The following is a 58124-nucleotide window of genomic DNA, read 5'->3' on the forward strand; positions in this document are numbered from 1 at the left end:
TAATGGACATTCAATCAGTGAGTGAATCTCATCTTCCACACAAGTCATGTCGCACATTCTACAAATCCTTTCATTTCTTGCAAGGGCCTTAAGGGTGGTTTGCTGTCCTTCTGTGTATCTCATAAGCATGCATCATCATTGCTAGTTTCAAAATAACCCTTGAATTGTATGACAGTACTTTTTGTACTGTGTGTTGGCACAAAATATATCAATTCATAAAAAGCAAGAACATTCTCACATTAAAAAAGGCAAGTACTAACATGGGATAAAGGCTATATAGCTGACATTAGGCTGCAGAAATAATTAAGGTCGGGCTTGGTAGTCACAAGCGATGTGCACCCAAGATGCTCGCTAACTTATATATCTTGTTAATGCACGATAAATAACAATGCTGAATGTAATTTTTGCTCGATGTATTCTAATGACTAATTACTGTCAACTCTGCTTACCCAAAATTACATCACATGCAACATTCAGCATGTTTCAGGGTCAAAGGTCATGCGTAGTAATTTGTATCTGAAGCCCATCAAGCTCCGATTTTGAAAATAAATAATTCCTTTGAAATTTTGGTTTAGCATGTATTTCAATATTTGTATTTATGTATAAGAGGTAATTTTCCAAGTTATCGGAAAATTTTCTCAGAACTATTTTTACTATTGCGAATGACGATGAGAAGCGCTGTAAAAGCCGGAAGCGTATTCATTGGGCGAGGAGGCTAACCATTTGAAAAGGATTCAGGGTATATGCACATTTATGATTTTATCACTTTTATACGTTTTCATAATTGTATACATATATCTTGATAATTTTTTATTCTCCTATGTCAAGGAACAGAAATGACTGATTTTTTTAGTGATTTCAACAGAGGAAGATGGGCAGGTGTAGACATCTGTCCATTGCTTCCTGTTTATGATATTATATCACACACCCTTACCTATCCGTGTACCCTAGTTTACTCCTTTTGTATATTTTCTTTATGCAACACCAAATAAGAATTGGTATTCTCTTTGTTACATTGCATTGACTAACAGATAAGTTCCATATAATGGGGGTTTAGTGTTCATAATGATGATTATTCAGAGTTAAATATATTTAATTATATCTTTTTATATATTATATCTTTATATTTTATATATTTAAATATATATTTATAGCGAGCTGTGCGAAGCTCTAACGACAACGCCTGGGCGAAGAGAAAATTCGGACTTACACATTGATCCAAACATATTTTTTTCGGCAGTAACCTTGGACCTATAATGCATCGCTTGTTTTAAAGCTACGTTCTCGTGAGAATAACAACAACAGTTTAACAAAAAATAAACTCGCCTTAATTTAATAGATATATTGCAGATAAATAGTAAATAAAACGTTCTTCATTAAAGTCAATAATGTTCCGGCTTCGGTTTGGTAATGCAACTTAAATACGACGTCATGTGACGTCAGAGTCTAAACGTGAAATGTCAAGTGCAGTTTGACGATCGAGCCCGATCTAAATTAAACCTGAATAAAAATCTGCGCTCGCCCTAACGGTCGCACCGTCAACATATTAAATATATATTATATCGTCAACTTCCCTTACTTATGCACCAATATACCCTTATCACCTGCATATGGGGAGTATATCTCTCAGTTGATTCGATGCGCAAGAGCATGCTCTACATATGAACAATTTCTAAAACGAGGTAAGTTATTGACAAACAAGTTGATGAAACAAGAATATCAACACTCTCGTTTGATGTCATCATTTCATAAGTTCTATGGTCGATACAATGACCTTGTTAGCAAATACAATCTATCATCAACTCATATGCCGACTGACATTTTTCATACTAATTGTTAGCAATTATTTACACACTGAATTGTCGACGGATTTTTCCATTATTTCCCAATCATGACAAGGTGCGTCCGGCAGGTGTGACCAGTCGGCAGGGGATGCTCACTCCTCCATGGCACCTCATCCCACCTCTGAGTTTTTGGAGGTCCGTGTTTGCTCTGCTCCCGATTTGTATGGTTTTAAAGGCCTTTGAGCTAGAATACTGTTCGTTATCTCCATATTTCATCTATGATGGTTTGGGCTGTGGATATGCGGCAGGGTAGCCCAGTAGAGCACCGGACTAGTGATGAAGGAGTCCTGGGTTTGATTCCCTATTCAGCCATATATTTTCTCCTTTCCTGTTACATAATTTGGTGCTTTTCACCACCCCTGGACTTGCAGGTGAAAGTCCTGCCAGTGGCAAAAATAACTAACTTGGGCTGTGTCTTTGAGGGCAAAGACAATTTATGGAGGGAAGAATGTGATGGTTTAGGCCGTGGATATGGGCCTGGATAGCTCCATTCATAGATCACTTGACTAATGATACAGGGGTCCCAAGTTCAATTCCTGGGCCAGCCTGCCATACATTTTCTCCTTTCCTGATACATATCCAACAAAATAAAAAGTTATATTAATTTATTAAATTCTGAGCTGAAAAGATCGATTGAAAATGAATAGGAATATGAAAGACACTGACCTTTACAGGGATTAATCTAGGGCATATTTACTGCCAATATTCGGTATTTTTCCCCAAGAGAAAATTTCCCCTGAATATCCCATTTTCCACTTTTGATGAGTAGAACATTTCCCTTACAATAATAAAAACCTCAAATAATTTTTGTTTTCCTGCATAAAAACTGGAAATTTAAAGTAATTTTTTTCAGAAGATGTGAAAATGGTTTTATTTTGCTATTTATGCACTCTAAATGGTCATTAAAATGCTGAAATTCAATTCAAAATCCCCCCCCCCCCCCCAGCAGGGCTCTCCCTGCACCGGCTGAGGGTCTGGAGTGGCCCCCAGACCCAGTGTTCGAAATTCAGAATTATTTTCCATGGGTCCAAAGGGCCCAGAGATAAAGGCGCTACACGAGTCCTTCCAGGACAATGTAGGCTCAAAAAAATACCATCAAATATTTTTTAAAAATAAACCTTTATTGATGATCTCGGTAAGTTTATCGGTTCATGTAAAATATGTCAATTTTACCATGTCAACAAAGGGTATCTACATGTACAACTCGCAAGTACACTATATTAACAGTATGAAACAGTAAAACATTGAAAGTCACACAGTCTGTAATACCTAACGAGTTTAAAATGTGTTAAACTGTGTTTATATTACTGTAAACATACTTTTTTCCACGGGCTCAAACTTCCGTGGAATTACAATTTCTGTTCTTAAAATCCGCGGGTAGAAAATTACGCAGTTTTTTTTAGATTGCCACAATGTGTTAATAGAATGTGCTTAAAGTACACTAGGACAAATTTCTGATGAAAGTTTGTAACCATGTACATTACATATGACGTAAATTCATAACATGCGAAAAAATTAAATCTTCAGTATTTAATTAAAAAGCACATGAAAAGAAGAATTGATACAATCTAATAAAAATAACTAGCTTTACCCATCTCAAATCTAATTTCTTTTAAAGACGCTCATTGGTCAATTTGTTTAATATATCCAATCAAAATGCAGGAAAGATATAAAAGTTCATGTAAATGCATAAACCAACATATGTTAACTCAACTTCTTGGGTCTTTCGAGAAGCAGTTAAAAAAATGTGTTTTTCCGAACTTGTCAGAAAGATCTGAGAAGATGCAATCGACGTTATCGTTTCCCAGCAAATCATCGTCACCCCAAAATTATTTCAAGGACCCATTTATTCATAGCGTTCATGAGTCCTTCTGTTTGTACATCAGCGCAAGGCCGATGGGCCAACGCTAATTTCGAACACTGCCCAGACCTCCAGCTGATTTTCCCAATTTCTCCAGAAAGGGTAGTTAACTGTTTCCACCAAAACCTGGATTAATCCTTACTTTAAATTGCTCATAATCTGCAACTAAACATCCTGTGCAGTTTTATATAATCATGATAATGGTACAACATAATTCTTTATTTTGTAATATTATTATCTCTGATTTCTATGACCTCATGCATCCTCCTGGGCATGGAGTAGGATAAATAAGAAATCTATGATTTCTCAACAACAAAAAATCTCTGTCACAAAAAAATCAGGTTTAGAAGATTAAGAAACCTTGCCAATATGCCCAATAATAGCCCAGGTAAAATGTACAAAAAAATAATAATAATAAATGTGATAAGGCAAAGTAAAACATAAATTTCGGTTCTCAGGCCAATTTTATTAAAAAACAGATGAGCTAGCTAGGTCAAGAGGCTTTTCTTTTTACCTTTTTATTGGTGATAAGTTAGATGTTGGAGACATTTTTTTATTCCAGAATTTTCTATAAAATTAACAATGAAAATCCTTCCGTCATAATTATACTGGAGTCATTCTGTAGATATATTTAACATCTTGCAAACTGAAAATTACCAAATATATGCATATTTTTCATTTTCACGAACAAAGTCATGTGAAAGTGTCCATATCGATGTCCTTGTTTATTCGAAATGAAAATTTAGTGCAAAACTACAAGAAAATGAGGATGGAATCATGGATTGGTCTCCACATTACCAATTTTTATTTTATTGAAAATACAAAAAAAATTGCAATGCGGCTACCTCCCAACAGATGCATACAGGCCCGAGAACTAATCTCAATTTTATAGAGCCTAATTAAAAAAATATGTAGAAGTGTGTATCTGTTTCACTGTCATGTCAATTATTTTCATTATTTAGCTATTTAATTTTCCATAAGAAACAAGATCTATTACATTGTTGTCATTGGGACATGCATGTACTTGTAATTTAACTATTGAAAACAAATACAAACAATACTGTAAATTTGCTTAAATGGGGCACACTGTATATTTTCAGCAAATATAAAAATCGAAGGGGGGGGGGGGGGGGCACACAATATATAGGTGGAATTCCACATCAAATTTCCATCATGCCTCTAGGTTAGGTTTGCTGTAAATGTATCATTTCTTTTGTCATCTATAGTCTTGCATATATCAACCTTTATTCCAGTTTTGTCAACTCAGAGAGAAATAAAGCTTTTTAAATTTAATGTAGTAGGAAAGGAGGAATGCATAAAAAAATATATAGCTGGACCTGGAATTGAACCTGGGACACCTGTATTACTAGTCAGGTGCTCTACCACTGAGCTATCCAAGCTGATATCCATGGTCCATAAAACCCAAACTCCCACATTAAACTAGAAAAGGAAACTAAAAACATAGAGTTAGAAACTAACTGTTTTTCAGATTAGACTTCAATAAAATTAATCAGCATAGCAAATAACCCTCTGATGAATTACATTTTATTTTTTGTTACAAGAAGGACAGACAAACCTGGTACCGGACTGGTAAATTTACAGGGGTACTAGCGATATATTTTTTTCTAATATATAATTCTTTCTTTGCAGGAAATATGGCAGAAGCAGAGCAGAAACAAGAGGTGGAGGGAGACCACGAAGATGACCCTAACTACAAGCCCCCAGCACAAAAATCTGTGCAAGAAATTCTCCAGGCTGACCAAGAAGATGAGAGTCTACGCAAATATAAGGAATCCCTACTAGGGGGTGCTGCCAAAAAAGTTAATCCTCCATGTAAGGAATCTTCTGTCTCAGAAAACATGTAATTATAAGGAATTCCTACTAGGGGGCGCTGCCAAAAAAGTTAATCCTGCATGTAAGGAATCTTCTGTCTCAGAATACATGTAATTATAAGGAATCCCTACTAGGGGGTGCTGCCAAAAAAGTTAATCCTCCATTTAAGGAATCGTCTATCTCAGAATACATGTAATTTATGACCAACTCATTGTCTTCACTAGGTTCATTTTGTTTTTACTAGTAATTAAAAATGGTGATTTACGTTGAAATACTGTGGAATTTCATGGGAGCAAATTTCTGTTAATTACTTACTGAAAATTTACGAATTTATGGGATATTAATTCATGAATGAGTGTCTTATCATAAAACATATCACAGATCTATTTCTGTATACATTCAAAGAACTTGTAAATTCAAGGGTAAGGGCCAAGAAAATTAAACTGTTTCTAAATTGTATATCAAAGTATGCAAATTAAAATCTTATTTTTTTTTTGCATGAACTAAAACTGAAATGGAAAAATCATTTCGTTTCCATTCCGCAAGACAATGTAAAAAATATCTTGATTTTGGATTACCAATTGAGTATTTAGGATTATAGGGATATGTGATTTTGTCATAATACTGTGTATGGTGTACATGTATCATGATTTTTTATTATGCTATACGGAAACTAAAATACCGGTATTTAGTATTTAATTATAAGTTCTGGAAGTCATTAATTTTTTTGTTCAAACTTTTGAATTATAATTAACGGTATTGTAAAAAAAATGTATTACAGTAAAACATCGGCATCCTAGCATCCAAACTTGCTTCATCATTATGTAAATAAAAATTGAAAAAGTGGAGTTATTTTTTCACAATATATTATATTAGAAGAATTATGTAATTTTTTGAAACTCATAGAAAATTGTTTGTAAAAACATGCTGTTATTGTGATATTTTTGGGATAAATGGTGATAAATTGCGATACAAAATTTTGGATACCCATATCCCTAAAGGATTATAAACAGTTTTAATTAAAGAAAATTAAGTACACCTTTAGATATATATATATATATATATATATATATATATATATATATGTATTTATATATATATAATGTGTGTTGATATAAAACCTTTACTTTTGAACAGTTCCTGAGGACCCACGTAATGTAATAGTTTCCAAATTGTCCCTGGTAGTAGAGGGCCGAACAGACAAAGAGTTGGACCTTACAGGTAGGGAACCAGTTTAAGTAGTGCACAATTTATTTATTTTTAACATGTTAAATATGTGCTTCAAATTAATTTACAAGAGCAAATGTACATGTATAAGGATGTATAAGGTAGATGAGGTCAAACTTGAGAGGAATTGTTTAGTTGATTGGAAGGGGAAGTGAAGAGTCAATACATATTTACCCTATATATGTATAATGTAAGCATAAGTTCTGTATCTTTATATATATTGTACAAATGACATATATTAATTGTTATTATTTGTCTGTGTTGATTTCTCTAGAAATAGGTAAGTGAATGAATGGATTGAAACATTAAAAGTACAATGGCATTGCTTCATCAATGAAGGAAAAAATCAGTGTTCTTCATGTTGTATAGAACTCTGTTTAACAAACATCACAGAATATCTAGCCCTTATGAAGCACAATGTGCCTCTGTGCCTTCAGTTTGTTATAATCCTTCCCAGTGCAGCCTGGCCTACAAGTTTTCTGAACCTTGTGCATGTTGTTCAATTGTTTACGCACTCCTGAAGATTAGAACAAAGACTTTTTAAACTCTGAGAAAATTTTCACATTAAAAATGACGTGTTTGATATTGATGACAAAAATACTGTGGAGATAAATAAAAGTATGTCATGGAGATTTTGATTTAATTGCATCTGAATTGTTTGATAAACATTTTTTTTTTATTTTGGGAAAGGGGGAGGGGGTGTCCAAAGGGATCAGTAATTAAAGTGGGTGTTTGTGCTGTGTTACTCATTGTGTTCCCAAGAAGTGCATGTAAAATTGAAAGTTTCATAATGAATGCATGTTTTCAATTAATTGACAGGATTTTTAGTAATAAAAACTGAAAATTCAGTCAGTCAGGTGCTTTTAGGATCTTCATTTATGTATGTAAAATATACTCTGCATTGAAATCTTTAATTTGAAATGTGCTTTTACTATGAAATTTTCCCTGTCACTATTGTTTTTGATTGGTATATTAATATTTTTCAGGAGATCTATCTAAACTTAAAGAACAAGTGTTCACAATCAAAGAAGGGGCTACCTACAGAATGAAAGTGTCATTCTACGTACAGCGGGAAATAGTCTCGGGACTAAGATATGAACAAAAAACATCTAGGAAAGGAATTCAAGGTTAGAGCTGGAGTAGCACTAGATTTCACACATAAGTATTATGATCAGTAATAAGTAGGTAACACAAGGAAGAGATTTTTTCACTTATTTAAGCAATATAAACATCAACTTCTGTTTTTTTTTTAATATAAAACATTTGAACTGAACAAGGAAGTATATTTCAGTAGATAAGCCTTTTTTGAACAGTACTTAATGATCTTACCTTTTGGAGATAACGGCACAATTGATTAAAGTAGACCTGGGTAATTTTAGGGAGATTTTTATTAAATGGATATTGACTTTCTTTTAGATGTGCTTGGTGCTGGTAATTCAATTTTGTCCAATAACATTGATGTTACCCATACTAACAACACTATCGTGAAAATATTCAAGTAGATGTATCATTTATAGTTACAACATAAGTTGTTATTTGTAATGGTGAATGTTTCAAGAAATGGTTGACATATGTTTAACAGTATAGAATGTGCCATATAATTCATCTTGGAATGCCTTGCGTATGAAGTGTAGTCCATTATTTTATGATGTAGTAATATATAGCATAATTTGAGACCCTCTTTCATATTTGCAACCAATAGAATAGCCCTAAATAAATGACAACTATTCATAAATTCTTAAAAATACAAGTACTGCAGATAAACTAATTTTGTATGTATTAAGTGATTTATGGATATATATTTCTGGAGAAAAATGTGGTATTTTAAAAGGGAAAGTTCGTGTTCATTTCTGTGGAAGTTTTAAGACAAAGGAATTGTGCATGACTGATACAAAATTAACACAAGAAACTAGTTCTATGTCTACTTATCTGTGCCTCCAATTTTGTATTGCAATACATTATTTACTGTTGTATAGACAATACAGGGACCTATTTCTGGTACAAAAATCAGCATCAGCAATATAATTCACAAAGAAACAGCAGCATAATTAACCCTCAAAATAGCTAAGCATTGCCAGCCAGGAAAATCAGCATGTAGATCATAATCATTAGTATGGTGTGTCCAGTATTTAAATAATGCTGGTTTTATGCTTACAAATGATATACTTGTAAAGCAAGATAGACCTAAAAGTGTGAATAAAAAAGCTATTATTTTTCCATAACAAACACAAATTATATACATGTATTATGATAATAGAAAATAACTGCAGTTAAAAAAATCAACTTCCATAGCAATAATCATCTGTCTCATAGCATAATCTGCATTCATGAACATTGATATTTATTAAAAAGTTAAAACTTTGCACTTATTAAATTTCAAGTAGCAAAGTTACAGGTAATAAAGAAGAGGATATAATTAAGGTATCAAACATTTCTAGCATTGCTTACAGCAAGCAAAGCTAGCATTGAATAGCCACAAGCATTGAAAATGTAGCATTCCAAGCTGTATCAGAATTAGGTTCCTATTCTTTACTAAATAAGTCCAGCCAGAATTAGATTAGTATAATACACTAGAGTACATGTATTAACAAAAGTCATTATGTATTAGGAATTCTAGCGGCTTGTTTCTTTATTATATAAAGAAAATGGAGACAAGAAAAAATTTGAAGTAAATATGTCTTATAGTGTAGTGCAGTGCTATAAACACAAAGATTTGGGAGCTAGGGTTGCATTATTTAGTGACCATTTATTTTATTCAGAATTTCTAAACACAGTGCCTTCTTTTTTCACAGTTGACAAATCTAAGTTCATGGTTGGTAGTTACGGCCCTAGTGAAAAGGCCCACGAATACCTAACTCCTAAAGACGAAGCGCCATCTGGGATGCTGGTACGAGGGACATACACTGTAGAAAGCAAGTTTACAGATGATGATAAAAATTCAATTCTGGAGTGGAAGTGGAAATTCGAAATTAAGAAAGAATGGGATGATTAATCCTAGATATATATTCCATAGATGTAGATCACTCACTGCAATATATTGTGGCCTTTATTTGATGAGAAGTGCGATGAACATGATAGAATTTTTGTTTTGGAAATGCTTTTTTGAATTTGTAATGGATATGATAATTAACAACTGAAAGTTATGAAGAAATTTGATTACTGTAGTCTTGCCTCACAGAAAAAGCCCACCTGAAAAGTTTAACATGTGATTGAAGTTAATTGACACATACTAACTAACTTATTACTTATTTGATATTTGATATTAGAGCTAAAAGTTTGAAAGTCATCACTTAAAATATCTCCAGTGCCAATGCTTTATTCTTTAATTAGCATAAACTGTTCTGATAGACCTGTATATCCACTGATATGCATTATGCTATCCTAGTCTCAGTTTGAATGTAGCCAGAATTTTAACTGGTATTTAAAATATAGCCTTGTATTTACAATTGCTTCATTAGTATTTTGTATACTCTTTTTATATCTTTGTAAATAAGTGTGGAGCATTCAAGGTTAATGCTAACATGCTGACCTCTTTACACTTAATAGTTTTGGTGCCTCTTCCTCTGTATCTTGTTTGTTTATAGACAGCTAATTTTGAGATGTTTTAGTGCAATTATTATTTTTTTTGGTGCATTTAAATATATGGGTGTCAAAAGAGGAAACAGTTGTAGAAAGAAGAAATCAGATCCCCCCCCCCCCTCCCCTAAAATTCAATATTTTTTTGTTTATATACTGAATAGCTACATGGATTTTACATGTAGTAGGCTTTATACACAAATGAGTGCATTTCTATAGGTCTTAATCTCGTGAAATTAGAATACAGTAATTGCATAGTACTGCAGGTCAGGGGAAAGTCCTGGTAGGAAAATTACACATATGTTAAAATATTAGTTTATAGTTTTGAAACTTGTGTATATTTTAAAGCAAACAATTTTTCTTTTTACTCTGGGAAATTTCTGCAAGAATTCCAACTGCTGCATCTGCATCAGAAATGTATGCAAGATTTATGACTGCTTTGCGCCACTGAGCAAGTATTTAGATTACAACCAGTTCTTTCTACCATGAAAATAACAACTGCCTTTCACCTGAGTCTTTTGCCTTTCACCTGAGTCTGTTAGTTGTCATGAGCAAGGTACACAAAATGAGTTCAATATATGGAAACTCAAACATGAGTATAAATAATTTATACCAAAAGATACTCTATTGCTAATAAACAAATGACAGTTGCTTTAACAATTTTGCATGTATGGTACATGATGTATAACCTATTGTGTATCCCCGTTAGTGTTTAGTATAATACCTAGTGCTTGTGTTGATGCCTGTATAAGATGATGCTGCATGCTCTATGCAAATTGAGGTCTGTTGAGAGGGAGATATTGTGAGGGTGGTCACACCTTCTTATTGTCTTGTTTCTCATATCATATACTGTAATATAACTGTCACTTAATAAACGTGTACATCAATCTTAATCACTGTAGTGTTTTGGGGACGGAAGATCAGTTGTCAAACTATAATTAGACTTCAATACACCAGCTACACAACATTGATGTTATCCTGATAAACATCTGTCTTGGTGTTGTTAGGTAAATTGAGGAATATTTGTACTTTAATCAGTGAAGCATCATCTTTAACCTAAAAAAAAAAAAAGAAAACTGAATGCTCTGTGTTTTCTGTGTATCAAGATTATGCTTTTTGTAGCAGACATATATTATGAATGTGTACAATGGAGGAAGGTTTTTATATCCCTGTATATATAAGTTATCATATTAACTGACACGGCAGATGAGCTGTTCTCCTTTGGGAAATAATTGACAAGTAGTGAACTTAAACAGGAAAGGAATGAGTGCTTAGATTACAAACCAGCTCATTGGCAGGGAGGCTGAAATTTACTGTAAGTCGATCTGATACTTGATAGGTGTCTCGTAATTCAGAACCCTTCTCATATTTACCATAGCAAATGGCAATTTGGGGGAAAGGAGAGGGGGGGGACCTGAGAGAAGAGATACATGTATTCTGTCTTAAAGGGGGAGAACAGATCAGGAAAGTCATAAGGAATATCTCGGTAAATAACGTTTCAAATAAAAAATAACACCAAATATGGCCATCATGCAATGATCAGTTCATTTTTTGCATTGTATACACCCTTTGCTCAGATTTTATAGTTTTTCCAACTCTTAATTAACCGTTGCTCTCTTCCTTTTCGTTGATGCGGGCTGAAGAGAAGAGGGAAAGAAGTTCATCAATTGTAAGTGCTTATGTATCGAGTTTCCAATAGAGTTCCGTCTTAGTTTTTATCTGTGCTTGAAGAGCTACAGTTACCGAAGCAGAAAAGACATGGCTTCTACAACACGTGCAGAAACTAGGATTATTAAAGCATATTCTCCAGTATCCGAAGAGTCGGTGAATTTATGAGCTGTAACTTTTGCTCAGGTTGTTCATATGGTAAATAACAGTCTTGGATGTTTTTACCCCTCAAAATTATAAGTTTATTCCGATTTTTGGCCCAAATGTCACAACAGCAAAGACGGTTTATAAAGGAAGAAAGTTTGAAAAGATTACAACATTAACTACATATGTGTCACAAATGGGGAAACAGGTACATGTATATATGATTTGCAAGTAAAGGGTATACGAAAGTATGTGTTATACCAACATATAAATAATAAAAATTTATGCACTCTTTTTCTAAAACTTTTAAAACTTAGGTATTAACCCAGTTCGATAATTACTGGTTCTTCTTCATTAATCGTCAACCAAATAAATTTATCCTTATTTGTTAAATTGATACAGTTCTTGTTGAACTTTGATAGATCATGAAAAAAAAACATTTTTCTCTTCACATATTCTTTTGTGTTTACCTAGAGGAATTTTCTGATCAGTATTATTTTTTACCAGTCCATATCTTCCTTTTTATTCAACTTTTAGGTCATGTGCACTTATTGAATCTACAAAGAATTTCTCTTGATTTCTGACTCTCTTCACGCCTTTTCGACCAGTAAAATAGAAATAGTTTTCTTACTTGATTATATTTACATCAACAAGGCCTTCGGAACGGGGTTGCGTTGGGTGCAAAAACACTCAGAAATTGTCATTTCAAACAAAATAAATTCATTATTTTACTGTTCAAAGTAATTCTGCAAGATTCTGTTAAAAATGACTAAGAATGCATCAGAAACCACCAAAATAATATCCATTTATTTAAAAAAAAATCTGGCTCAAGGATAGGCGGGTATACGTATATACCCCTTCCACACACACCCCATCCCCCTTTCTAAGAAACCTGGCGACGGCTCGATCCAAGAAAGGAACACAGCTTCGTATGATTAAATATAGATTGGATACTGAAAGGGATGGTAAATTTTAAGGTAGCTGTTTTTATCTATTTTTGAGTAATATTACTTACTACTCTTGCTTTATTTTTACTGCTATAATAATTCTTCAGTTATTGTAGATGTTGATGAACAGCATTAAAGCTATTGCCGTATTCATTTCAGACACCTTTACACGTACCTTGATTTTGATATCTACTCATAAATTTTGACGGATTTATATTATACGTCTATTTCTGTTTACCAGAAAGAAAGGATCATTGAAACAAAAATAAAACGAAAAGGGCCAGATTTTTTTAAAGCCCCCTCCCCCCAAAAGGAGGCATCTGACCCGTACAAAATCTATACTTTGTAATATTTTATTTAAATTGAGAAATTAGATAAAATGAAACATTGATAGTTATTTTCGTATTTTAACACTAATTATTATTCAAAAGTAATGGCCAAGGTTAAAGTTTTTCAGAAGTAGGTCAAACTCCAAGGTCAAAGGATCAAATTTGTTGGTATCCAAAGTAAGGTCTTATCACAAGATTACATATGTGAAGTATGAAAGCCCTAACACTAACCGTTAAAAAGTTGTGACCAAGGTTAAAGTTTTTCAAAAGTAGGTCAAACTCCAAGGTCAAGGTTGTTGGTATCCGAAGGAAGGTCTTGTCACAAGGATTACATATGTAAAGTATGAAAGCCCTTACACCAACCGTTCCCAAGTTATGGCCAAGTTTAAAGTTTTTCAAAAGTAGATCAAACTCCAAAGTCCAAATCAAAAGTCAAAATTGTTTGTACTCGAAGGAAGGTCTTGTTACACTTATGGAAAAAAAGAAAGCCCTAGCACCAATCGTTCAAAAGATATTACCAAGGTTAAAGTTTTTCAAAAGTACGTCAAACTCAATCGTCAAGGTCAAAAGATAAAAAAAATATTTGTACCCAAGAAAAGGTCTTATCACAAAGAATAAACCTGTGAAGTATGAAAACCTTAGTACCAACTGTCTAAAAATTATGGTCAAGGTTAATGTGTGGTAAACTTTTGCAAAAGTAGGTCAAATTCCAAGGTCTAAAGGTCAAATATGTTGATACAAAAAGAAAGGTCTTATCACAAGGAATACTCATGTGAAATATGAGAGCCATAGCTTCAACGAGTCAAAAGTTATGGGCAATTAAGGTTAAGGCTTTTGCGGACAAACAGACACACAGACAGACAGACGGACGGACAGAGCAGAAACTATATGCCCCCGAATCTTTGATTACGGTGGAATAATAAGTTAGATGAGATGTCGATTGTCTTCATGGCCGCAAGAATATTTATTAGACAGAGAAAACAAACAAAAACAAGATGTGTGAAATATGTAAGCCCTAACAGCAACCTTTGAAAAGATATGGAAAAGATTAAGGTTTTTCAAAAGTGAGTCAAACATCAAGGTCATGGTCAAATGGTCAAAATTAATGGTGCCCAAGGAAAGGCCTTCTCACAAGAAATACACACGTGAAATATGAAAGCCCTGGCACCACCATTCAAAAGTTATGGCCAAGGTCAAAGTTTTTCAAAAGTAGGTCAAACTACAAGGTCAAGGTCAAAGTTGTTGTTATCCAAATTAAGGTTTCGTCACAAGGATTACGTATCCTAGCACTAACTGTTCAAAAGTAATGGTCAAGGTTAAAGTTTTCCAAAAGTAGTCAAACTCCAAGGTCAAGGGTTCAAAGTTCTTGGTATCCAGAGGAAGGTCTTGTTACAAGGATTACACATGTGAAGTATGAAAGCCCTAGCACCAACTGTTCAAAAGTTATGGTCAAGGTTAATGTTGGGTAAAATTATCCAAAACTGGGTCAAACTCCAAGGTCAAGGTCCAAAGGTCAAATATGATGATACCAAACGAAAGGTCTTGTCACAGGGAATACACATATGAAATATGACAGCCATAGCTCCTACCAATCAAATGTTATGGGCAAGGTTAAATATTTTGCGGACAAACAGACAGCTAGACAGACGGACGGAGAGGGCAAAAACAATATGCCCCCAAATCTTCGATTACGGGGGCATGAAAATATTAAACCTTCATGCCACCTTCAAAATTGTAGACGTGTTGAAGTACATCATGTTTTTTCTCTCCAAATGATGTTCTTTGCAAATCACATGCGAAAATTTTTCCAAGGATAAATTGATATAGTATATATATGTACTGTTTTTCCTGTGATGGGATACAAAATCTCCCTTTAATTCGGATCTCTTGGGGTATTATAGAAGGGAATCCAAAGCTTTATTGTGGACTTCGAGGAAAAGGAGGGGAGTGAATGTCCTCCATTTTTAAACTCAAGAAGTTAGATGCTTTCTTCGGTCTTCCTTCCGTCTTTAATAAGCAATATATTCTTTAAAAATGTAAACAGGATTCTTTGAGATTTGGAGAAAAGTTGTGCTATTGGGCTACGATGAAGAAAACTTGGAGGTAGGCCAACAACCAATGCAGATTTTCGAAAGACGAGTTTCAGAGGTATACATGCATGTCTTTTCATAGTTTCATCATTACTGGTATTCTATTTAATTATTTTTTCTTGGCATGACATTCTAATAATATGATAGTTATGGTTATATAATACCTTTATATGTAAGGCACTTCGTCTGATTGGAAGATCACTTTTCAATCGTATCGATGGCAGATTCAACAAGAGAAGCTCCTGGCACTCTGCCCCCACTCCCACCCCCAATATTCTAAAAATAATTTGCGTTAAAAATGAAGTGCAACTGTTTTCATTGTGATTATTTGTCAGATGATTTGCTATCCTTCTCGATCCGTTGCTGAAAGTGTATGTCATAAAATAGTATCGAAATAAAGTTGACAGTTGAGTAAACTTTCATTTAGATGATTAAACATTAACTAAACAAGGTGTGTTTGTGAAACACCGATGCCCCCGTATGGCAACTCATGGCGAAGGTTAACGGACAGACAGCTAGACAGACAGTCGGACGGACCGACAGGGCAAAAACTATATGCCCCCGAATCTTCGATATCGGGGGCATAACTAACAATGCTTGTCCAAAGTGTTAATTTTAGTAAATAAAAATGTAACAATTGATAGTTTAATTGGTCAGTTACCTAGCTATATATAACAGTTCTCTTCAAATCCTTATACTTGTACCTCTTTTTATAATTATGTCTAATGGATGGGAAAATTAGTGGCATTTTTATGCCCCCGTATCGAAGATTCGGGGGTATATAGTTTTTGCCCTGTCCGTCCGTCTGTCTGTCTGTTTGTCTGTTTATCTGTTTGTCCGCAAAAACTTTAACATTGCCCATAACTTTTGATTGGTTGAATCTATGGCTTTCATATTTCACATGTGTATTCCTTGTTACAAGACCTTTCTTTGGGTACCATCATATTTGACCTTTTGACCTTGACCTTAGAGTTTGACCATGAACAGTTTTACAAAATTTTACCCAACTTTAACCTTGGCCATAACTTTTGAATAATTGGTGCTAAGGCTTTCATACTTCACATATGCAATCCTTGTGAAACGACCTTTTTTGAATATCAACAACTTTGACCTTCTGACCTTGACCTTGGAGTTTGTCCTACTTTTGAAAAAATTTAACCTTGGCCATAACTTTTGAACGGTTGGTGCTAGGGCTTTCATACTTCACATGTGTAATCCATGTGACAAAACCTTCCTTTGGATACCAACAACTTAGACCCTTTGACCTTGACCTTGGAGTTTTACCTACTTTTGGTAAACTTTAACCTTGGCCATATCTTTTGAACGGTTGGTGCTAGGGCTTTCATATTTCACTTGTGTATTTCTTGTGAGAAGGCCTTTCCTTGAGCACCATTAATGTTGACCATTTGTCCTTGACCTTGATGTTTGACTTACTTTTGAAAATTTTTAACCTTTTCCATATCTTTTCAATGGTTGCTGCTAGGGCTTTCATATTTCACAGGTATATTTTTCTCGGGACAATACCTTACTTTGGATACCAACATATTTGATTTGCATTTGAAAAAAGTTTAACCATCGCTATAAGTTGCCATACGGTGGCATCAGTGTTTCACAAACACATCTTGGTTTTTTTTTTAATTACTGAATATTTACTTGTACATACGTGACAGAAATCAGATGGTCAGACAAATCATATCGAGCATGTAACCAAACTTTGTCCGAACCCTACTTTAAAAATTTAAATTATAATAAAAAATGTGTACAATGAGTATGATTTTTGAATATATTGTCCTGTAATAAAAACTCTGTTTCTTTCCCGAACATTAAAAAAACTTTTTGGTTTAATTGTTGTAATCTAGAGTAATCACAAGTAATCATGAGTACATGATGGAAAAGTAATCATATGTAATCGATTACTTTTAAAATCTAAAGTGATTGTAATAAAATCGATTACTTTTGAAAGTAATCGACCCCATTCCTGATATACACAAACACACACTCCATATAGGATTACAAACGTTTAATCAACTTATTGACTGAGATTTCAAATTATTCTTCCTTATTATAAGCACTATTTACAATTTTTTTCTGGTTCACATGGTGAGATTTAAAAAAAAAACACTTTATTTTGAATGTCTATAGTTTTAGTATACAAAATTATTGGGGGGGTTGGGGGGGGGGGCATCCCCACTCCCCCGAGTTCCCACGGGCGTGGAAATGCATTACAAAATGTTCATTTGTTTCAAAAAATATTTTACAATATCGTTTTTTTTTTCTGGAACTGGAGGCCTAGAGTAAACATGGACTTAGTGACTAGATGTAGATGTAGTAATGGTCAACCATGTATGATCTTTTACAAGTTACTGACAAATCCATAACACATTGACTATCCATAACTTATGCAATTAATTATAATTTAAAGATTTTACGGTGTTTTTGTGCATCTTATATTGTTTTCTTTACACACATGCCATATACTCTCCGTCTCCGTGTAGTTTCCGTGTCTTACTTTTGTATAGACCTGTAGTGGGAAAACCCCTATCTATATGGGACTATATTCCGTGAACCGTAGAGGGCGCCATCAAACAGGAGCACGACGATATAGAGAACGTAATGGCAATACTGGACAAGAGCAGAGGGGGATACCGAGTGTTTGTGGGGGACCTCGGCAGCCGCGTGGGCAAGTATGACCTTGAGCGGGAGTTCCAGTATTTTGGCCCCATCCTTGACGTGTGGGTAGCCAGGTGCGTGTTCTCACTTCCACGATTATTTTTCTTCCCTCTTCTCTCCAAACAGTAGCATCGTTTACACATTTTACTATGATTCTCTAAAAGAGGTGTATTTGAGTCTTTTGATATGGGTGTTCATTAGAAATATCTAATTATGTCACAAGTAATGCCAATATGTTCAATGAACTTTCATTTAGTTCACATCTGACTCAGACACCCCCCTTTTCAGTATGAATTTAGAATGTTTAATTCTTGACTGAAAATTACTGCATCATATTTGTAAATCTGCTTTACTTTGTAAATTAAACGATTTGCTTAGATAGTGTTATTTATGTGCGTGAATCTTATGTGTATGCAACTAACTGATTTAAAAATTTGCAAGTATTGGAAGAAAGTCAAACTTGGTATGTTTTAATTTTCTTTAGGAATCCCCCAGGATTCGCATTTCTAGTGTACAAGTATGGTGACGATGCAGAGAGAGCAGTGAGAAAACTTCACGGAAAGTATGTATTAAGTGTTGTATCTGTCTGACCTTATCTAAGTTTTGTTCCTCAGTTATTGTAATCTGTAAGGGAAATGAAACACCTGCTTAGAAACAAAGAGAAACATGAAAATCCTATCTACAGAATCATCCTACTGTATAATCAGGAACAGAAACATTGGCACCGGTCATGTTTACACAGCTTTTAATTGTGCAAACTTTGTAGACTTTATTTATACTAATAACAAAAAACGAAAACAAAAAAAAAACAAAACCAAAAATCACTTCAAGAGATAGTAAAGATTCAGGCTAATTGTGTACCGGTATACAGAATGATTCTCCCTTTTTAGATACAATATATCACAGAGGGAACACAGAGAATCTTGTGTGTATACCCACTGTCAATCTGTGCCTATTATAAATTTGATATGTTTTTTGTCAGCAAGTTTTCCTAGAAATTCAAATGTCCATCTGTTGGTCTGTTAGTTTGATGTCAGTGCAGATCTCCCATCAGTAAATGCTGTATAGTGCCCCAAGTGCCCTTTGGCCTGATGTGATTGCACTTGAAAGTCCTAATGTCCTGTAGCTATATAGAAAAATTGTTTCTGTAGAAGTTGGATTACAGTAAAGCTTGGTTATTATGAACTCGTTTATAAAGAACTCTCAGTTATAAGGCACTTTTTATCAAATCCTGTAGAAGATTTTTCACTGTGTTCCTAATTATAGGAATATAAAGAATTTAATTATAAGGAAATAAAAATCAAGTTTCCAGTGACTTCCTTATAAATGAGTTTTACTGTAGACGGTGATGTACTTAGACTCAAATGACATTAACACCAACATTTTCACAGTAAAGGGGGGGGGGGGGGGTTCAATGCTTGGTAGCATTACTTATAGGTGTTCAGTGATATTTGCAGTTGCCAGATACAACTTGTGTAAAATATAACTATACTTGTACTTGTCAGAATGTAGGTCAGAATCAAAGTGTACAAAATATTGGAAGATTATTATTGACTCGAGGATCTGAGATTTACACAAAATGAATTTCACAAAATATTTGTAAATATTAAAATGGGGTAAAAGTCTGAAAACATACTTGGTAAATAAACACAAGAGTGTGCTTCAGTTTAACTTGGAAAATGATAGAAATGACAAGGAAAAACAGACAGGGACAGATGTTACTAATTAATTTCCTCCATTGATCAGAATTGTATTTAGAAGATGTCAAGTTGATAACTTATGAAAGTATTATAAAAAATCGGAGGTACATTGTCAATCTGTCACATAAACAAGAGTTTTGTCAGATAATAATCAATAAAGGGATTAGGTATTCCCTACAGACAACTTAGAGTCGATGCAAGCTGCTGCAATATAGCTTATAACGTAAATAGAACATAAATAAAATGCTTTGTTAATTGTACCATGTTTTATGAATGAATAAACATTATATAAATACTTGTAAGACTGCATGTTAAGCTGCTTTAGTTTATAATGTGAAATAAGTTTTTAAGTGAATACACGAACAAAGGGAAATCTGTTTAGAATGGCCAGTGTGTATATATAACAAGACAACAGAGCTTGTTGACATGTTTATCATGTCAGTATTTTATTGATGAAGAAATATCAGTTGTACCAGGAAGGGAAAACATCCAGTAATGGGGATAGGAAGTTCTGGTAATGGAACAAGGCAGATAACTCTGTTAGCATCATCATAAAAGCCCGCACACTGGACCGGCCGTATGTCCACACATTAGTGTTCTGTGATGTTTTACCTGGTGTAGGTAAAGCGATACCTGATAAACCTTTGAAGGACAGGTGTATTCTAGTAAGACAGATACCAGAAGATTTCTGGGTTATCTATAAGCGTATAACAATCGTGTACTAGACTAAGATTTGACCCTTTGGTTACTGATCTGTAAAAGAGAGTCTCTAATTTAATTGATACCAGTCACTTTGTAAATATACGTGAAGCATTATACAAAGATCATCTATAAAAGCTTTTAAGATTTCTATAATACATCATGCTTAAGTGATATGGATGGTAACTTTGCATATACAATTAATTAGAAAGGGATAAAATACTTGGGCATATTTATTCTTCTCAGCCAGAGTTGGTGATTCTAGCTGAGAGACTTAAAATCTCAGCTCTCGAAAAAAAAGTTAATTAAAATGCAGGTTCAGTGGTGGTGTAGAGAATTCCAATTATACTTTTTATTCACAAGAACTTTACTTTATGTAATTACACGAGACCACCTGCCAGCTAATTTTCATACTGGAGTAAATTTGTAATAATTTAGATTACATATATACCAACAATATAACCAAAATTCAAAAAAAAAAAAAAAAAGGTCTTATCTTATATAAATACTAAATAACTATCTTGCAAAGGTGTTGTGTATGTTTGGTGATCTACAGTATGTGGAATCAATGCATTATGTAAACATTGTCACTTTAATAATACAGAAATAGTGACTGAATTGTGTTAATTTTAAATAACAAGTAATTAAAAAGTTATGTGTCATTTATTGTTCATAAATTAAAATGTTTATGTATGTACTATTTAAGCATGGTGTGTGGACGTCGTGTGCGTGTGGAACATGCCATTCCTTATGAAGAGAAAAAAGCCAATAGGTTTGATCAGCATTCATCTAGACACAGGTATAAAATGGTATTATTCTGAAAAAATAAAGCACTTCTATTCTTAAAATCACAGCTACAAATATAAGGCAATAAGGACTCACTTTAATGAAAATATTAATTTCCCTATTACAGGTTTTAAGTGAGGGCATGTTTTAGAGCTTATGATATTTTATTATATATAAAATTAATTGATAAAAATCAATTCACTCTCATACTTCCTTGTCCTATCGGAGTTATCATTTTTTCCTAAAGTACGTCCCTGTACCAGTAGACTAGATAATGAAGCTCATTATTTTGTTTCTATTTTAATGTGAAGGGAAATTGTTAGGACTGATTGACACAGACTACAAGCAGTCACAGAACTGGTAAAGATTGATATTTAACAGCACAATAACCCACCACTATATGTATATAAAACACAAATGGTAGAGATGAATTGATTTATTGGGTAACATTGAGAATTATAACAGGCTGCTATAATTTAAGACTATCCTTGATGTATGTTGATCTGAAGTCATACACAATGCCGTGGTTTGGCGTGACATTATTTATCTCTTACTGAACATTTCCCTAAGTTGGATCAGCTGTTACTTTAAGAAATAAAGGACTTTTCAGTTGATTTATCTGATAAATTTAAAAGATTGCTTGAATGATTTTACTTCAGAAAAAATTCACCTAGCTGTGTTCATTGATCTGGTCAAGTGAACAGAAATCAGTTTCTCAGATTGAGGGAAATTTAGTTCTCAAAAATGTTCTGCAGAGGAGCTTACTGGTAATACCAGTACTAACCATTAAGTATGAATCTAATGATTACAGCTATTTGAAATCGCTGGAACAAAACAGTTTTTGCATTACCATTAAAAATTACCTGAAAATTGCAAGATAAATATTTAGTCTTAATATGGATTTACATCTTTAAATAATTGATAGATATATGAGGTCTCAAATGTGTAGTTTCTTACCATTTAAATGAAAATATATAAAACATTTTGAACTAGATGTGTCAGGGTGACACAAATGCCCCCATACTGACATGCAAGTTTCAAATTTATGAAAGTCTGAGAACTTGAAAATATCAAAAAAACCAAAAAACAAAAAAACAAAACCTTGAAACATACCAAAAATCAACTCATTATCTACAAGCATAGCAAAAAAAAAAGTGTGGATCAATCATTATCAAGAAACATACCAGATATCAATTTTATCTACAAGCATAGCAAAAAAAAGTGAAGAAAGCTGTGAATTATTAGAAATTTTCAAATTCTGAGGGCATTACTTTTGTAAAAATGGGTCCATTAATAGGAAACTTGATCTGTAAGTCATTAATTTCAAGAGACACACAAAAAATCAGCTCATTGTCTACAAGCATAGCCAAAAAAAGTCTTGAAAACTAACCATAAGGATATGACAATATGACAGAATGATGGAATGATTGATGAAAAGGCGGTAACACTGTATGCCACGACCATTTCAAGGCAGAGGCTTAAAAATTGACTTCAAGCCACTTGTGGAAAAACAAATATATGTTGCTCTTAATAATATTGATGTCTAACCCATGTGGTCTTTATTATTTTGTTGATTCTTCAATATAACACTATTTGAAATACGTAACAAAAACCTACCATTTCAACTAGAAATTCCATCAAGTTTTGATTTCATTTTCAGTTTTCTTTTAAAATAAAATCTTAATATTTTAAATTTTTAGTTGACTGAGATTAATTTATCAATGAAATAACCAGCTTTGTATTTCCCTATAAATGAGATTTAAATGAAATGTGTTTCCAGAACATATCAAAGATCTCACTCAAGGTCACGATCTCCAAGGCAACGAAGATCTCCATCACCAAAAAGAAAAACTTCAAAGACACGTTCAACATCGAAAGACAGGAGGTATCATTTTATGTGTGGTGTGATAGGCTAATTGTCAAACTGTTTCCTTTGTTTTAATTCCTTAGAATTGTAAACAAATTTTAGTTTTGAAAATCATTTAATAGGGATAGAAGGATATTAACTGCATCTTTGCAGATATTTAGAACTGAAAACTTTGATTCCCTACAGGGTTATCCCTATAAGAATTGAAATAGAAGGGGACATTAAGAAAGTAGAAGGGGGTCTGGGATTCCTCCCCTAACAAGGGGTTGAGGGGGATACTAGAGTAGCCGGGGGATAACGTTATTATAGGCGGGGAAATTCCCCGGCCCCTGGATCTTAGGGACAACTCTGCCCTAGAAAACTGGGATTAAGAACATACATGTACCGGTATATTTTTTGGCAAAAATCAAGTACACTTACATCTTTTAAGGCCAAGAATTTTTGGTCTGCTATAACTACCCATAAACCTGTTGCAGATTACACCTCTTAAACTCTGGCTGATATAATTTTAGTAACACCATCTGGATGCACTGAATATTGACTCTAGATTCCAGCAGCTTTCAAACTTATCAATCAGGTATCTCTATTGTAAGCAAAAAATGGAATTTTACAAGGACAGAATGTGTATGTGAAATAAAATAGAGAGTCACAATTGCTTATACATGTATATATGAATGTTTGTCTGTTTTTTTTTTTTTTTTTACAAGACATGATATTACAGCAGTTTTTTTCATTGCTTTAAAGAGTTTAGCTTCAAACAAATGCAATATCAGCCACAGTTTTATTGGCATAATCTACCAATGGTTTGTAGGCAGCATAGCAAAAAGCCTGAGCTGGGGAAGGTGATACATTGAAGCCCGTTAATAATGTTTATCTTACTTTCAAAGACGTTGATTCATTCCTGTCTATCAAACCCCAAAAAACATACTTTCTGCAAATGTTCATCTTCTTCCTCTTTAGACAAAAAGCAGATAACATTCTCATTGAATACCAAATGTAAAGTTGTTAAAATTAATAGAAATATGACAGTGTTTATCATGTTTAAAAGATTCAATTTTGTATTTCTTGATTTCCTTAGATCTAGGTCAAGATCAAGAAAACGAGACAGATCAAGGTCAAGAAAAAGAGACGGATCTGGGTCAAGGTCAAGAAAGCGAGACAGATCTGGGTCTAGGTCAAGAAGAAGAGATAGATCTGGGTCAAGATCAAGAAAAAGAGACAGATCTAGGTCAAGATCAAGAAAGAGAGGTAGATCTAGGTCAAGGTCAAGACAAAAGGACAGATCTAGCTCACGGTCAAGACAGAAGGACAGATCAAGATCAGCAAGCAAAGATCGAAGGTACTGTGACATGCTTTCAAATTTTTTTGTAACTTTAAGGGTTATGATTTATAAGAAAATTAACTTGTATATAATTAGATAAAATGATATAACAGTGTTTTAAATATTAAGTAATTTGTAACTTTAGGTAAGATTTTTTTCTCTCTCTTCAGATCTAATAGAAAAGGGAGGTCAAGGTCAAAATCTAGGTCAAGGTCAGTGAAACATTTTCCTTTTGATACTCTTGAAAAGACATCAGCACAATTTGTTTTTAGGATATATATATACAGTTTGATAGAATTTTAAATATTCTCTGGCTTGGTTATTATTCAGATCCAGCACGAAGGAGAAAAATAAAGACCAGTCAACAGAAGAGACCTCAGATTCCGCAGGAGAGAAGAAGTATACCAAAGATAATAAAAGGTAAGAATATCATCCAAAACAACTGTCTCTTTTCATATATTCCTGAGAAATACACAGTGTGTTACATGTATAATGCAGATGTCTGTGAAAAGAGGAGTATGTCAATCTTATGTTGAGTGAAAAGACAGGAAACTCTGGTTAATAAAAACTTGGACTACATGTACATGTACTTTTTTTCGATGGTATGAAACCTTTCAGGTGCCTGTGAGTTCCTGAGCCTATTTCACTTTTGAGTAGAGATGATATACAGTGAATGATTTGTTTGTCAAATTAGCTAAAGAAAATGTACAACAATTGATTTCATTAGTCAGAAACTGCCAAAGATTCTGAACAGTATATCATTTTGTTGGTCAAAGCCAGCCACATAATGTACCGTATAGTAAATGGTTTGAATAATCAAACCAGCTAGAGATACTACAGTCAGTGATTTGATTGGTCGAACCAACTAGAGATAATGTACAGAAAATCATATGATTTGATTGGTCAGAACCCAGAAACATTACAAGGATACTTTTTTGTATCATTTCAGGTCAAAATCCAAGTCTCCTGTAAAAGACAAGCCACAAGAAGAGAGGTAAGGTTGATTAAAGCAATCCTTGTTTTTTAAATATGAGTAAATAATAAAATGAATGAGGAAGATTCACATAGAAACACTTTATTGACTGTTGTGCTGTAGTGATGATGTGATTTGCAATAACACAGAAATTTCATTTGTCAACTAAAGCATTACAGAGACTCAGCAAAATGATGGTGCCAATGAGAGTGAGCAGAATTTGAGATCAATTGATGCTGAGAATGGTCATGAACCTGACACAAAGAGCACAAATTCTGAGGAGGGTCAAGGAATGGACAGAGGAGAGGGTGACACAAAGGAAACAGAGAGGCAAGTGTAATAAACACAACAGGGGTTACTCTATAGTAAAATCTGTCTCAATATTTTGCAATAAAATATGAAATTTTCAATGACAACTCATTTTCTTTAACCTTTGAATTTTTCTCTATATTTCCAGGAATGGTGGAAAATCAAAAATAAATGAAAAGAGGTATGACTTTGGTTTGTTAATCATTAAGAAATTATTTATTCTTGCTTTATAGAAATACCAACAATGATTACTGCAGCAGTTATATAAGGTTATATAGTATACAATGTCTGAATACAATCATCTGGAAGTCAGGCTTTTAGGTGCTTTTCACATGCAATTAACACCAATATGAAGAATGCTTTAAACTTACAAAAGTTTACAGATTCATAGATTCTTTTTTATGAGTCACTGAGGACTTAAAAGGTATTTGGAGGAATGCAATTTTTCACTAATAGAAGTGTGATTTTTTTTTAATGGCTAAGAGTTTTCCCTTTGCATACTTTTTTATCAATATCTAGCAACAAAACGAAGAAAATGATACAAAATAGGTACAGCTACTCAAGGGAGATAACTAACTCAGCAGCATATGACAAAGAACCATAACTCTTCCATCAGCAACAGCAAATTTCATGTTGTTACAAACCACTACTCAGGTTCTGATAGTACAACTTTTGACTTGTCAATCAACTTAAGGACACACCCTTCACACAGAGGATAAAACCAATCAGAAACATTAAAATTTTGAAGTGAGTAGTTTGATATGAAGGTTCAAGCAGTACTAACAATTTACAGTGTAGTTTTTAGTATATTACTAACATCACCCAGCCATCACTGATTGTGACCAGATGAATTAACCATACCCCTCCCCCTTTACATACATTGAATTTAAAATAGGTTGTTTTTTATTTTTGCTTATGCATTTACATTTTTTAATAAGAAGTCAATAAAATCCTTTCTGTCTCTATATAAATACATCCTCAAAACTCCACATGGTTACCTCTGAAATTTTGAAAATTTATTTTGTTTCAGTTTGTTGCTTTTGATCAATTTTTATGCATGAAAATATACTTCTCATAATTATAGAAACGGTTAATTATATCCCACGCAGCAAGTTGCATTAGGTATAATGTTTTTGACTCGTCCGTCAGTCAGTCAGTCCATCAGTCCTGTTTTTTTGTCAGCGCAACTCCTCATAAACTGCTGCACAGAATTTCATCAAACTTTGCAGTTATATAGGACACAATGTGCAGATGTGCATATTACCAGGAAATTCTGATTCCGTTATTTTTTCTGGGAATTACAGCACTTTTCAACTTAGATTTGTGGCCATATCTTGAATATAGAGATGAACAATTTGTCAGCGCAACTCCTCATAAACCGCTGCACAGAATTTGGTCAAACTTTGCAGATATTTAGTACACAATGTGTAGATGTGCATATTACCAGGAAATTCTGATTCCATTATTTTTGCTTTAAGAGTTTTGCCTATTATTGAAAAACTTTCAAGCTAGGTAAGAAGGAAATCCACTGGAATCAGCTTTCGTAATGAAATTTTATGTGAAATATTTTATGACCTTAAAAGACCCCTATTGATTTTGAGATCAAAATATTAATGATTTAACACACACACACAATCTTTGATAGTTCCCCCCCCCCCCCCCCCATTGATATGACTACATCATAATATTGTTTCCATCAATTATTTAAATGTGTAAATTGTCATGTGTTGGACATGGACTTACACTCATTAACAAATCGAAATCACTGAGGAATTTAAATAACAGTTTGTCAGCATAACTCCTGCACTGAATTTCCTGAAACTTTGTAGGTATTTCAGACATAATGTGTAGATTTGTATATTACCAAGAAATTTTGATTCCATTATTTATCTAGAAACTTCAGCCCAATTAATTTTGTAACATACAAAGATTTGAATGTCCTTTTATGCAAGAAGTTTTGATGTGATGATTTTTTGCAAGTAATGCCCCTTTTTAGGTCACCTGAGTTACTCAGGTGACCTATTGCTATCTGTTTTCGTCCGCCGTGCGTCGTCCATCGTGTGTTAACATTTCAACATTTTCAGCTTCTTCTCTTAAACCCCTCAACCAATTTCAACCAATTTTGGCATACGGCATGTATGGGTGAAGAGAAACAAAATTTTTGAATTTCATGGTCCCTGCCCCCCTGGGGCCTGAGGGGTGGGGCCAAAACCACTAAAATTAGTGCAATCTTTAAAAATCTTCTTCTTTACTCCTGGACATCAAGCAGTCAAACTGTTGGCATGATTGTAATAAGCAATGAGCCCTCTACCAAAATTGTGAAATTCATGGCCCCAGGGTCAGGGGTTCTGGTGCTAGGGCGGGTCTCTGTTGAATATATAGTGAAAATGTATTATTTCTTAAAAAATCTTCTCCTCTGCTCCTGGGTATTAAACCAATGAACTATGTACATAGTTATAATGAGGAAGGGTGCCTCTTCAAGAATTGTGAATTTCATGGCCCCTGGGTCAGGGGTTCTGGTGTTAGGGCGGGGCTCTAATGATTATATAGTGAAAATTCATTAAGTCTTTGAAAATCTTCTCCTCTGCTCCTGGATATTAAGCTGATAAACTATGTACATAGTTATGATGAGGAAGGGTGCCTCTTCCAAAATTGTGAATTTCTCGGCCCCCTGGGTCAGGGGTTCTGGTGTTAAGGTGGGGGTTTAATGATTATATAGTGAAAATGCATTAATTCTTTAAAAATCTTCTCCTCTGCTCCTGGGTATTAAACCAATGAACTATGTACATAGTTGTGATGAGGAATGGTGCCTCTTCCAAAACTGTGAATTTCATGGCCCCTGGGTCAGGGGTTCTGGTGTAAGGGCAGGGATCTTATGATTATATAGTGAATATGCATTAATTCTTTGAAAATCTTCTCCTCAGCTCCTGGGTATTAAGCCGATAAACTATGTACATAGTTATGATGAAGAAGGGTGCCTCATCAAGAATTGGGAATTTCAAGGCCCCTGGGTCATGGGTTCTGGTGTTAGGTGGGGCTCTAATGATTATATAGTGAAAATGCATTAATTCTTTGAAAATCTTCTCCTCTGCTCCTAGGTATTATGCTGATGATCTAAATACATAATTATAATAAGGAATGGTGCCTCTTCCAAAATGATGAATTTTATAGCCCCTTGGTCAAGGGTACCATGGGGGAGGGAGCTATAATGATCATATACTGAAAATGAAATAATGCTTTGAAATCTGTTGTTTGGTATTAATCAATTATTTATGATGAGCAAAGGTGCCTTTTCGAAAATTGTGAAATATGTGGCCCCAGGGTCAGTGGTTCCTGTGGGGTGGGACACTACTGATTATATAGTGGAAATAAGGGTGCAATGATACACTAACCTCACGATACGATACGTATCACGGTATTCAGTTCATGATACGATACGTATCACGATACATGACAAGGTTAAAAAGTCTTTCAAGTTTGTCATCATATTTTTTAAAACTTGACAGGGTTATATAAAATGTTCATATTTTTTAATAATGATTAAAATAAAATTTTGTTAACTTGAATTGGATTGTTAGGTAGATCTTTGAGTTTTGACAATATTCTAAACCAATGTTGATCATTTACAGGGAACTACGGGGACCTTTCCTAATAATATTCCTTTTAAATTAGAATGAAGAAGGAAGACATTCATTCTTTTATTGCTTTTATTTACGTAGAAAACCAGTTTTCATATTTCTCGTGTTAACACGTTTTAGTCAACAAGACAGTGAATTTTCATCGAAATACACATGTGATGGAATATCGTGTATTACCGAAGAATACGTTTAGATCTAAAGGGTTTATCATTTGTCTTAACATCTATAACTTATAATCACATTAAGTCCTTCTCCGTCTTAAATCTGAAGTCTGTAAGATGCTGGAGATGAGTTTAACTTACGTTAATGCGTTATCGGCGACCTCACGTTTTGCGCGGAAGTCATTTTGAAATTGCTAAAAAGGAAACAAAACGGACGATTCGGATAATTCTGGACCGATTGAACCGAACCGCGATATCAGTTTAACGTATCGTGAATTGAACCGTGGAAAAATATACCGCGACATACCGTCAAACGGTTTATCGTTGCACCCTTAAGTGGAAATGCATTTTTCTTTGTTCCTCTGATCTGCCTCTGGGTATTAAATAATCAAAGTAAGCATGCTAAGTGTATAGTTATGATTAGTAATGGTGCCTCTTTCAGAATTGTGAATTTTTTATGGCCTCTGGTTTAAAACATGAACTAAATTCAATTGTTGGAAAGTTGTTGCAGGATACTCAGGTGACCTATAAGGCCCGTGGGCCTCTTGTTGAATTATACTGTGTATTTAAAATGCACTGTGCTATTCATTACGTGTTGCATTGTCGAGTTTTATGTGAACTTGCTCACTTTTTCTTTCATATAAAAAATAGTTTGCTATATGACAAAAACTCTGGGATTCTTAAACCTCATTTGTAGAGTGTGTTTCACCAGACACAGTGTCCAATTAAGACAGAGTATAACTAACTATATTAAGAACAGTTTAACTTGAAATACATGTATTTGAGGTAAGGAAAGATAAACACAGTGTAAGACAGAAAAATCTCACACAGCTGTCTCACACTGGACAAGCCTATCTAACACCAGTGATAATACGAGAAAAAAGTGTATCCATGATAGAGTTATGAGACTTCTCTAGTGCTTGTCACTTAGTTTAAGACAATTTTAACAGCATTTATTACTTTTTAGCTCACCTCAACGAAGTTGGGGGAGCTTATGTAATACCCTCGGCGTCCCAGGTTAAGGTTTTTGGAGCAGTTTTCTTTTCAAGTACTTCTATGGCCTATATTAGTCAGAGATGCATGGAGGATGCTTCTAGTGTCTTTTATTGTACCAGTCAAGGTTTCAGATGCTGCAAATTCAGCTAAAGAATGACCAGGTTAATGTTTTTGGAGCAGGTTAAAGTTTTTGGAGCAGGTCTCATTTCCAAGTAACTATAAGCCCTATATTGACCAAACTTGCATGGGTGATACATCTAAGGATGCACACTACTGAACTTGCTTCGGATGCTGGATCTGACCTAAATTTTTGGGATGAGTGACCAGGTTAAAGTTTTTGGAGCAGATGTCATTTCCAAGTAACTATAAGCCCTATATTGACTAAACTTGCATGGATGATACATCTAAGGTTGCACACTACTGGACTTGCTTTAGATGCTGGATCTGACCTACATTTTTGGGATGAGTGACCAGGTTAAAGTTTTTGGAGCAGATGTCATTTCCAAGTAACTATAAGCCCTATATTGACTAAACTTGCATGGATGATACATCTAAGGATGCACACTACTGGACTTGCTTCGGATGCTGAATTTGACTTACATTTTCTGGATGAGTGACCAGGTTAAGGTTTTTGGAACATATCTCATTTCCAAGTAACTATAAACCCTATATTGACCAAACTTGCATGGATGATACATCTAAGGATTCACACTACTGGACTTGCTTCGGATGCTGGATCTGACCTACATTTTCCGGATGAGTAACCAGGTTAGTTTTTGGAACAGATGTCATTTCCAAGTAACTATAAGGCCTATCTGAACCAAACTTGCATGAATGATGCATCAAGGGATGAACAATCTCAAAACTTGCTTCGGATGCTGGATTTCACTTACATTTTCTGGATAAGAGACTAGTTTTAAGTTTTCAGATAAGTCTATTCCCAAGTAACTGCAAGCCCTATCAGACCAAAATTGCATAAATGTTGCATCTAGGGATGCACACTCCTAGATTATTAGTTTAGTTGTGGGACTTTGCCTTACTTAAAGACAACATTCATTGAAGTGAGCTCTGTAATCTCTGATTACCTATGTTTCTGTCATCTTGATGATATTAGTGATATATCTGGAAGAGCTTATGTTATACACTTATGTGTCACTGTTAGCATCAGTTCTGGGATCCACACAACATACCTGGTACATACATGTGTCTCATGATAAACATTTCAGGGCAGTTCTTTTACCAAGTGACTTTCGCAGCTGTGTTAAGGCTGTACGAAGGCTTAATATGCATTAAAATATACATTTTATTTTGAGCTAGATTTTAATTTCAATTTGTAATATATGTATGAATTTGCAGTACACTTGTGATGAGAATGTAATCAGGTATTGTGATAATGCATTTTTGTGATGTCACATGACTTTGATCACGTGACGGACACTTAGAAATTCATAAATGTTGCACAAAAATCGCATCAGCACAAGTGCAAAACAACATTATTGAGAACTGTTTGTTACATAAGTCAATTCATCGTGATCTTTGTTACATATAAAGTGCTGGGGGCAAGTCTGAATTATACTTCCTGAGAAAATATTCCGCGAGAAATTCAACGTACCCACATACAAGGGGAAATTTTCCACTCTTTATTGCAATTTATACAATTTGTCAAAATAGGATAAATTACATACAATCCCCCAGCAAAATTCAGTTAGAGGACCTACTTCTCTAGTAGATTCACACAGAATATCTTCAATTTATTTTTATTAATCACTTGTGCCAGTCAAAAATATACACAATTTATAAATTCTAACTCTGTCCACGGACGTGGAAGGGGAGGTTTCACATTCAATTTTTTGTTATTGTTTGAATATATGTATATCGGACAAGTTAAAGGAATAACGATATTAAAATGCAAATATTCAACATCATAACAGCATACTTAAGCTTAAAGAACAATCCAGACACTTGAATCAAAACAACAACGCTAAAAAATCTTTACGTCATGTGAAAGGAATGTATAAGTTATGACACTTTCCCCGTCATGTCAGCTCAAGTATGCAGTGACTTGACGTCATATGCTATTAAGACGTCATATCTAGGTAGTTCAGAGAAGTTACTACAGTTGGAACAGTTTGATATTTTACGGACAGCCTTATCCTAGCCGCGTTAAACTGTACATTTCCCATACTTGTTACTCTTACTTGTCTGTCCTATACTGGTAATTGTATTTGTTCTATCCATGTTTTTACCAAGAGAGCATCTTTCCAGTAGGTGATTCAGGGCAACTAAAAAGTAACAAGTATATATGTTTCATGGCGGTAATTCCGTAGAAGAATATACATTTAAAAACACCACAACTTCTGTCACTGGTAAATGTTTATGTACCATATTTGATTCAGTTTGGAAATTGATGGAATGTATGGATATGCAAACAGGAAATACCAGTGAAATAACGAGTATGAGCCTCTGATAAAGGGTATACGTACATATTCTTTCTAATTTTGTAACCTTCAGTGCTCACTATATACATATTTATTATATGATTGAATAATTCCCATCTCTCTGATTGTCTGAGATCTAACAATGCAGAAAAATACTATGTTATATTCACCTGCATGTGACCTTCCAGGTGAATATAAGGATTTATTTCTCTCACATGAGACTAAAAATGTACCGGTAGATTGGGAAATTCCAAATTGATACAAGTAGTTTTGGAAAGTTATTTCACTTTGCACCTGACTTCCATTCATATGAACATAATATTAAGGCACATAGGGTTTTGGATGAGGATTGGGGGGGTTGCAGGGTCCTGTCCCACTCAACATCTTTTTTGAGAATGTAAAATTTTAAAAATGTTCAATGAAAGCCCCCTCCCATGTTTATGGACTTTAACTTCCATCAAATAAAATTTTGAGTTGGGAGAATTCTCTTTTTTTTTGGGAGGGGGGGCCAGTAACATTTTTTAAGGCATGTTATCAATTTCTTTCTTATGATGCCCCCCCCCCCTTTTCTCCTTATATTTATTTTCTCTACATTGCACCTAAAATAGAGTTTAAAATTCCAAATTAATACAACTGATTATATTTATTTTAACCCTGTTTCTCTCGTTATTGTGTTTGGCTAGTACTACATAGTATGTAAAGAAGTAAGATGGCATAGATTGTATAATGAGTATGTGTCATTTAATCATTTAATAAAAATAATTATAATTGCTGTTTTTTTTTCAGTCAATATGATGTTTTAGCCACCTTCAAAGTACAATATTCACCTGGCCCTTCAGGCTCCGTGAATATTGTATTCCTCAGGTGTCTAAATCATCGTATTGACCTCAAAACCAGCAATAATTGTATATAAAATATGTTAATTAGAAATTTACTGATGCTTTTTTTAAAACATTCAGAAATCTACATGTAGCACGGATGTTGTTCTTTTCTTATTGGCCTTTCACCAAACTTGACAGACATTTTTCAGTGTTTCAAAGATTTTAAGTCTTCAGAATTTCATGGTGATTGGATTGTCTTTGAACTGATTCAGCTAATTTTTAGTAGCATCTCTAGTATGACAGTTAATACACCTGGTAATTATTCATTGAATACACCTTGCATTCCTTTTTTGCAATCGGCATCATTCTTGATTAGAGTTCTTATCTCTCAAAATGTAAATGATATTTATTAATATCTTGTTTGTAAGTCAGTGAACACTCCAGGTGATATGACAAGGCTCTCATATTCATGGGTGTTAGTGAGCTAAAAGTCAAGGTCAGGCAGGATTACTGATATGACCTTTTGACCCTAGAAAATTGTTGGATTTATTGCATATTAGCATGTATTAAAAAATGTTTAGAATTGTTGAGACTCAGGTGAGTATTGTGAACTTCGGCCTTTTCTTTTTTCATGTTGTATAATTGAAAATGAAATCTTGAAACCTTTGATATTAAAAGATGGAGATATATAGAATTCCCTTTGTTTATTAGTGAATTAATTCATTTGTTAAACTTCGGAAGCTGCTGTTTTAAGCTTGACCTTCAATTATTTTAAAGGTCAAGGTCATTGTGGCAGTTGCTGAAAAACCACATCATTTTTAAGAATGTTGTAAATATTGTCCAGTCCGTATGTATATATGATGCATTAAGCCACAATTGAAAAATAATGATGTTCCATACAATAGCTGCTCTAATATTGAGTATGTCAATCATATGATGATTCAAGGTGACATCATAATTGTCAGGGGTAGTAAAGCAATGGAATAATTCAGAATTATAATTTAGTTAAAGAAATAATATTCCATTTCATACTGTAATTATCTCTACAGCTCAAATGAGAATGAATTTGACCATATTACTGTAACAATGAATTATCCAGACTATATCTCTTAAAACAGTTGATATTGTATACAACAGTAACACTTTCTTTAGTGTATCATCACCGCAAACTAAATTTATATTCTAAAGATCAATGTCATTGTATGTGTTAAGCTTCAACTTTTACTTGTCTTATAGCTTTGAAGTCACAAAAGAAAATGAAATTGAATCTCTACCAGGGTTGTCCCTAAGAATTGAAATAGAAGGGGACATTTAAAAAGTAGAAGGGGAACTGGGGTTCCTCCCTTACTGGGGAGTTTAGAAGGAATACCGAAATAACCGGGGGATTACATCATTATAGGCGGGGAAATTCCCCGGCCCCTGGGTCTTAGAGCCAACCCTGTCTACACTAAAGTTCTTATGTATCAAACTATACATGCAGTCAAACCTTGTTATCTCGAACTCAGTGGGACAAGAAAAACTTTAAGATATCCAGGGTAAAATACTTAAAGAACAAGGGGTTGGGACTTCCAAATCACTTCAACATATCCATGGTATTTGAGATACCAGTGTTCAAAGATAGCGAAGTTCAACTGTACTACATGTATAGTGAAGTTCAATTTGTTGATATGGTGTATATTCACTCGGCAAGCCTTGCGAATATACACCATTTCAACTCGAAAATATCAAATCACACAATGTATCCTCTATATATCATGGCTGTCTGAGGATGCTTCTCCATTAATATGACTACCGGTAATCATGGCTTTGCTGTCCTTGAGAATAAGATTTTAAAGATATTTTCTACATATTCCTATGTATGAATTTGATACCCTGTTGTGGCCCCACCCTACTCCCAGGGATCTTGATTTGAACTTTGAATCTACACTACCTGAGGTTGCTTCTGTATTAATATGACTAATCTTGGCTTTGCTGTTCTTGAGAAAAAGATTTTTACTATATATTCCTATGTATAACTTTCATCCCCTGTTGTGTCCCACCCTACCCCAGGAGGTCGTGATTTGAAATATCAACAAATAAACTAGATACACATTTCTATGGAGAAAAAATATATACTGTAAACCAACTTTTATTCGCGTGCGAGAAATTTCCGCGAGGTTCACGAGAGCCTCTTCATCGCGAATATTTCTCGCCGCGAACCGGTCCTTAAAGTCTCTCTTTCTATTAACATCAGATCAAAAAAACGACTTTATCGCGAAAAATTAATTGTCGCAAACTAGTTTACCCTCGGTAAATCGCGAAATAAAGTTGTTGCGAATAAAAGTTGGTTTACAGTACCATTTACTTTTCCCTGCAGTTGTTTTTCAGACTCCCAAATTATAGTTACATTTTTTTTTAACACATGAAGTTAACTTCTGCACAGGAATGGGCATTATTGATAAAATTTTTATGGTGAATATCAAACCATATTAACCACCAAAAGAGTCCTTATATAATTGTTTTATTATATAGTTATATAGTCAAAATTGACATGATTTTGTTCTATGCACTTTCATCAACAGTGTCTGATGGCATATTTTGCCTTGGCAGTGAACTTTATTATTGCTAAGTTAGTTTAATTTAAAACCTAGAAAGACCTGGAGCCAGTACATGTATCATAAATGCTGACTTTTGCAGAAAGAATATCAAGGGAAATTAGACAGAATCATGAAACGGGGTGCCAGTTTTATTGAGATTTGTCAAGTTATCAATGTTATATAATTTTCTTTGATCTATTGTCCACAAAAAATGTATAAAAAGAATAAAGGGCATCTTACTTAAAAACTTAAAAAAATGTAACAAAAAAATTAAAATGTTGAGCTAATATTTTACAGAGAAGACAATACTAAAGAGAAGCATGGGATGGACAAGTTTGATAGAATTAAAAAGGAAGACAGCCCCAGCTCTGAGAGTTCATCTGATGAAAATTAGGAAAATGTGGTTAACCAATCAAATGTCTCTATGAATTCATCCAATCAGTTAACTCAATTTCTGATGACAAATGACCAATCAGATGTATTTATTTTTGTACATGTATTTGATTATTGAATCACATGGGTGTTACTGGTTTGGATATAAGACTTTCCTCTAAGAGTGTTAGTGAATAGTGAGTTTAAGGTAGATGACCTATTAGTGAATAGAGAGTTTAAGGTAGATGCACCCTTTCTTCTTCTTCTTTGTTCTCTTCTTATTCTTGAATAATAAATACATGCATATTTTCAGGAAGCTTAACTTTCAAGATTATTTTATTCCTACTGTCTTAATCATCCATATTATTTTCTGTTTTATGAAAACATCTGCATTTTGAAATGACTCTTTGATTATCAGGGTCACTGTGTGGTTGTGAGTGTAAGCATCAATATAAGGTATTATATTGCAGAATTTTATCTGACATTATTAACCTTATACAGTGGGAAGATTCAAAAATACTGCTGAAATCAAAACCTCAATTTTTGTCCCCTGTCCATGCAAAAGTTAGTATTTTTTATTTTGTTTTGTTTATAATGATAAACATAAATGCTTTTTTGAATTTAAAATCTGTTTTGATTTGAGTTAGTATGGATCCCTGAATGAAACATGTTTTACCAAAAAGCTGTGTATTCTGAGTAATCTCAAATTTTCTAAGTAAGTCACAACAATTTACATGTATATACTTTACAGACCTAAAAACAGCAGAAAGATAAAGGAAATGTTTACTGGGTAATGAAACCAATATTTATTATTAATAAGTATGTATTCAGAAGTGCATTTTGTCATTAAAAATCATGTCAGAAATACTGCATGAAAACACATTTCTGAAATGGCCATAATGAAGTGCTCAAAATTCACAATCATGTTTATCCATATGTTACTGTGTTCATTCACAATTCTTGTAAATCATGTGTAATTACATGTAATTGTTCTATTTAATCTTGTTTTAATTCTTTTTCAAAAAATTGATCTGCAACAATCAACTTTCTACCGAAATACATGTAATCCATTGCTTTATAATATTTTAAGTTTGTGGCCAAGATTTTACTCTTAAATCTTTTTTTTTTTGTTAAATTAATAATTATATGGATTTTGCCAGATGGAAATATGTCTATATATTGATTATTTTTAACAAAAATACTTGGGAGTAGCAGTAAAGAGCAAAAAAAAATATTATTTGCTTTATATCAAGATGGAAATAATTTTTTAATATAATAATTTTTTTTTTAATTCATCTAAATACGTGCAATAGATGATATTCCTATCAAAATTTTAATTAAATCGGCACAAAAAGGTATAAACTCTATTCAATGTACAAATAAAGCTTGAGAAAATCCTTGCATTAATTCAAAATACAGCTTATTGTGCAGGTTTTATTAATGATGAATATATTTTGTAATAATGGTAAATTTTATAATGATTGCTGTTTAATGAGGAAGAGTTTAGTTTAATGTTATTATAATTTAGATGTCATAGTTTACAATTAACACTTCTATTGGTGTACAGTGTATTGTCAAAAAGTGTTCACATTTTATGTACAAAGGGTCATATACCTATGGTGTTCTTCATGATTTTATCATAATATTGAAATGGTATTAATATGAGTGAGGTTCATGTACATTTTAACATATATACACTAAATTAAGATTTATATATGATTTCTCTACCGTTGTGTATTTGACTTAAGTTGCCATATTCTATAGCTTATATGAGAGAGAATTTTTCAAAAATATTTTGCTGAATTTTGCTTGGATATACTTTACTTCTCAGAGTCATTCCATGTAGTTTAAATTAGAAACATGAAATATTGTTCTAATTAACAATAAATATTACTCTTCATTTTTCATATCTTTAAGGTCACCTGAAAGACCAGAGATAGAATCAACTTTCTTTGATTCAAGTTTGTTCTATGTATACAACTCTTTTCCCCCTTAATTTTCAAAATCTTAAAATGGATGTATGCTTTCAACTTCCAGATGTTTTCTGGTTTCAATGACCATAATTTTTTTTTAATTTTCCCCCACCTCCCTCCCCAACTGATTTCATCAATGTGATCCTTAAAAAAAAGAGCCCCCTTTTTTTGAAAATCAGTTGGATTTACCCAAAACAAAAATTGAGTAACCCCCCCCCCCCCCAACAAAAAAACACACTGCAGAAATTTACCCACCAGGCTTTGCAATCTGATTAAATTTGACTTCTGAGGTCCAGGCCTTAACAGTACCATAAAAAGAAGGCAGACTTTTAGTATAGTGAGTGTAGGAGTGGTGGACCTATGATTTTCCAGACATGATATAGTCTATGCAGAACACATTGATTCAATATGCATTTTTTTGAAATAAATGTTATGAATAAATTTTTTGTGTGATTATAGAACTTGATCATGTATATTTTTACTGAAGAATTTTGAGAAAGAAAATACATGTAATTCATTTTATGTATGTTAAGCAGAAATTAATCATCAAGAATAAAAATTCTCAACTTTATTAATGCAACATCACACAATGTAAACATTAGTCATTAAAATTCATTACTCTAACTGCTGCGGAATAAACCAAATGAATTTTGATAGTGTTTTGTTTGGTCTATATATCTACATTGTTACATTCCAGTTGTCATATGTTGTTGGATAGATAATTTATGTGTGTACCAAGTCTATGCATTAGATGTGTAGAATTTTTACACCAATTGTTAAATGTGAAATGAATTATTAAAAAAAACATATGTACATTGTTACATTTTAATATTATTACATGTATTTGTAATTTAGTTAATTTATTTGTACTAGTGGAATTTGAGATGAGACCAAATATGTAATATCAAAATAAATATTTGAAAATAAAGGCTAGATTTTGATTTTGATTTTAATAAAGCAGGAGATAGAATCATCATGAAATTATACACTCAATTGTCATAGAGAGTTTGTTTTCTTTTAAATTACTGTAAACATACATTTTTCCACAGGGTCATAATTCTGCAGAATCACAATTTCTGTTCAGTAGATGGTTTTCCATCAAGGTGATTTAAGCATTAAGAGTTATTTCCCATGGCCGCCATATTGTAGATCAACATCCCCAGATCCGTTCATTATTCAACCAAGTTAAATTTGTTATACTGAGCACTGAGGAGAAGATAACACTGTTTTTCTTATAAATATACGTTTGTTAAAGCTTCTTTTAATTCATAATTTCAATATTGCAAATATTTTTTACCATATATTTCTGGCATGCATGTTTAAAATTGGTTGCTCAAAGAGGAAAATTCACTACTTTGACCTACAAGATGGCAGCCAAGGGGAATAACTCAAAGGCAAAATATATCATAGGAAAACCATTTATCCACGAGTAGAAAATTATGCAGATATCTTAGATTGTCATTTTATGTCCTTAGTAAATTTTAAGTAAGCTTTGACAAATTTCAATGGAAAAATTGTGACTGTGTACATAGTGGAAATTTATCCCAAGTGGTAAAAAGTACGTATCTCTACAGTACTTCATTTAAGTAGATAACCTCTCTCATTTCTGTCTGTTGATTAAGCTATCTTCCCTATACATGAAGGAAAATATTGAAGGATTTTATCTTTTATTACATTTTCAACAGTGAAATACTGTGATTTATTTATTGAATAAAAGTGATATTCTCTCACAGTGTGAAAGGATACCAAAGTGATATTCTGTCACAGTGATAGGATATCAAAGTAAGTAAAATATAATTTCTGGCCTGTAATAAGATTGAGAAAGTAATTAAACCATCTTAAATGAGACTCAAACTGCCAATTTCTTCCCAAATATGTTTTCAATCTCACAACTGCTAAGCTATGACGTCTCAACTGCTCAACTATGACGTCACAGCCTATGACACAGCGTTAAGAAAAGACAGAGGCAAAAATAAAATCAATGAAAATGTAATAAACAGAAAATTCAATGTTTTGTAGATGAATATGGAAGTTATTTCACTCATGAGACAGGAATTTTTTTTATATTTTCACTCGTGCTTCGCACTCGTGAAAATATAAAAAAGTCCTGTCCCACTCGTGAAATAAATTCCATATCCAACTACAAGATATTGAATATCCTCTATTTATTTTGCTTATGTAAAAAATCAATTTGAAACTTCCATTGTGGCCAAATCCAAGGTCAGTTACTGGAATGGGGAATTCTAAAATATATTTTGGGATTTACATAATTACAGTCAAACCTCGTTATCTCGAATTCCATGGGACCGAGAAAAAAACAGGAGATATCAGTCAAACCTTGTTATCTCGAACTCTATGGGACCAAGAAAAAATTTGAGATATCCAAGGGTTTGAGATATCCAGGGTAAAATACTTAAGAAATACGTGGTCAGGACTTCTCAATCACTTAGACATATCCATGGGATTCTAGATGTCTCACTCTGTGTTCGAAATACCAAAGTTCAACTGTAGTTTCAAATCACTTCGACATATACTTGGTATTTGAGATATCAGTGTTCGAAGTTTATTGATACATAATCAATATTGGATCAGACACAAGTTTTTACAACCTAGATTATCCTCTACAAAGTAAATGAACAATAAATACACTTCATGTACAAACAAATGTACATAAATAAATTTGAACTACAAGGAATAAGAAAGTGTAGAGAATAAAGGAGGAAGGAGGGTCGTAAAAGATAGAAATGGTTACACTGATCATTAAAATCTTTAAGATTTTAGATGTATTTTAAACCGTTTTGCAGTTTTAATAAATAGTTTTGTAATTCTGTCTGAAGATGTTTGACTTCATATTCAGCTTTTACCCCCCCCCCCCCCCCCCCATTGTGGCCAGATCATTCCCAATAGCAGTGAATAGATTTTGAACTGCACCTTCAATACAAAGGGATGCTTGTATAACAATGTTCAGGCTGTACTTGAGATGAACATTTTTGAAGGTTTTAGTTCTTTCATATTCCTTGTATATCCCTGGGTACCTTGATTTGACCAAACTTGAATCTACATATTGGAGTTATTGTGTGTTTATTTGGTGTGAATCCAATTTTCTTGATTTTTCAATGTATAACTATATGCTAGGGCCTACCTCTTGTGGCTCTGTTCTATCTTTGAGTTCATGATTTGAACTACCGTATTAACTTGATTCTACTCTACATCATTACAGTTATGTCTGAATATTAATTGATAAATTCTTGCCTTGAGTGCATGAAACTTTAGCCAGTTTTTATTTTTCAGCCTTTTCTGGGCCAGAATGTTTTTTTCAGCAGTTTCTCCCCTGAACCAAATTATTATGCTTTCAGAGAGAATGACCCTTTACTCATTTGTTAAATGAGATTTTTCTATAAACAGGAATTTATTAAACTGAAGACAGTTCTCTAATGGAGGATACAAGCACAGAAAGTTAACAGTACATTCAAAATAGAGGAATATATGCACATACTACATAGTAACAATAACTCCCAGTGTCTGCGACTGGGAAGCCTGGACACATAAATGAACTGCCAAACTCGAAATCCTATTTTGCTGGGGAAGAAAGGAGATGGGGTTGGGTGGGGGGACCAGAAGATGAAAAAAAAAATTCAAGGTCAAATTCCAAGGTCAAGAAGTCAAAAATGTTAGTACTCAAAGAAAGGCCTTGTCACATGGAATACATGTGAAATATGAAAGCCCTATCAAAGACCGTTAAGAAGTCATGGCCAAGTTTAAAGTCTTTCAAAAGTAAATCAGACTCCAAGGTAATGGTCATGAGGTCAAATATCTATTAAATTTGAAACTGTATCTTAATTAACAAATTTCTGCAGTCAAGACTTTGATTCATCAATGGTCAAGTTAACCACGAGTCATTCCTCCTCAACACACTCTATAAAGACTATTGGTATGTGAAAGTACACGCTATAAACTTCATTTTCTGCCCCTCCTCCCGTTGTTCCAATATAACTGTAATTGCAGAGTGGATGCAATAGAAAGATTTGTTTTATATTAAATGTATATATGTATGCATATATCTATTCCACTTATTACTGAGGTAAAATTAAATAATGTCCTAGCTATATTTAGGTCATGTTTCTCTTGCATACAAATCAAACACATGATCTTACAAAACATTATTGGATTGTTTCTTCTTTCTACTGCATAATTGTAGCTCTTTGGTTGTTTGTCCGAATTTTCTCAACTAGGGAGCTACAGTTCTGCAGTTAGCTTCTTTTTTAGACGTAAAAATGGCACTTGCCTGCTAATATTTTTATTTAAAGATAAAAATGGTAGATTCTTTAACTTAAAAAAGATCATGAAAGATATGGACTTTGACAAATGCTCCAAAACCTTGATCAGCTGTTCACTTGTTATTAATTTTACATGTTAACATTACTGTCTAGTCGTTGCAATGTTGAAAACTAGGGTCCAATACAGCTTCTAAATCAGTCAACTGAAAGATCCACAGGTATCAATCTTATTTTATAGATTTATGCCCGATCCTATTCATATTCAGATTGTTATAAAAGTATGTTTATGTTTATTCGGGTATAAAATACACCCTTCAATACCACATCAATGAACTTTATGATGGAAACAAATCAGACCAAGGTCGTATTTGAATAATTCAATTCAATCAATAAACAAACTCAATTTAATGTGCTTCTAAATGGTCCTTGTAGAACAACTATATATCACCCAAAGCGACTGCATATTTTGTGTTTCCCTGTTTAACTACAGTTTGTTCATTTGAATATATTTCTTCTAATGACCATTTAAAAGAGAGATCAAAGATATTTTTATGTTTTATTATGCAGCAAAACTGATAAAAGATATCTGGAAATAAATCACTGCTATTTTTACAAATAAAATTACAAACACACTATTTACATAAATAGCACTATAAAAACTTAAATTTGATCTTATAAATGCTCATGCAGACTGAGATATTTGTGAAATGTTTAATACATCTATTGCACATCCCTATATGAGTTATCTCCCTACAAGAATCCATAATCATCCTCAAAGCTGAATTTCCTCTGAACTGGTTGGATTATTGTGTTTTGAGGGTAAAGGGGGATTCTGCCACTGACTGGGTTGACATGAGTAAGCACCCCATAGTCACCTTGAACTTGTTTTAAATTGTTTATCATGTTAATTCTATTTTCCTTGTCACTTGAGCGACTTTCACGCATTTCAGGAGAACTGTCATCAGATTTTTGGTAGACATTTTTATCACAGAGGTCTGAGTGACTTCCCTTTTCAAGTTCTTTCACTTTGCTTTTGATCTTCTGCTTTTCCATTTCTGGGGAGCTTTCATCACAGACTCGGGGTGAGCTGAAGCCACTATCCCCCAAAACGACCTCTAAAGTCTCCTTTGTAATGTCCTCTACGTCTTTATCTTCCTTTTTTATGACTGTGTCACAGCTCTGTTCACTGAAAGTTAATGCACTGTCAGAGTTACAGCTGTTTCTCTTCTTCTCATTGTCTTTTTTGGAGTCTGTCTCCATGGTAACATATTCATTTTCTCTGGTCCTTGGCTCCGGACGTTTGTTAATTTCAACTTCATACACAACTTGACCACTGGAATTAGGAAGGTCCTCATCCAAGTCTCCATAAGGGTCATTCCTAAGGTTATTTCGGATGGACATGTCGTCGTGAACTCTTCTTCTGTGATGGGTGTCCTGCGAAGGTTTATAATGCACTGTCTGGAGGCCAATCAGATTCACTCCGCTGTCGTGAGAAATAGAAATTGACGTGTTCTTTGCAGGCAGTCTGTAATGCTCTTCCATCTGTCTGTGATTTGACTGGCCATGTCTGCGGTGAGATTTCTTTTTGGATTTTTGAGTGGTACACTGATGTTGATGGACTTCCTCTGCATTGACTTGTGGGTAATATGATTCATGAGCTTGCTGCCACATTCCAGGTACTCGCGGAGTTGAGCTGTAGAGAGGGTGTGTGACTGGATGGCTGTTGTGGTGCATATTATGGCTACTTTCTGTGTGATAGGGAAATGCTGGGGAGGGATAGTTTGAACACATTGGAACATTTTCATAGTCTCTATCCACTCTCCTATCCAAGGACATTCTTTTGGATTTCTCTTTTCTCCTCATTGTATGTCGACCTTCAGACATTCTCCTGTGATGTTCAACTTCCTGTGGATGATGATGATGTGCTGGTAGGGTGGATCTGAATCTACTGTTAGCATCCACATCCTGGATTTCCTCATAATCATCATCCAGTGGAGGTGGAGGGTTGTTTCTTAGTTTCATCCTTGGTGGCACATGATAGTGATTTTCATGCTGTGGGACATGTCTTCCATATATAACATCATTTCTGATTGGTCCATGTCCAAATCTCACTGAGTGATAATCCGAATGATGTGGATGACCTTGGTGGATAGGATGGACACGGTCGTAGTGCTGGTGGTGGACGTGTGGATGATGTGGAACTTGCTGCATCCACTTGTGTATCCGCTGCTGTTTTTCCACTTGGTCTTGATACCATCCCCACTCTGGAGGTGGAAACTGGTCAGAGAATGTGGCATACTCCACTTTCTTTGGTTGTTCTTTTGGAGTATCAGTCTTTTTCTTCTTTCTCCCAAAAAGCTTTGCTAACAAGGACTTCTTCTCTCCTAAAACATTCAACAACAAGAAATTATTAGCCTTGAAAAGGTTACAGAGTAAATTTTTCATTTCAGATTTCACATGATAATTTAGAGCTAAGTTACTAGCTCCCTTTATTTGAAATCTATTATAATATATATACATGTATGAAAATGAAGCTATTGTCGGTAACTTGAGTGGGATTAATGAACTACTCATTACAGATAATGTCACATAATCTGAACTGGTTGAGTTAATTGAGACACATTCTGCAAATACAATACCTGGCTTTAACAGTTAACACTGAATCAGACAGAAAATTTGTACAAATCCTATTAGCTTTTTACATAATACTCACAAAACTTAGAGACTTTTAAATCGATAATTCAAACTTAAGTCTAAAGACTTAAATTATACTTTGATGTTATCTAACTCAAAGGAAATGATGATTTTTTCAATAACAAAAAGATTAGGTTTCTTATCCATAAGAAAACATTTACTCTAATATCATCTTGAATGGTATTACACTAGGTGAATTTTTTAATTCTTTTTTTTTTTTCAATACACAGGGTATTTAAGAGTGAATACAGGTATATTATTTCTTACTGTACAGACAAGTTTTATTCAGTTTTTACTCAATCACCTCATATATTTCATTTTTCCAATTCAAAATACATGTATTAGCGACAAACTTATCCCAACAACATAAACATGATAAAAATATTCCTTTCAAACTTCAATAATTTGGCTCTAGCTTTAATAACATTATAAAGAAAATTGGTTAAACAGTTATCCAATAAAACCAGACAAACGATAATTAACTGCTAGAAAATAAATTTCTTCAGTAAAACACAATGTCACTTAACTTCATTACATACCTTTATCTTTGTTTTTCTTTGAGCTGTTCTTAGTAATAGCAATGTCCTCCGCAGATTTCCTTTCCTCTTGTGTGTGTTTCTTTTCTTTCTCATCTTGTCGTCTGACTGATAAACTCCTCTTGAAGTCTCGCAGATCGTCATTTTTAACTGGTCCCTTCTCTCGCTGTCTCCTGGCACTAAGACTGCGACCAAGTCTTGGTTTGTCAGCCAGTGGTTGATTCTGTCTTTCTAATGTCTCCCTTTCCAGATTGTGTCTCATTTCCACAATTTTATCATCTGGATCAGAGCTTTTCTCGGACTGTTTTTTGCGAGGTTCGTTGGCCAATGTCACTTGGCATGAGATGGTTCGGGTTAGTCCTTTGGCACTGGAGTTCAGCACTGGGATATAATTAGGATTGTAATGAAGCCATGACAGAGGAATCGTTTTAGTCGGGTCCTCAGGCATTCTGTAAGTGTCTGATGTCACAACAAAATATCCACTTCCTGTAAGATCCAAAAGATTAAAAAAATTAAATTGACACTTAATAACATATATGTCCCTTGGCTATATTAAGGTGATATTTATCAGAAACTGGATTTGTTTAATAAGTAAATGATGACATTTTTGACAACTTATTTATTCAAGGAATGTATGGCATCAAGACAAGCCAAAACCTGAATGTTGAGTTATTTTAGATATTAATTCTTTGATTGATTTTACAAGATACAAGTACTCAAACTTAAGGCTTGATCCTTGAGGTTTCTTTAGAATCTTTTCTTGTGTGCTGTCAATTCAATTTAGAAGTAATGACTATAGAATATATGATTCACTTTTTGAGATCTTGATCGTTAAAATGATAATGGTGATAAACCAAATTTCAGAAATAATTCAATGTTTCAATTACAAATCATTGATAACAATTTTTTCTTTGCAAATACAAAAGTAGTGCAGCCTGTAATTTGTTCACCTTCTCTGAATAAGTGAATTAAAGATCAATGAATTTGTGTTACTCAAGGTGAAATCAATAGAAATCTGCTAGAATGGGGCTTTGTGAGTATTCCTGAGAAGAAAATAACCATAAAATCTTTGCACCCTAAAAGTTGACAGATGATTTTTCAATTAGATCTTTAAACTTCTGTGATAAGATTTTTTTTTTCCCCTTTGACATTGGCTACAACAGAGTATTAACCCTCAGGGTGGTAAATTAAAAATTTAGGTTTCTAATCCTAGTTTCCTGAGCTTATGTTCAGAAAAGGTTTATTGAAATTTTACGCTTCATATCAGACCAGTCACTATATTTTCAGGGATCTGAATCTACAAGTTTACCCAGAAAAAAGGGACCTCAATTTTATGACAGCAATTAATTGTCTAAGTTTCAAATTAGATTTTAGAAAATAGACAATTTGCACAGAGGCATTCTGCACACCAACCTATATGGACATGATGGCGTTATAGCTTGGATGCCCAAACAATAGCACAACAATAAAATTTAAAATCACAGTCATAAAATCTCCAAGCTGATTTACAGCGTCTGGTTTGGATCACATTGACGAACTGGAATAAATTTTTATTCTGCAGTGAGGTGGATTGGGTATGGACAATTTTTGTTTCGTAAAGTACATGTATGCATGTGAACATCAATTTTTGAGTCACGTTGACCAATTTCTTTTATAGCGTAATACATGGTGATAAGGTATTGCTTATTGACAATATGTCATCTAACTCAGAAGCAACATGAAACGTTATGTGCGTCAAAAGGAAATACAGGATATATTCTCATTGTAAATGGTATCTGCTGCCTCAAATTGTACCAAAGTATACAGGACCATGAATTGTCTCGTCACAAGAACATATGCAAATATCCTTACATGGAATAAAATTACATGAAATTCTAAAGTAGGTCTTGTCAAAATTATCAACACAGATTTCACCTGATAAGAAAAAGTGAAATAAATGGAGTTATTGAAGGTGATATGACAGGTGTGGGACATTAATCATGGCTTTCTCTAATTCGACCATAATAAGCTCTCTATCCCCCCTGTTATGATGTACAATTCTAATTAATTCTGTCCCTGGGCAACCCCGGAATGTCCTGTAACACCGATTTTAGCACTATCATAAAACCAAGTGTGAACATGTTCGGTGATAATTGTCTCAATTTGTCTGTGGTACTTTACAAATTAGTGGACAGTCATTTAGCTGCCCACAGGACTGTTGACCAGTAATAGAGATGGTGGGTCTATTAGATTACGCCAAAGGACACAAAGTTTACATTTCTTCCTTAATTGGTCTTGGACAAAACTAGTTCTATCCATTAACAGTAAAGAAGTAACTAAGATATGGTTTTATGTTTTTCTTTCCTTTTCATATGACCTACCCATGGAAACAAATCATAGTTATTATACTAGATTTATGTATGTACAAATATTTACTGATTGACCCTAAATTTTCACTACTATGAATTACAATGGACCACAAGTCAGAATCAGATTTAGTGACTTATAATGGCAGTCTTCAGAGTCTAACAGAAAACTTCCCTCTTCACATATAACTAACCAGACAAGTTCTACATGGTTCAATGTTTACATAACAAGAGATTTTGTTCGCTTTTTCTTGATTGTTTCAGGGGTCTGTACACATAGCAACTTATCTTTGTTATATTCCACCCTGGTACCCTTGTAAGCTACCTTTTCCCTGTTTGTTTTCCTACCCACCACCAGACAAAGCTGGTTTAGTTTTCAAAAAGGATGAAGGCATATACTCTGCACTTGAACAAAGATTTTTGTCTGATAAGACCTAAATTCTTCATTAAACCTCTTTACAACTCTCTAAAAGGGGTTGTTTGACTGTTTAAAAAGTTCTTAAATAATATCTTGCTGAGGTGTTTAGTTACATAATGCACATACAACAAATGAGAAAACTCAGGAACAAATTGTCTGCATTGAGGCATCCATATCCAATGTCATGGAAAGCTAAACATAAATTGGGGAGTCTTTTCATTATAATTATCTCACATTTAAAGCCTCAATACTTTGGTATTAGTAATAAATATTTAAAGAAATCTGAACCTATAATGTTCTCAATAGCTTTCAAAAACTCATAATAATAAAAAAAAAAATTCTTTTAAAAATGTCCCTGCAATAGAAAGATGAATATGAATCTTTTTATATATATATATATATATATATATATATATATATATATATATATATATATATATATATTTGAGTATCTTTAAGCGTTAATTCAAATAGATGATCTATCATTTTTCAAATTTTTAGAAACTTAATGCTATATTTTTCATTCAAGTCATACTTAATATAACAATACAGCAAGGAATGGTACGACCGTCTATAAGACTTAGCTACATTGATTTGACTATTTAAAAATCCAATATTCCTGAAGGTTAATTCAATAAAAATGATAAATATTCTGGAATTATAAGAAAATTCTTATAATAATAATAAATCTAAGAAGGACACAAACCTGTATGAAAAATTTTCCTTTCCCTGATGAGTGTACCGAGCGTGTCATAGATCAGCGGTGGCGAGGGGATCTGCATGCCTTTGTAACATTGATTCAGCCTTTCCTGTATTGTGTCTAATGTCGCTACAACCTGTTTGTTATTCAGCTCCAGAATGACCATACACAGGATCTCGGACAGGGGAACAAACTGTGTCTGTGGTATTACCTCCATATTTATACCGTCAACGTCACCTAAAAAGTAACATGTAAATGTGTATTATTAATTTTCTTCTACCTTCATGTTTCTTTTAAAATCTCTCTCTCTCTCTCCATCTTTTTCTAGACTCTTTTTAAAAAATGATATAATGAAAGTTTTCTTTTTGTACAATTTCATCATCTTAAATAAGCTACATCTTTTTCAGAATTAATATCCATGTAAAATGTCCAAATATTAATTATAACTTAAAGTTTTAAAAAGCTCAAGTATACTGTGCTATGAAAACTGACAAAGAATTGATGCTCAAAACATGCAAAAGTGGCCTGATATTTTTCTTTTTACATAGCAGTACTTAGCAGGTTTTCTGACCCAATTAAGTGGGAAGCCATCAAATTTCACATCCAATGACTTCCAAATATTCTGGACAAGAAACAAATGCTCAATACCTCGATCACTATATAATGACTATACATTTATCACATCTATGGAACATTGATAAAATTCAATCTCGTATCAAAAAAAAAAAAAAAAAAAATTCAGCCGAGACAATCAGATATTTAAAAATTTATGGCCATCAAATCAAATACTGCTGTTGCATGCTGAATGCTTTCAAATGTTTTATGTTCTGCAATAAATGATTGCCAAGTACTTTGTATGTAGACCTATCAATATCTGAAATACGTCACGACCTATAATTGTTTTAAACTTGCGGATGCATGTCTGCCAATGGCCACTTTTTAGCTGTCAGGATATATGAATATTGATGGTTGGCAAACAGAAATGATTTTACATTTACCAAACTCATGTTTATTTAGTTATCTTAATAGAACCATAATCACGGTAAAGTCAATTTAGGTGTATGCCTATTAGAAAGTTTTTCGTTAATCGGAAACCAATATCAGCTCTTAAATTATATTTATTTTCCACTCTGCTATAGATGATAAGTAAAAAAGATTTTTTAAAGAACAAGCAAACTAACTTTAGTGATACTCTAGAGCAATTTACTGTGAAAACAAAAGTGAAAGTAAATTAGAATATTTAATGAAAAATTATTCCAAGGATATGTGCCATAAGTATTATGTTGTCGCATGGTCAAAAGAAAAACTACAAGGCAGACAGAGAGTTCACTCCGGGGCTCAATGGCGTGACACAGAATCGTATCCCAGCAACCCAAACATGACATCAAAAGTTTTAACAGGGGATCTCACAAGAAGCCCCTTACAAATACATTTACTGTCATCTTTGTGACATGTCATCTTGGGAATTCACAAAGCAGTGTATCTTTACAAGCTTTAAACACTTACTGGACAACAATTTTCTAATATATCATTTTGAAACAAGCAGTCCTCTTGGAAAAACAGTTTCCTATCAAATAAATTGTTTTAAATGTCAATATTACCATGCAGAAACCCTCACATGTACAAGTAAAATACCTATCTTTACTCCATTCAATGACTTTAAACTTTTGTTTATTAATACCTGGTTCCTCTGCTCTGATAACTGTATTTTTTTTTACCAGTTTTGCTAACCTGTCATGTACAAAATTACTGTTATAAGCCTATACACCTAAAAAAAATTGACTTAATCCCACAACAAACCTGTGAATTATCTCCCCTTTTTAAGAAGCGTTGGACACCCCTGAGGGTTTATTGGGGGTTTTCTCCACTAAGTGAAGGTGTTGAGGTTACAATACTAAATCCCCTGGCCTTTATAATGCTTTATTAATTAGGTGGAGGATGTGATGTTACTACATCACCTAGTGGTAACAGGGTCAGTTTTCACATCACTCAGGATTCTGTTAAGGGAGCCTTGACATGAACTACATCTGGGTCTGACATAATTAGGGGGTACTAACAGAAGGAATTATGAACAGTTATGACACCCCACCGATTCATTAGGCACTTGCTGAAATTGTCCAAGTGGGACCTTGTTCGGACGACTGATAATAGATCCATTCAAAATCTTGTACAAGATGGACATTTGCAAAACTAAAATCAACAGCTTAAACAATTGAATCAGTGATTTACTTTTGAAATGTGACCTTAAAATGATTTAATTTTCAGAAAATATGAAACTGGTAAAGAAAAAGAGGGTATCAATATAAAGTTTCCTTTAAAGGGGCCCTTGAATAACAAAGGAGGATCTGGTCCTTTACTGAAGTGGTATCACCCCCCTAATCCCATTATCTACAGAATTCATCACACTCATTTCTCAAGGATCTACATCATGTCCACTCATAAATTACTCCCTGATCGGATCTACAATAAACCCTTTGTTAAAACTGGACACTCTTAAACCCCTTTAAATAAGTTAAGTCTCTGTTAATGCATGGCCCTGAGCTACGTACTGTACACTACTGCTAGAGTTATAACCACAGCTACAGAAGATATTTATCACTCCCCCTCCACCTTCTCAGAATAAAGATTATTTTTATAGCCTATTCTCTGATAATTCTTTGATCTACAAGATTTATGGTTTCAATAGATCTAATCAATAGGTTGGCTGTGTCCATTATCTTATAGCTGTTGGCTGCAGCCTTACATCTCAGGAAACAATTTACACTTAATATTGAATATACAGATACCTAAATTCTCTCTCTCTCTCTCAGAAATGTTTAATTCATTGGTCAACTCTCTCATAAAGTGCAGAGCAGTAGAGTCATGAAGTACACAGGAAAGAGGAAAAAGTTTAGATTTGAATTCAAATAGATCTGTTTTTACAATATTTCTCTTATTTACAAAAGCTAACACATTAGACTTAATTTTCTCCAAACTGTTTGAACAGAAATAATTTCTGAACAAACAGGGTCACCTTGTATCAGGTAAGTGTGATATTACTTCACAGGTACACGTTAGGTTTGAATGAAAAGAAAAGGTCCTTTAAAAACTGTTTTCTCACTGATTATCACTCTAAAGAACAGTTCAATAAAAAAAACTTCCTGTCCTGGGTTTTCTGACTTTTCTTGGGATTTTTATAATGATCTGCAACTTTCTTTTTAAAATATTACAAAAAAAAAAATAATAAAGTAAAAAAGAATTAAACATGTGTAACATAATAAACTTACTATCAAAAATGACTTCCCTATAAATAGAATACATGTATTGAGAAAAAAAAAAATTTAAAAAACAATAAATATCAGATTTTAACAATTAACAAAAAAATTTCGCCTGAAGTTCCCCTGAAGCTGCATTGAAAAAGGATGGATTTCCAAAGCTTGAGTGATCTGACACACCGTAAACTAATCTAAGTAAAACAATACAAAGACTTAAACCAATATTGGAGTGATTCTGACCAAACTCACCTTGTCAAATGTTGATATTTGGAGGAAAAACACAGAGGTGTTAACAAACAACCAAAGTTTTCTTTTTTTCTACAGCTGCTTATAACATATGCAGAGGAAAACTCACAAATAATAGAAATGTATGTAAAATAGAAATGTGTCACAATACAAGAGGAAACTGACCACTCCACCACTTCCCTTTTCTCCCTCCCATCAGGGGGCCAAGGGGCCCTCTTCATTAAGGGTCAGCATGGGGCCCAATCAAAGGTCACTAACAGCTATCACTCTGTCTTATACACAATAGGATGCAAAACCCCTAATTGTTATTGAAAATCAATTTCTATTTCACTGACTAAGCCAGCTACTGAAGGTTTCTTGTGCAATTAGTACTAATCCCTAACTTAAAAGTAACAGGTATTTAAAGCAATTTCCAAAGAATTCTTTCATTTTTAATTTTAATTGATATGTCTTCAAGGTGTTTGACATATAATTAAAATAGTTTATAACAGTTTACATTCACATCATGAAAAAAGTAGCATTGGAATCTATTCTACATAAAACAAACTGTCAAAATTAAACAAATAAATTAATATGTTATTTACCTACCCTGAAAGAACATTCCCTTATTCTATTGTTTCCTAAATTCCAGTTAACAGTTTTTTGACTTCTTCATAAATGACCAGCAATTTTCCAACAATTCCTTTATAAACAGAGAAAACTATGAGGTGTTAAAGTGTTCAGGGCCCGGGGTGTTGAATTTTCTGGCACCTGGCATAGTAACACTTGTTTTTATGTCAAACTAATAATCATTACAAATCTCTGCACAATATCCCACAACTATTTGTTTACAATAAACAAACATGTCAAACTAGACATGTATTCTACTAAAGCAGTCTCCTCATTATCTGTATGGCTTGTAATTAATTGATCTTGTTAATCATTCTATTAAGCTTGGAGTCTCCTTATTGGCTTGGTCTCATCAAATGCTTTAATTGACCTTTGTTTGAGACAGTTAAGGTCAGACGATACGTTTCTCAAATATGTTTTGTATATCTTTGTATTGTATGAAAAATATTCCAAATTTTAATTACCTTCTGATTACTAAACTTGTTTCAAATTGTCTTTAAAAAATTGAAACCCTAAAAAATGTGATATTGGCAAATTAAGTTTTATCCCAAGAGGATTTTATAGGAAACAACATCCTCCAGTATCTTGCACAAATGCCTGGTAAGGTACCTCAATTTTTTGCGAGTAAACATGCTAAAATAGCAATATTTCAATGACAAAATCTAAGAAAAAATTATATATTATTGAGGAACGTATCCTCTGTCCTTAAATAAAAATATCCTGTATGTAGACAGTGAACATGGTAAAAGGTAAAACTTTGTAATATATAAATATAGACCCCATTTTAAAAATTATTTGGTTAAAATTAATGCTAGTTTTTAAAATTAATTTCTATACAAAATTTCCTAAAAGATGTTAAGTGTACATCAGGTACATAGTATATCACTGGACCAAGTTTATTAAATTAAATGCATTTTTTCCTAACTTTTAATGATATAACGGTATGCTATTATCCTTTTTAATGAAACCCAATTTAATACCCCCAATAAATACACCCCTTTTTTCTGCAAAAGTCCATTTAAATTGTGTAATCATGGTAATAAGCCAATTTTTAATCCAGGGTTCATCATATATACTAAAAAACATTAATGATGTTAATATTATTCACTGTTTTTTGATAAAAATAATTTATTAGTATCTGACAGGTATTACTAGCTTATTACAGATATTCTCTGTGTAAGATCCTATAATTTGATTCTATCTTAATCCCTTTACTTTCAAACACCTTTATCAGTAAAGAAAATCAAGACGAGCAAAAAGTCTACACAAAGGATATCCCACCAAATCCTGGCCAACTCCGACACTACTATCATGACACAATCTTATCTATCGAATCTATTTAATCTCCTTTCTCAATTGTCTCTAAACATTTAATCCCCGTAAAACTTGAAACTTTACCCGATTATCCGAGAAATCATAAAATTGACAGCTCAGGTGTTAATTACTATTTCCGAGTCTTTCTTCTTATGTACCGTAATAAATCATTCCGTTAAAATTGCTGGAAGCTACATTCATGTAATTTACAGTGACCAGTCTAATGCAAAATTCGAAAGTCTTCTTACCATACATCGGGGAAATATTACAAGTTTCTCGTCATGCAGATTAAGCTGTTTGAATTCTTGCACGACAATCGACTAGACTTTAAAATAAACAATCTTTGAAAGAGACCAATAAAATTTCAACGCAACATCTGTCCCAAACGTATCAATATCTAACCAGTCAATTAAAAATCAATTAAAATTTTGTAACTGTATAAACAATTCATTCTTTTTCACTTTCACCCATCTGTCCAAATCAGCCAGTAATACTTTGCCGTCTGCTGAAATACCTGACTCACCTATGCTTTGAATACTAAAATCCGAGGGGTCATTTAAAACTCGCCTCCCCCAGGCTGTTCTGATGTTCTCCAGGTGAAGTTCTGATCCTCCCACTAGTAATGTACAGGGAGACACAAATCCCAAATATTCCAAACTGTTTATACTTTCCAACAAAGCTGGATTCCAATAACAACTCTTATTCCGCAGCTTAAAATCGTCTAAAATATCTCTTCCACTAAAACCCTCTTCCTTCACATCACTCTCGCACCTGTCTCCATTTTCAAATTTCAAGACAATGGCCAGGCACCGCGATGTCACTGTTTGCTGCTTTTGAATTCCGTGTTCTTCTCTGCGATTGGGCATGGTTTGTTATGAGGACCCTGTATGATAAAACCGCCACTACATTCGAACGCCGATCATATGCGTCTGTTTACCGATATGCCAGAGTCGACTCGCTTCATTAGATACGCATTGCACCTGTCGGGTTAAGTGAAAGAGTTACCTCCCGCTACATTATTCCAAATAGGACCCTTTTGAGCATAAAACGTACTTGATTATTATACAGTACATATAAGTATAATAATTATTAACAAATGTGATAGTAGTATACATGTACATCAGTATTTTAATATACTTAATCAATTTACACATGGTTCATAAGTTGAGATAATTGCTAACATGTAAAATTTTAAAATATACATTATCAAGTTTTAAACAACTACCACCGTGTACCATAATGCAAAAAGCCAGAGATATATGTACATGTATACACAGACATATATATACACATTTCATATATACTGAATAAATATATTCCACTAAATTGCAAAAGATACAACGGGACGGTGCATTGTACATTAATTTGTTCATATTATCAAGAAGTTATTATTTTTTTTAAACAATGTTGTTGTATACTGTCATACATGTTATGTCTAAGTAAATTATATTTTGGACACTCGAAGAAATGAATTTCATCTCCAACTTTGTGAGAAGAACTATTTGTACAAATTCTTAGTTTTCTGGGAATCCCTTAATAACCCCTCGTTCTCTTGGTAAATTATGTGCTTATGTCCGCAATCTTGTAAATACCTTGCATTGTTTGAGTGATAAGTGTTGAATAATTTTCAAAAAAAAAAATTACAAAACTAAATCATAGTTGAACTTATTCATAATAATTCTTGACACTAATATGTCATTAAAAAAAAAGAAAGAAAGAAAGACAAATAAAAACTTGCACTCTTATCTTTTTTTTTTTTAACTTACTTCTTACGAGGTTTAAGAAGAATCGATTGGAAGAGGGTCCCAGTCAGTGTTTAAATTTGCTGCTTATAACCCATGTGTATTTTTATCTGTAACTTAGTCTGAACTTTGAAAGTGTCCAGTATTTGTTTAAAATAAAAGAAAAAAATTCTACTATCAATCAGCAATCCACAGTTGCCTTCAGATAGAGACAGCTGAGAGAGAGAGAGAGAGAGCTGGACTTAAAGTAATTCAGTTAGGCAAAAAATTAATTCAAAGTTTATTATTAAATATATCAACTTATTAGTTAAATTCATCAAGTAACTTAATGCCTTAAACAAACAAAGCACCAACTGACAGGGCATGTAAAAAGACAAAGTCTACCTTTGCATTCAATCAAAAATAAATAAAAGTCACATGTATGTTTACATATTAAGTTTTATTAAACATTAATACACCAAACTAATAACAGTAAAAAAAAAAAAAGAAAGCAATGCAGAGAAAATAACATGTACATTATACAAAATAAATCATTATATATTTAAGAAATGAATTTAATTTTTGAAGATTCATGAGGACATGAACTACGACGCTTCACGCCAGCATATTTCATGAAGCGCGCTAGCGCTTCATGATAAATATGCCGGCGTGAAGCGTTGTAGTTCATGTACCTCATGAATTTTCAAAAATTAAATTCATTTCTTATATTTACATTATTTTCTGATGAGTTACCACAAATAACGCCATTCAATTGTCGTTTTTAAAGCAAAACAGTTTGCACTATAGTTTTGACGTCATGTACAGTATTATGATGTAACAATGGATATATTCATGCTCATCCATGGTAGTTCATGGGAAAATGAACAGCCTTCTAATTTGCAAAGAATCCTAAGGAAAAATACTTGGAAATGTAAATATTTTCATATTAATTGCACAAATTTCCTGGAACCCTAAAAAATCTTTTATATATATGGTGTGTGTGTGTATAATTATGTAAATAAGAAGAGAAAAATATAATTAAAAAAATAAATAATAATGTTAAAATATAAATAACATTCAACAAAAATTCATATTCAAAACATTAAGAAGCTGCATTTTTTTTTATCTGAATAGTTAATTTATAATGTAGAAAATTGTAAAACACGCTTCTAACGAAGTTCCAGGGATGGA

General features: G+C 33.4%; 4 protein-coding genes across 4 annotated transcripts in view; 2 read left to right on the forward strand and 2 right to left on the reverse strand.

Annotated features, from left to right (window-relative positions):
* LOC133189574 (NADPH:adrenodoxin oxidoreductase, mitochondrial-like) overlaps positions 1-531 on the reverse strand; it is a 23700-nt gene extending 23169 nt beyond the window's left edge. The window contains exon 1 of the mRNA XM_061324948.1: positions 450-531. The gene's annotated coding sequence lies outside the window, so the exon portion shown is untranslated. The remainder of the gene's footprint in view (positions 1-449) is intronic.
* Positions 532-659: 128 nt separating this feature from the next.
* On the forward strand, positions 660-11234 carry LOC133189576 (rho GDP-dissociation inhibitor 1-like). Its single transcript, XM_061324950.1, has 5 exons — positions 660-739; positions 5356-5538; positions 6676-6759; positions 7752-7892; positions 9558-11234. The coding sequence occupies exons 2-5, from the start codon at positions 5361-5363 to the stop codon at positions 9755-9757; spliced, it is 603 nt and encodes a 200-aa protein (XP_061180934.1). The 5' UTR covers positions 660-739; positions 5356-5360; the 3' UTR covers positions 9758-11234.
* A 6898-nt stretch (positions 11235-18132) lies between these two features.
* LOC133189676 (serine/arginine-rich splicing factor 7-like) lies at positions 18133-37396 on the forward strand. Its single transcript, XM_061325074.1, has 11 exons — positions 18133-18263; positions 18674-18751; positions 21295-21387; positions 23155-23259; positions 24320-24580; positions 24733-24774; positions 24893-24982; positions 25512-25556; positions 25707-25865; positions 25993-26025; positions 36772-37396. The coding sequence occupies exons 1-11, from the start codon at positions 18133-18135 to the stop codon at positions 36866-36868; spliced, it is 1134 nt and encodes a 377-aa protein (XP_061181058.1). The 3' UTR covers positions 36869-37396.
* Positions 37397-43633: 6237 nt separating this feature from the next.
* On the reverse strand, positions 43634-56219 carry LOC133189577 (uncharacterized). Its single transcript, XM_061324951.1, has 4 exons — positions 55736-56219; positions 49796-50026; positions 46330-46812; positions 43634-45480 (listed from the first exon to the last, which is right to left on the reverse strand). Exons 1-4 carry the CDS (start codon positions 56076-56078, stop codon positions 43847-43849), a joined length of 2691 nt encoding a protein of 896 aa, XP_061180935.1. The 5' UTR covers positions 56079-56219; the 3' UTR covers positions 43634-43846.
* Positions 56220-58124: the final 1905 nt, after the last annotated feature.

This window comes from Saccostrea echinata, unplaced genomic scaffold, assembly GCF_033153115.1.
Source record: "Saccostrea echinata isolate AGI-Se365-2 ecotype Australia unplaced genomic scaffold, CSIRO_AGI_Sech_v1 ptg000019l, whole genome shotgun sequence".
Taxonomy (NCBI): domain Eukaryota; kingdom Metazoa; phylum Mollusca; class Bivalvia; order Ostreida; family Ostreidae; genus Saccostrea; species Saccostrea echinata.

Excerpts from the sequence above, each read along its gene's own strand:
- LOC133189576 (XM_061324950.1), top strand. The coding sequence starts at position 5,361 with ATGGCAGAAGCAGAGCAGAAACAAGAGGTGGAGGGAGACCACGAAGAT. Across the intron at positions 5,539-6,675 it reads CAAAAAAGTTAATCCTCCAT|TTCCTGAGGACCCACGTAAT; the intron begins GTAAGGAATCTT and ends ACTTTTGAACAG. Across the intron at positions 6,760-7,751 it reads CAAAGAGTTGGACCTTACAG|GAGATCTATCTAAACTTAAA; the intron begins GTAGGGAACCAG and ends AATATTTTTCAG.
- LOC133189577 (XM_061324951.1), bottom strand. The coding sequence starts at position 56,078 with ATGCCCAATCGCAGAGAAGAACACGGAATTCAAAAGCAGCAAACAGTG. Across the intron at positions 50,027-55,735 it reads TTTTAGTATTCAAAGCATAG|GTGACGTTGACGGTATAAAT; the intron begins GTGAGTCAGGTA and ends GTTACTTTTTAG. Across the intron at positions 45,481-46,329 it reads AAAGAAAAACAAAGATAAAG|GAGAGAAGAAGTCCTTGTTA; the intron begins GTATGTAATGAA and ends TGAATGTTTTAG.
- LOC133189676 (XM_061325074.1), top strand. The coding sequence starts at position 18,133 with ATGGCAATACTGGACAAGAGCAGAGGGGGATACCGAGTGTTTGTGGGG. Across the intron at positions 21,388-23,154 it reads CAGCATTCATCTAGACACAG|AACATATCAAAGATCTCACT; the intron begins GTATAAAATGGT and ends ATGTGTTTCCAG. Across the intron at positions 25,557-25,706 it reads GACAAGCCACAAGAAGAGAG|CATTACAGAGACTCAGCAAA; the intron begins GTAAGGTTGATT and ends TGTCAACTAAAG.